Source organism: Nelumbo nucifera, chromosome 7 (genome assembly GCF_055504915.1).
Source record: "Nelumbo nucifera cultivar China Antique chromosome 7, China Antique-T2T, whole genome shotgun sequence".
Classification (NCBI taxonomy): domain Eukaryota; kingdom Viridiplantae; phylum Streptophyta; class Magnoliopsida; order Proteales; family Nelumbonaceae; genus Nelumbo; species Nelumbo nucifera.
In genome coordinates, this window is record NC_142655.1 from 32,164,633 (window position 1) to 32,218,238 (window position 53,606).

The following is a 53,606-nucleotide window of genomic DNA, read 5'->3' on the forward strand; positions in this document are numbered from 1 at the left end:
TGCCCACTAAGACGTAACCCCAACTTTCTTGAATAGAAAAGGCAAGGATTTAAGACTATTCACTTTTATCAAAATGCGTATGGTTGACAAAGAAAAATAGATGACACTCAAAGGGCATTTGTGTCTTTTCAAATGTCACTTAATAGTTGGTTAACGGATTGGCTATCGACAAGTACTAGATTGACACATTTTGAAAGTTCGGGAACTCAATTGTCGCATTTTGGTGTTCAGGGATCAAAGTGGCACTAAGCCCAAAGTACAAGCTACTAATCGGGAATTTTCCCTAAGAAGTAAAAGAGAGACATGTCATGGGATGCTTAATATGGCAAAATAGGTATGGGATCCACTTTATTTACAATTTTTTTTCTTGCCAAAGGTGAGAAAGCAACCCCAGATAAGTCCATGTGTTTTACTAAACAACTCTCGAGCTACGCAGAACATTTGAACCCCAGTATATTGAACATTGAATGTTGTCTACCTCCCTTTAGGTGACTCTCATTCTACATCAAATGTTTCAACCCAATGGTTCTCTACCTCATGGCATGATGAGGGTCATTTTCTCTTCTTATAAAGAATTCAAGGAATATTTAATGCCTGTAAAGGTGCAACATGCCAACACATGGTGGGTCAGGGGGTTGATGTAAAGACGGACATTGTACATGTGGCTGGGAAGTTTCCAGTTCCTCTATTAAACTAGGAATATCACCTTAATTTGTAAATAGCCAAATTAAAGAATAAACTTCCTTTGGTTTTCTCTACATCACTAGGCCAATAGTATTCTCTATGAGGTAGGACAATCATCCATCACTACTTTTATTTGTTTTAGAAATTCAAGAAAACAAAATTTTTGTTATGGGTAGAGAAATTGTCAAGCCCATCTAGTTTCTACAACCATAACATTTCATTCATTCACTTACAAGAACATTGTAATACTTCATGCCAATATTTAGATAGAAAAACTCAGATTTGAGCCACATGGTTGTATGGAGGGCACACTAATGCAGATTTTCTAAGATGATGTTCACCACTATCATGTTAAACCAATCTAGAGCAATTCGTTGCAAATAAAGCAGTCTTCAAACCATAGTTAAAAGATATAAACATAACATAAATTAATCAACTTAGTCCAATACCATAAGCTTATTAAATTTTAAGCAAGGCATGACCATAGATTTGACCTAGCTTGGAATAACTATAGGTAGGATCCAATTACTTAGAAACCCCAACCTTCCATTTCTTTTTGACATCATGGCTTTTGCATTTTAAGGGACATAAATTCTAAAACTCCAACACCACCCCCTTCAAAAATAAATAAATGTACAAAATAAATTTTCTTGCCACTATGCTAATGAGAATGTTTAATATACTCAGGCTCCCTTAGGTTAGAGTACGAATGCAAATTTATAGAGTGCAAAACAAAAATGTTTGGTTCATGTGAGTGCAAAGTGGTTCAAGATTTACACACCCACTTTGCACTCAACTCATTTGTTTTGGAAGACGCAAATAAGAATACAATTTTTGTGGATGTTCGGCATTTCTTTCCATCAATGCAAATACAAATGTTTCTTGCTACCAAATGGTGTTCCAGCTACAAGCTGCCTGGGCATACAACGGGCATCTTGGTAAAAAATAACAACATAAAAACAACCAGCTACTCCCACCATCAATGCAAATACAACGATCTCTTCTACCAAGTAAGCCAGTTTCTCTCTCCTCTTCACGCCAATGACAACTATTCTTTTTGAATAGAAACTATGGAACTTCCAAAAGGCATAGAATTAGTGACATAAACCATCTATTCGGCTTAACAGGTCTAACAAGCTCCAACATTGGAATCAGAACTGCATACATCTGAAGCACCTATTTGGCTTAACACATGGATGTCCCTCCCTAGTTATCTGGAAATGTATCATTCAAATCTCCCGATCTTTTGCCTTTCCCCACTCTATCAACAGTCACCTCCCCCACGTCCTCCTTCCCAACTTCATTCTCTTCACCTCCATTCCCTTCAGAAAACTTTATCCTATTCCTTTCTCCTCCTCCCCTGGCGAGATTTCAATTTTTTTGTTTAGTTGAAACTAATCCTGACGCCTTTTTGACCAAGCCTGCTTCCAAAGTATTTGCTTCACCTCTGTCCTTCACAGAATTCTGACCTCTAGCCATGATTTTCACCCCCTTTTGTAGATTCTCTTCAATCTGCAGCAAGGACCGTCCCCAACATGCCCTTCCGTAGAAGTGCAGAGGTTCATCCTTTCCAGCACTAAATCGAACTGATTTCCCATTAAAAATGAAGCACACTTCAAGGAAACCAGACCCAGAAGAAAACCCAGTTGGAGAAATCATCCTGTACTCAGAAAGGCTACAAGACCCAGAAGAAAAAAAAAGAGGAAAACAACCTCTTGTTGCGACATAAACCATCATGTCATGCTCTTAGAATAGTTGGGATCCAATAAAATGGGTGTCTGTCTGGAAGTTTAGTTGGAGACAAAAGTTTACAAGAAAGGGAGAGAGAAACAAAATGATGATGAGACGCATTAGTGTTCCACTCTCATCCAATGGAAAGAATGACTGTTAATGAAAAGGGTTCTCATTTCTAGTTCTCATGTACTCAATCAGAGAGAGGCAGTGGCTATAGTAGACCTTTCAGGGTTTTATTTTTATTCTTAATGATTGAGAAGAAAACAAAACAAGCTTAACATTTAATGCAAATACATAAGACGTCTAAAACATATTTATATATAAAAAGAGGCCATATCTATCCTCTCAAATTGGAAATAAATGTATTAAAATAAATAAATACATATTAGACATATATTATAATCAGGTTGAATTGGATCTTATCAAATCAAATTGGGTACTGATGGAGGTAGATTTGGCCCGACCCCTTGGCTGTGCGACACGTGGAAGAAACTGGGGTGACCTAGCAAGAACGTCAGCTCGGCACGGTGACATAGCACGACCATATCCCAAATAAGAGGCCCAAGCTCCTGAGTTCCCCAAGAAGAGGCTCGAGCTCCCCAAAAGGAACCCACACTTCCTTGGGAGGTGAAACCCGAGCTCTCCCTAAGAATCCCGAGGTTAACAAAGAAGCCCGCGAGGGGCAAAGCCCGAACTAACCCACCTCGGGTCAGTCCAGACCATATGCCGGCACCTCGGGACAGTAGGACATACTCCCATTCGAACTCAAGACTTCACCTCGCACACCACTCCGGCACCTCGGCTCCAGGTCGCGCAACTGTGAAATCGTACCTAACAGGTCCGTACTCTGAGGTAGCACACCAGACTGGTCTAGATCTGACAGATGGCAATCAAGCCGTAACGGCCACCTGCTACCGCCATCTCAGTTGTGGCAGAGACGGCCCTGACAAAGAGGACAGTGGTGGCTATGTCTGCCCCCCACAGAGGCGGTTATACCTGACTTCGCAGAAACTTGGGAGTGAGTGCACCAGGTGGTTATAAAAGACTTTCTTCCCCCAGAGAAAGAGGAATGTAATATTTGTGCTTTCTGGTCTTGAAATCTCTTATTTTCCCTTGCCTTCTCAAGAGTATTAAATTGAGCTTCGGAGTATTCCTACCGGGTTCCTCCCCGGAAATCTCCAATTTCTTTCTTGTTTCAGGCACCTTCGACTCCGTCAGAGGCAAGGTTATCGGCAACTAAGACCGATTGGATTGTGCATCATCAGGTACATCTGAATTTGATCCAATGAGTAAATCAATCATGTTAGCCGATTCAAATTTGATTCTTTTAATGATAAAACTGAATCCAATTTATACAAATCGAATTGGATCAAAATCTTGCTTAAGTAATACATTTGTTCAAACAAACATTAATTAGAAATCCAAAATAAATATGAAAATATCCAGCGTAACCACCCAGTAGCATGGCATGGAGTTCCATAAAACAAGTTCAAATCATGTGAACATACCGATTGGATGGTTCATTTCACATGCTTTCCAATGACAAATATAACCAACAACTCTCCATTATTACCACCATGCCACAAGTTATTTTTGAGAAATTTAATTAAAAAAAGGCATTCATTAAGGTGAAGAATAAAAAATATACTCTAACTTACAATGTCTATCCAGCTACAAATAGATGAATGTGGGAATGATCATTTACCCCATATAGTAATATATATTCATCCCTTCCTATAATTGTTCTAAAAACTTAACCAAATAGCTGAATTTCCAAAATCCAGTAAATCAGAGACATATTAGAACTGCAACAGGTTCTCTATTATTTGCACAAACAAGAAAACTTAGGAAATTTTGATTTCATACAAAAAAAAAATGTGACCCAACATCTAGTAGTACAAGTCAATGTAAAAATTCCAGTACCTGACCCAGTAGGTACTATTTATTTTTGCATAAAGTAGGGCAATGTGTACTTATTTGGAAGTGTACTCCAATCCAATTTGGCAAGTCATGTACCCAACCTTGCAACCCCTCTCAAATAAGAAAATTATCTTGGACTAGATACTAACCTATTGAGACAATAGAATAATCAAAGCCATCAACTCATCAAGAAATTTAAAGGAATCACTGTAAAAGGGATTTTGGAAGCATGGTCAATTAAAAAAAAAGCAACTATATGGATGTATGAAAAACAAATATATACTGATCATGATATCTACCAAATGTAATCAAGTAAACTGTTAATATTAATAGTTTTGAGTGGAGAAAGAAAGGAAGAAAAGGAAAACAACAAAAGCAGGAAAACGAATCAGTAATGGATAAGATAAAGGGAACTACCGGATTTCCCCATCTTCAAGCTCCTCATGAGCACCATTTCTACGAGAACCATCCCGGGGGTCCCTTTTATGTCTCTTATGCCTGCTTCCACTATCTGATTCAGGTGTGTATGCAAGTTGCACCAGATACAACATAAAATTAAAGCCCTCCCTACTATGTTCAAATACAAATAAAAAAACCAGATTTCATATCCCATAAAATAGGGAGGATGCTCTTAATGCTATATTGCAACAAATAAGGATCAAAGCAGCAAAGAGCACCTGCAACACTTGTCACAGAAGAATTTTTCCTCGGCATTCAAAGTCTTGGTAGAGCACCAACCCCTCATGAGTACCAATGATCCAATCTCCAACTGATTTACAAATAAATATTGCAAATAAACTGTAGATACGGAGGTTTCGTTCCTAAAATAGAAAGAGTAGTCGTACAAGACTACAGATATTCTTTAGATTTTGAATAGAAAATAAAAGAAAGGAAGAGAAGAGGGGAAGAGAAGAAGAGAGATAGAGAGGGAGAACTCGTGGAAGGACTTTTGAGAAAAGAGAGTGGTTGGTGTGTTAAAACAGCCGTCCCACCCTTTGAATTTATATACACAGTTTCCTAATTGTAAAAGAACTTTAATGCTTACATGGCAAGATAAGATAATTAAAAACTAATCCTAGATAAGATAGAATAAGATTAAAACTAATCCTACTAGGAAAGCTGATCCTAATCAAGGACTTAATTAAATCTAAGTACAACTCAGGCTATCACACGAGTACATTAATGTGGGGTCCATAGTTTCCTACGCTCCCCCTCAAGTTGGGAGTAGATGTTTGTCATTCCCAACTTGCATAGGTCTTCTTCTGACTTCTATCTTGAAACAACATTGGTGAGAAGGTCTGCAAGCTGCATGCCGGAGGTGATGTAGGGGAGGCATACTTCTTGAGATGTAACCCTTTCTCTAATAAAATGCCGGTCCACTTCAATATGCTTAGTTCTGTCATGCTATACTAGATTATGAGTTATATTAATGGCAGCCTGATTATCACAGTACAACATTAGGGGTTTCTCATAAACAATACCCAATTCCTCAAGTAATGATCTTAACCATAAAATCTCAGCCACACCATTTGCCATGGACCTATATTTAGCTTCAGCACTAGAACGAGAGATAACACTTTGTTTCTTACTCTTCCAGGAGACCAGATTACCTCCTACAAAGGCACAATATCCAGAGGTAGATCTTTAATCATCAATACACCCAGCCCAATCAGCATCTGTGTAGACTTCTATCTTCATGTGGTCATTTTTCTTGAACAAAATGCCTCTGCCTGGAGACCTCTTTAAATATTCTAATATCCCCTCAATCGTAAGGAGGTGAGTAGTTCTAGGAGAGTGCATATACTGACTTGCTACACTAACTGCATAACTAATGTTAGGTCGTCGGAGGCAAAGATAGAAAAGTTTTCCAACTAACCGTTGGAACATAGCTTTATCTTCAAGAGGCTCTCCACCCTTTGCACTAATCCTGTGGTTCTGTTCAATACGTGTGTCTGCAGGCTTAACTCCCAATTTTCCTATTTCTTCTAGTACATCAAGGACATACTTTCATTGAGAGACAAAAATCCCATGCTTGGATCTAGCTACCTCAATGCCCAAGAAGTATCATAGTTCCCCCAGATCCTTCACCTCAAACTCTTGACGAAGAAGTTGCTTAAGAGACTCAATTTCACTAGTATCACTCCCCGTTACTACAATATCGTCCACATACACAACAAGCAAAGTTACGGAAGAATCCACTCTCTTAATAAACAAGGTGTGGTCTGACTAGGCCTACACATATCCGAACCTATCAAGGGCTCATTTGAATCTGTCAAACTAAGCTCTGGGGGACTATTTTAGTCCATATAAAGCTTTGTTCAACCGGCAAACATTTTTTCCTGTCTCCGTACCATACAATCCAGGAGGCAACTGCATGTAAACTTCTTCCTGCAAGTCTCCATTAAGAAAGACATTTTTAACATCCATCTAATACAACGGCCAAGAGTAACTAGCTGCAAGAGATAATAGGACTGATAGTGGTCATCTTTTCTACTGGCGCAAAAATTTCTAAGTAGTCAATACCATATGTCTAAGTAAATCCTTTTGCAACTAATCGGGCCTTATACCTTTCAATAGAACCATCAGCATTATGTTTCACAGTGAATACCCATCTACATTTAACTAGTTTCTTTTCTTTAGGCTAATCAACTATCTCCCAGGTATTGTTTTGGATGAGGGCATCCATTTCTACTTTTATTGCATCTTTCCATTCTGGTACTTCTAATGCTTCTTATATTGTTCTGGGAATGGGAATATCAACAATGGATGTGAGAAAAGACTTATAGGAGGGAGACAAATGATCATAAGACAAGAACTGAGAAATGTTGTGAGCTGTGGATGTGGTGCAACGGCGCTTGCCCTTATGAATTGCTATGGGAAGGTCAAGATCATCTAATGAAATTGAAGGCTCCATGGTGGGGTGTCTCTCATCTGTAGTATCTATGGTACCTGGATCTGGATCTGTAGAAGGAACTGAGGCTATTGTGGTACCGGGATCTGGATCTGCAGAGGGGATTGGGACTGGCTTGTCCGAAATCAACCTGTCTCCATTGTCTGTGATAGACTCTCACATCCCTGCACCTTTGACAACCTTCCCCACTACACCCTTCTTCACTTAATGGGATTGGTAAATGAACTTCTGATGAGCTGCTTTCAACCTCACTATTCTCCTCCTAAGGAGAAACCCTTGGATAATAGGGTTTATCCTCAAAGTAGGTGACATCCATTAAGAAAATTACTTTTCCAGAAGTGGGTTCATAACAACAATATCCCTTTTGATTTTGGGCATAACCAAGGAAAATACATGTGGAGGCCTTAGGATCAAATTTGGAACGATGAGGACCAAGGATTTGAATGAAGCACGTGCACCCAAAGGTTTTGAATGGAATGGTAAACAATTCTTTATTGGGGTATAAAAGGGTAAATGGAGGTTTCATGTCAAGAACCCATGAGGGAATCTGATTAATGAGATAAATTGCTGTAAGAAAAGCATCCCCCAGAAATGAATAGACACATTTGAGGTAAACATAATGCCTCTCGCTACCTCCAATATGTGTCTATTCTTTCTTTCAGCAACCCCATTCTGTTGTGGTGTATGTGAGCAGGTACTCTGATGGATAATCCCATGATCAAGCATGTAGGAGGTTAATGGGTTTGCAAAATCTTCTTTTGCATTATCGGATCTAAAAATTTTAATTTTAACCCCAAATTGGGTTAAAATCATTTGATGAAAGATCTAGGTTAATGTAGGAACCTTATCTCGAGAACGCATAAGGTAAACACAAGAAAACCGAGTATAATCATCAACAAATAACAAGAAATATCTATACCCCCCCAATGATTGTGGTATGATAGGGTCCCCAAACATCAGTATGCACAATTTCAAAAGGAATATCGCTTATACTATTACTTAATGAATAGGTTGTTCTGCAATGTTTTGCAAACTTACAACTTTCACACTTCAAACTAGACATCTGAACAGATTCAAATAAATTAGGAAACAAACTCTTCAAAGCCTGAAAGGATAAATGACCCATCCTATTATGCCAAAGCATCACCTGATCAACAGACTGAGAAACAAAGGATTTCTTAGTTTCACTATCTTCCTGATGAGCACTTCCTCCAAGTAGGTAGATTCCATTTGTCTCACGGTCAGTCTCAATCACCTTCCTTGTCTCCAGATCCTGAAAAACGCATCAATCAAGAAAAAAAGTTACTGAATAATTCTGTTTTTTTGTAACGCTACTAACTAAGAGTAAGTTAGTATTAAGCTTAGGAACATGTAGGATGGAGGATAGGGAAATGACATCAGACAACTTGATGTCTCCTTTGCCAAAAATAGGAACAAGGGATCCATCAACAATGGACACTTTGTCTTTACTAGAAGATAAATGATAATGTAGAGAAAAGTGATGACAAGCTAGTCATATGGTCAGATGCTCCTGAATCTATTATCCAAGAAGTTCTGTATTACCTGGAGCTGAAGCATGATAAGCTGAGGCCCGATTACCTAATTGAGCAAAGGATGAGGTTGAAGAAGCTGATGGTGGCTGAGGATATGAGACTGAGTTACTAACATCACTTTCCAATTGTGTCAGAGCAGCTCGGACAATAGCTAGGGTGTCTAGAGGAGTGCCTCTTGAGGCCATTGAGGCTACACTATCAGTGTTGACAGCCATATTGGCATTCCCCTTTTTATTTCTGAGTTTTGCTAAACTAGATGTGGATGCAACTTCCAACAAGTGTCTTTAGTGTGTTTAGGTTTCTTGCAATGTTCACAAACCAGGTCATTTTTAGCCTCTTTCTTCATATCCCTTTCCTTATCACTAGACTTGGGTTTAACTGCTTCCAGGGCAGATTCAAAAGGTTGTTGCTGTAACATAACTTTTCTCCTAGTTTCTTCACTGTGCACTAGGGAATATGCTTGAAACAGAGTCACGCTTTCTCTTATCAATAGTTGTTGTCTTACAATATCATACTCAGAATTTAGACCAGCTAGGAACTCAAATACTCTGCTAGTTTCAACTTGCCTTCTGTAAGTCTGTGCATCTTTCTGACTCTCCCATTCAATTGTCTCAAGGTGGTTAATCTCGTGCCACAAAGATTTTAGGGTTGAAAAATAAACAGAGACCTATTTTTGAGATTTTTAACCTCACATTTCAGCTCATAAGCCCTATCAACATTAAGGGGCTGAGAGTAGGTTTCTTTCACAACTTCCCATATTTCTTAAGTTGTTTTTGCCCATAAATAATTTTGGCGGATGTGTGGCTGCATAGAATTGCACAACCATGTCATCACCAAATAATTTTCTTGAATCCACTTAGCATAAGTGGGATCCTCCTTGGTTGGTTCCTTCACATCTCCTAACAAATAGTTCAACTTTCCTTTTCCCCCAATGGCCATCATGGCTGATTGGGCCCACTTTAAGTAGTTTGAACCATCAAACTTTAAGGTTGTAATCTGGAAGGTGTTTTCATCCATGCTACCTAAACCAGCCCCAAAACACCCTCCTCTTGGCTTTTAAACTCCATTATTAATCAGAATACTTCCTAATTGTCATACCAAATGGCCTACTGGGTCTATAATAGGTAATAGTGGGTCTAGATGGAGAGTTCTGATTCAGAAACCCTAGTCGGCCTATTGAGACTGATAGCAGTAAACAACTATAACAATCCTAGCTCTACTGGATCTTCCAAAGAGCAAAGAAATCGAGGGAGACAAATCTGATTACCTCCCTGAAGCAATACCAGCCCGGAAACTTGAGGGTTTTCTCTTAAACCCTAAAAGGAATACAAAAAAGGAGGGATTTTTTCTTAACTGTACCTCTTATATCAAGGTATCCTTGGTGCCGATTTCAAGAAAAGCTTGAAAACTTACCAGAAAATTCTGAGAAACTCTAATCTTGATAATCAACTTCAGTCTTGAAGAGAAAAACTGATCTTGAACTAGAAATCTTTTGAAATTTTGATTGCCGCCTCTTGTCTTGATCAAGGACTGATCTTGATCCTTTTTCTCTTCCTTTGATTCTTCCTGGTTATCAAAGATTTGATCCAATCTTTGGACTACTGCTGTAGATAACCTCCAACAATCAGCCGAAGAGAGTTTTTTTTCTATTCTTCCAGCCCTAGGCAATTCTCATGTGGTCGGTTGGATCAAACTCACATGAGAAGCCCTAATCTTGGCTCTGATACCAAGTAGTCATACAAGACTATAGATATTCTTTAGATTTTGAACAGAAAATAAAAGAAAGGAAGAGAAGAGAAGAAGAGAAGAAGAGAGATAGAGAAGGAGAACTCATGGAATGACTTTTGAGAGGAGAATGGTTGGAGTGTTAAAACAGCCGCCCCACCCTTTGAATTTATATTCATAGTTTCCTAATTGTAAAAGAACTTTAATGCTTACATTGCAAGATAAGATAATTAAAAACTAATCTTGGATAAGATAGAATAAGATTAAAATTAATCCTACTAGGAAAGCTGATCTTAATCAATGACTTAATTAAATCTAAGTATAACTCAGGCTATCACACGAGTACACCAATGTGGGGTCCAAAGTTTCCTACAGAAAGAAATTACAGAGTGACCTTCCATATGTCCTTAGCACTAACGTAACTTGAAACAAAATCTCTGGGATTGGAATTGGATGAATGAGTTTCCGGTGGAGTTCTATCTCGAACTTTGGGACAAGACAAGAGAATTGCCTACTCATGATTTATTCCTCAGAATAGAAGAGACATCAAAATTAAAAGAAATTCGGAAAACATACATGAAACAGTTAAAATGATTACAAGGGAAAAGGGAGAGATGAATTGTTATTTCTAATGAGAACTGTGTCAGGTAAATCCCCAATACAAAACACAGGAACCGTGAAAAGAAAACGCAGTTCAACTTCATTTTGCTACATGAAAAAAGGAAAGACCTGTGGTTGTTTGGAGAAAACTGTGAGAAGAAAACACAATTCAACTTCGTTTTGCACGGTGTCTGAAGAAGAGGACGATGAATACAGAGATTCCGTGAGAAGAAAAGAAACCTCGAAATGAAAATAAAAAAAATCAAAATAAGAGATCAATAGGTTAAAGTAAGAATAGAGTTGCATCTCTCATTTTCAGAAATCGAAAGTAGAGATTGTTACCTTTATCGAGGCTCAGAACCACTCTCTTTCTCTCTCTTCGAGGGTTTCACTCTTTCACCTGTGAATGGATGCAAAACTATGTTCTATTTACTTCCACTGAGAAATATAACAAATTTTACTTCTATTTTTTTCAAACAAAATTCTCTCTCATTTTTTATGCAAACTCGGGTGTATATACATTTTTGCATCGAAAATCGATGCATTTTTGAACGTTTACCAAACGGATGTAAATCTGAACCGGAGTGCAAATTTGCAACGGTTCAGATTTTCACTCCAACCAAACGCAACCTAAGCAATTGAAAAAGACAATCCATGCATCAAACAAAGAGAAAATGTGTATATGGACAACTACTCCCATGAAATTCAAGTCAAAGCATAGTGGCAAAACTTCCATAACTGAAAATGTCACCAGAGAAGGAAAACTCTAGAAAACATACATGAAGACAAAGAGCTACCAACATTTTATTCATGAAATCAAAAAACTGTTTGATGCATGTATATTATATAGATAGATAGAGATAGTTAGATAGAGAGAGAGAGAACAAAAACATAATTTATTAATGTTTTGTCTAGAAGTGTTCAACTTATTAGATTTATCTAGCACACATCCTAATTCGTTGTCTAGAAGGCTTCATCTCCATTAATTAAGTAGAGTCACTCTAACAAAGGATAGATTAGACTTGAAATTCACATTTAAATAAGATTACCATACCTCAAATAAGTTGATGATCCAAATAGGTTTTAGTTTTCTAGCCAAAACTTTGAGTTTGATTTTCTGATGATTTGTTCTAACTAAGCCAAGAACATTCTTAGTTCTTGGAACTGGTAGCCTATAATTGCAATTTTAAAACCAAGAGTTGATCTTTGCCATTGAGGCTCAGTTTGGAAAGAGTACAAATACTGAAGGGATGAGAGATCCATCACATGGATGGCCGAACCCTGTAGGTAGGTGGGCGGAATTTCAAAAAATTTCTCTCTCCCCATCTAGGAATCATATTCCCTGTTTTAAAAAACTGCATTTTTCAATGATCAATCCTGAACCAATAACCGAACCAGATCTGAAACCAAAAGGTAGGAGAGGGAGATACTTGATACGAAGAAACAATATCCTCCAATGAAGGTGTTCACGCCCAAAGACATCTCCAAAGACTGCTCCCACTGAAAATGACACAGTGTAGGGTGGAGCAGAATCAGTAGTGTTCTTCCCAAGAACCGAATCCTTCAGCAAGAATTCGATGGAGGCTGTGAGCACGACTTCAGATCAGCCTTTCTCCAAACGCTGATATCAAGACCCTTCTTGATCGCTCCTACAATAGAGATCGAACTGGTAGTTGGCGACAACAGGAGGAGAACGCAGGGAGAAGATGGCGCAGTCACACTGTTTGTTGTCTTCTCTCTGTGTGATCTAAGATCTGATGTCTAGGGTTTTTTTTTGGATGAACTGAATGGTTCGCCCCCTCCTCCTTTTATAGACTTAAAGAGATCAGCTCCTAATCCCATTAGGAGTTTCCTGATTCAAATCCTTATTTGAATCTAGACTCTCTTTAAGTGATAAGGATAAATCCTTATCTTATCTGCAAATTAGATCAGCTCTCTCCTAATCTCATTAGGAGGTTTTCATATCCAAATCTCTATTTGGATCTAGACTCTCTGAGTGGATAAGGATAAAACCATATCCTATCTGCAGATCCAAATCCCAGATCTGCCCCTCTTTAATTAGTCTAACTAAACCAATTCGAAATGGGCTTTAGGCCCAATAAGTCTTATGTGCTCAGTTGCCTTCCAAACTGCTACCCAGTTGGGCTTCTTTGTATGGCGTTGGACCCAAACATTGATTTACACATCAACCACATGGGTTCAACCCAGCCTCTGTTACAAGGCCTGGCCGAATACACTGTTATGGACAGTGAACCACTTGAGCCCATCACATGAGCTCTTAATGGGCCCAACACTTACACTAAGTGGTCCCTGGGCCAAGCCACCTTATAAAAACCCAGGGACTATGGGCAGATGCAAAATTAGCCCATCAGGTATTACCCTCAATGGTCTTACACTTAATCTCTCAGCCCATAATGATCAAACACTATTCAACAAGAAAGGACCTCTCCCTCGGCTGTAAGGAACACTCTCTACTCACATGGATCCCGGGAATTAAAACCTTTTGCAAACATTTTGAAACCATAATATATATATATATATATATATGTATATTTGTATATAATATATTTTGCAAAACAAATTTCAACGATTGAAATCGGTTGTCGGCAGTCTTGGTTTCCATTAGAGAGAGTGCATCCCCGATCATTACCTCTGTTTGACAAAGGGGATGATCCTGTCACTATGATCACCCACTCAGATGAATTCTCGGGCTGTTCCAACATACCCAAGTTTTGACCCCCTCTAAGGATCTCACTGATTGGCATATCAAAGACAACCTAATCCGACACCTAGTGCAGTATCATAATCAAGTCTAGGGGTCAGGTGTAACTTTCCAGTTTTGCCCATTAATCTCCAAGGTCTAGGATAATACTGGAAATCTGGTCCGGTTCAGGGTTTCAAGTAAACCTACACTGCATGTACCTCGGGTCTCACCTTGGCAGCTGAGACAGGCTACCCCAATCAACTTGGCGGCACATCAGTGTCAGCCTTGGCAGGATAAATCTCCCCAGACTTATCCAACAACTGTGAACATTCTAAACTAACACGAGTCTCATATGTGTCCAGTTTAAGGGTATTACACAGAAACACACCACAATAACACGAATCAAATATGTACTTTATTCATTTACAATAAATGTCATAAGGCACATCATTCTGATTGGAGCTAAGAGCATACACTATCAAACAGCTCCCACTTGCACTTAGGTCCAATCTGGTACAAGTCGGAGTCCCAGACTTTCCATGTGTTTCTCAAACACTTTCTGTGTTAGTGGCTTAGTCAAAGGGGCTGCCACATTCTCCGCTGATGCTGCCTTTTAACATCAATGGGTATGTCACACAACAGTGGAATGGGTAATGTGCGGAATCCCAAATTCCAGAATGAACACCTTCATTCATAAGGTAGCCTCACTTACGGCAATGTGTTTGGCTTGGGTTGTGGACTGCTATTCTTATTACTTATGACCCTTGTTCGCTGACTTTCAGCAAAACAACACACGATCTTATCGTGAAAACATACCTAGATGTAGACTTTCTGTCATCTGGATTTAACTGGAAGTCGGCATCAGTATACCCCTGGATCTATAGTGAGCTACCATCGAATACCAGACAAAACTTTTTTTCCTTCGAAGGTACTTAAGTATATTTATCACGGCAATTCAGTGCTCCTGCCCTGGGTTGGCCTGGAACCTGCTCACCACACTCACTACCTGAGCAATGTCAGGACGAGTGCACAGCATGACATACATGATGCTCCCTACAGCTGAGGCATAGGGAACATCCTTCATGCCCTCAATCTCCTCGGGAGTCTTGGGAGACATCCCCTTGGAGAGAGTGTCTCCGTGCCTGAAAAGAACATTTCCCTTCTTGGAGTACTCCATGTTGTATCTCTTGACTATCTTGTCAATGTAAGCAGATTGGTATAATCCTATTATGAAAGATTGGTAGGATCCATCTAATGGACACCATGAAGATTGCGGAATGGGTGGGCGAATTTCAAAAATTTTCCTACCTTCTTCCAACTGGGAATCGTATTCCCTAAATTTAGAATACAATATTCAAGGATACTACTTGAACCATAATCGAACCAGATCTGAACCAAAAGGGAAGGAAGGAATTATACCTGATCCAGAGAAGCAGTATTTCCCAAAGTTAGTGTTCATGCCCAAAGAGGACACCAAGATCCGCTCCTGCTGAAGATGACACAGCTGTATGTGGAACAAAACCAACAGAGTGCATCCTACACATTGAATCCTTCGCAAGAATCCTCTGGAAACTCTGAGCACCAAATCTTTTTCAGTCTTTTCTACAAGACTGATGTCAAGAATTGTTTTCTTGATTTCTTTCTTCTTCAAAGATCGAATCTTGCCAGAAAGAATGGCGGCAGCTGGAGGAGAACTCCTGGGATGAAGATGGCTAAATTGCTTCTCTTCTCTCTAGAGTGTGTATCAGATCCTATCTCAATTCGCAGGATGATTTCTTGCACACAACCCTAGGTTTGAAATATGATTGATTTTCTCTCTTAGGGTTTCTCCTCTTTTTTTTCTTGATTAAGAAACATCCTAATTAGGAGTTATCCCTATCCAAATCAGTATTTGGATAGGGGATGATCTTCATCCTATCTGCAGATTAAGTTAGCTTAATCCTAATCTCATCAGGAGGTTACCAGATTCAAATCTGATTTGAATTTGGTCTCCCATAGTGGATAAGGTTAAAGGCCCAATCCTTTTTCTAACTTTAATCCCAGATTCTCCCCATAGATGGATGATCACATCAGCCCAACTCGAAATGGGCTTTTGGCCCATTAAGTGTTCAGTGCTTAACTAGTTTCCAATCTGCTGCCCAATTGGGCTTCTTTGTATGGCGTGGGACCCAAGCATTGATCTACACACCAGCCACATGGGTTTGGTCTAGCCTTTATTACAATGCCCAACCGAATTCACTGAAAAACTCAGTAAACCCCTAAGCCCATCACATGGACCCTATGGGCCCAACACTTACATTAAGTGGTCCCTGGGCCAAGCCATCTTATAAAAACCCAAGGACTATGGGCAGGTGCAAGATTAGCCCATCAGGTACTATCCTAAATGATCTTACACTTAACATCTCATCCCTTAATGATCAAGCACTGCCCGACAAGAGAGGACCTCTCCCTCGGCTGCAAGGAACAGTGTCACACTCTCTACTCACATGGATCCCGGGAATTAAAACCATTTGCTAACATTTTGAAACCGTACAAATATATATATATATATATGTATATTAATTTTGCAAAACAAAATTCCAATGATTGAAATCAACTGTCGGCAGTTTGGTTTCCATCAGAGAGAGTGCCTTCCCAATCATTACCCTTGTCCAACAAAGGGGCTGATCCTGTCACTATGATCACCCACTAAGATGAATTCTCAAACTGTCCCAACATACCCCGGTTTTGATCCCCGCTAGGGATTTCACTGATTGGCATATCAAAGACAGCTCGATCCAACACCAAGTGAAGTGTCATAATCGAATCTAGGGGTCAGGTGTAACTTTCTAGTTTTGCCGATCTGTCTCCAAGGTCCAGGGCAACACTAGAAATCTAGTCCGGTTCAAGGATTCGAGTAATCCCATACTGCATGTGCCTTGGGTCTTACCCTGGTGGCCGAGACAGGCCATCCCAACACTTGGCGGCACACCAGTATCAGCCTTGGCAGGATAAATCTCCCCAAACTTATCCAATGGCTGTGAACATTTAAAACTAACACGTGTCTCATTAAGTGTCCAGTTTTAGGGTCTTACACAGAATTATACCAAACAACATGAATCAAACATGCACTTTATTTATTTACACTAAATATCAAAAGTACATCAAATTGGATTGAAGCTAAGGGCATACAAAAACTGTCTAACATATTATCCTCTTCGATCTATCTCTATTGAGTCGAAGACCCAGTATATAAGAGGCTTCTCCATGATCTTTCATGGAGAATCGTTGTGAAAGCCATACTTTCATTGTAGTCAACATTCCTACATCATTCCCAATGAATAAAATGTCATCTACAAACAGAACCAAGAACGTAACCTCATCCCCACAGGATTTCCTGTAAACACGGGGTTCATCCGGATTCTGCTCAAAGTTAAACCTTTGACAGTAGAGTCAAACCGGATTCTGCTCAAAGTTAAACCTTTGACAGTAGAGTCCCTATATGGATCTATTTAATTTACATACCATGTGTTCCTGACCCGCAACTATGAAACCTTGCGGTTGGTGCATATAGATGTCTTCAATAAGATCTCCATTCAGGAACACAGTTTTGACATCCATTTGCTAAATCTTGTAGTCTTAGTATGCTGCTACAGATAGCAGGATCCTAATGGATTTAAGCATGGCCACAGGCAAAAAGGTTTCCTCATAATCGATGCCCTCTTTCTGAGTATACCCTTTCGCCACCAGACGAGCCTTGTAGGTCTCAACCTAACCATCGGGGCCCTTTTTCCTCTTATAGATCCATTTGCAACCAATTGCTTTTACCCTGGAGGACGGATCTACTAGAGTCCAGACTCCATTGGTCTCCATTGAGTCCATCTCAGCTCTCATGGCATCTACCCACTTCAAGGAATCTATGTCCAACATAGCTTCCGTATAAGTCACAGGATCCTCCTCACAAGTCAAGGCTTCCACCAGGTAACTATCCTGGTCATAGACAAAACGGACTGGAGGCCTGGATACCCGAGTAGATCTTCTAGGTTGGTCATTACCTGGAACTTGTGGGACACCTCCCACTGACCCTGAGCTCTCCTCATCAAGAACAACTTCCTGACGATGATTGTTCAGAATGTAATCATCATCCGAGAAATGGGTATTTCGGCTACAAAACACCTTCTGTTCTCCCGGGTCATAGAATAGGTAACCCATAGAGCCCTTGGGGTAGCCTACGAATAGGCAACGACTGGTTTTGAATTCCAATTTGTCCGCACTCGTTCTTTTAACGTGTGTTGGACAACCCCAAATCTTTAAGTGTTTGACATTTGGTTTCTTTCCGGTCCAAAGTTCATATGGAGTATTCGGAACCGATTTGGTTGGAACCCGATTCAGCACGTATATCGCAGTCTCCAATGCGAAACCCCAAAAAGGATGTGGGCAACTCTGAGTGTACGAGAAGTGACCAAACCATATCCAATAAGGTCCTATTCCTCCTCTCTGAAACACCGTTTAACTATGGTGTAGCAGGAGGAGCTAACTGTAATACTATCCCGTTGACCTTTAAGTAGTCCCTAAATTCGTCAGAGAGATACTCGCCACCTCGATCCGATCGAAGGGTCTTAATTTCTCTCCCTAACTGTTTCTCGACCTCTTGTCCGAACTCCTTGAACTTTTCAAAGGATTCGGACTTATGTCTCATTAGGTACACGTAACCATACCGAGAATAATCATCGGTAAATGTAATGAAATACATGTGTTGGTTACGAGTCCTAACACTCAAGGGACCACATACATCAGTATGTATAAGGTCAAGCGTGCCTGTACATCTTTCAGGCTTACCGTTAAATGGTCGTTTCGCCATCTTACCCTGAAGGCAAGGCTCACAAGTGGGAAGATCTTCTACAGTTAGAAAATCCAAAGGACCATCCTTCACCAATCTTGTAATACGATCAGTGCTGATATGGCCAAGTCAGTAATGCCACAGGCACGTGGGATTAACTATATCACGAATTCTTTTCTTGGGGATATCAATCGACGTAGTTTCGGCTATGTTAGTTTCCAGAGAAGGATGGAGAACATAGAGACCATTCTCAAGTTCTCTGTATGCGATGAATTTGTTATTTCTTTTAACAGTAATCGTGTTACCAAAAAGAATATAATATCCATCTGCACACAATTTTGAAACAAAAATTAGATTTCTTCTCAAATTCTGTACATAAAGACAATCTTTTAGTACAATAGTTCATTCTCTGAAAATTAACTCTACGGTTCCTAAAGCCGTAGCTGCAATACTTGCATATGTCCCCAAGCCTTCTACTTACCTCGAACCCCTGCAGTGAGTTACACACATGAGTTGAAGTCCCGGAGTCAATACACCAAGATGCAGAAGTTACCAACAGATTGGTTTCTATGACACAGGATTCGAAATTACCTTTCTTGGATTCCAGGTATTGAGGACAATTCCTCTTCCAATGGTCGGTCTATTTGCAGAAGTGACATGCATCAGAAGCCCTGTCCTTCTTCTGCTTTTTGGACTTGGTGGCTTTCTTCTGAGGCTTCTTCTTTGCCTTCCTCTTATTTTTGCCAGCCTTGCTAACTTCAACAAGCATAGCTAGGGGCTCATCCTTCTTGATCAGTTTTTCGGCCCGCTGCAACATATTGCTGAGTTCCTGAACGCTGACATTCAGCTTATTCATGTTGTACTTCATGATGAACGGATTGAAGGAAGGAGGCAAAGAGTTTAAGATGTCGTCTATCTTGGTCACATTGTCCAGCCCGGATCCAAGAGCCTCAAGTTCATTGATGTAACCCATCATTCGAAAACAATGGTCATGAATTTGCTGCCCCTTGGACATTTGTGCGGTCACGAACTGTTTCAAGACCTTCTGCCGAGTAGAACGATTATGCTCTTCATACATTGTCTTTAAACTATCCAATATGTCCTTGGCAAGTTCGATCTGATCAAACTGCCTCTGTATCTGATTGTCCAATGAGGCAATGATATAGCATCGGGCTAGGGAGTTTTTCTCCTCCCATTCTTGATAGTCCCTTCTTCGGGCCTCAGAAGCCCTATCACCCGGACTTTCCGGGGCAGGATTTTTAGCCACTTTGTCCAACTTCTCAGAAGTCAGGACCAGCATAAGGTTTCGGTACCAGTCAACATAGTTTGGGCCCTTAAGTTTGTTGTCGTCCAACAGCTTTGCAAATTGTCCGTTTTCCATTTCTGATAAAAAGCAAACATTAGTCCACAACCTAGTTTGATTCATGTTCATTACATAGATATGGATTTTAATCTATATTCCATTCCCATTTATTCATCTCTGAGATTTCCCTCCTATCTCAACGATGGAGACAGCGACTTATGTTTCTGGAAATGTGGGAAATCACATAGGGTGCATGGACCCAACTATTTCAGTTGCATAACCCCACCACCTTTCTGTGATGGATCATATCCACTCATCATATGAGCTTTCCCTTTGGCCTCTGTCAGACAAGGTTCATTGCCATTTTAGGTTAAACATTTATGTCCAGTGAGTGCTCACCCATCATATTCGTGAACGCTAAGGTATCGTGAGAGAGTTTTCCATTTTCTGGTAAGCCTCTCCCATATCGGTCTATGACGCCCCTATCATCTTATGAAACATTCCAACAGATCCAGCAGCAAATGGATAACCCAATTTTATGGTGCGTTTCCTCATTACTGAAGGATCCATCTTCATGCTAATGATGGAAGGCCTTTACAGAGTTCATCATATGAATCTCCCTATCACATGCACTCATATTACAGGAGGGAACAAAGTTACACACTAGTTTAATTTAGGTCAAACCAGAGTGGCTCCCACTGACTTTCATAAAGCCAGATTTCGGTGGGCCCTAAATGGCTAGGGTTCCACACGGATCCTCTTCAGAAGGTGTGGGGCCCACCACGAAGGGAGATCATCCAATGATCTTTAGGGACACCATGGCAATGATGTGCATTCAGCCATGGTGTGCACAAGAGCCACTGTCGTATCAGCATGGGCCAAGTATTTATGGCCCATGAACGTTGCACATCACACATCCATACATCACATGCAGGGATAAAATTGATCCAATCAATTAATATCTGTAAAGCCCATTATTAAAGCCAATTTTAATCCATAATATTGCTACATAATATTATCTAGGTATATGGGCCGAATAGGGTTAAGCAGTTCGGCCCATATAGCTCATCGGCAATTAGTGGGCTTTTAGCAGTTTTAACTCTTTAAAATTGGGCCTTAAAGGTGTGGGCCGAATTAAATCTCTCAATTAAATATTGGCCCAAAAGTGGGAAATTAGGGCTGACATCAGCCTCCATCGAACCACAGATTCGGTCCAACCAGTTTAGACAAATCTGGTTCGAATGGGTCTAGGGTTTGATTTTTAATTAAAGAATTAATTCAAGAAACGATCTGAAATTAAATTTACTGATTAAAGAATAAACAAGAATTAGTAACAGGGTTGTTTGCGCATCTCAAACCTGTAAAACAAATGTTAGATCACAGTTTGCAGTTTCATAAACTGCGAATTCTCCTTCTCCAGCGCATGTAGCTTCGGTCTTGAAAAAAATAAAATAGAAAAACCCTAATTTTATATTAATATTACATCAGATCGAATACCTATACATTCAGTCTAAAAATTAAAAAAAAATTAATTAAAGACCAGAATTAATAGAACTGCAAAATCGCAGATTTCTTGCACCATTAAAGATTTCGATCTCCTTTCGGTCTTGAAAGAATTAGTAACAGGGTTGTTTGCGCATCTCAAACCTGTAAAACAAATGTTAGATCACAGTTTGCAGTTTCATAAACTGCGAATTCTCCTTCTCCAGCGCATGTAGCTTCGGTCTTGAAAAAAATAAAATAGAAAAACCCTAATTTTATATTAATATTACATCAGATCGAATACCTATACATTCAGTCTAAAAATTAAAAAAAAATTAATTAAAGACCAGAATTAATAGAACTGCAAAATCGCAGATTTCTTGCACCATTAAAGATTTCGATCTCCTTTGTACGAACAACCCATAAATCAAGAAAATCATAAAGAATAATTCTAAATAAAATCTAGATTTATAAAAATTAATTTCAGATCATTCACCCTTTAACTGGGAACCGGTTTCCCAGAAAAACCCTAATCTACGCAAATCGGGTAGAACGCCTTCTGCCCATTTGCGCAGGTTCAGATCTGATTTATTTCGGTTCAAGACTTGAACCTGGCTCTGATACCACTGAAGTGATGAGAGATCCATCATATGGATGGCCGAACCCTACAGGTAGGTTGGGCGAAATTTCAAAAAAATTCTCTCTTCCCATCTAGGAATCACATTCCCTGTTTTAGAAAAATTGCATTTCTCAAGGATCAATCTTGAACCAAGAACCGAACCAAATCTAAAACCAAAAGGTAGGAGAAGGAGATACTTGATACGAAGAAACAGTATCCTCCAATGAAGGTGTTCACGCCCAAAGAAATCTCCAAAGACTACTCCCACTGAAGATGACACAGTGTAGGGTGGAGCAGAATCAGCAGTGTTCTTCCCAAGAACTGAATCCTTCAGCAAGAATTCAAGGGAGGCTGTGAGCATGACTTCAGATCAGCCTTTCTCCAAAGGCTGATATCAAGACCCTTCTTGATCGCTCCTACAATGGAGATCGAACTGGTAGTTGGCGGCAACAGGAGGAGAACACAAGGAGAAGATGGCGCAGTCACACTGTTTGTTGTCTTCTCTCTGTGTGATCTAAGATCTTATGTCTTGGGTTTTTTTTGGATGAACTGAATGGTTTGCCCCCTCCTCCTTTTATAGACTTAAAGAGATCAGCTTCTAATCCCATTAGGAGTTTTTTTATTCAAATTCTTATTTGAATAGCGTGGGACCAAAACATTGATCTACATATCAGCCACATGGGTTCAGCCCATCCTTTGTTACAAGGCCTAGCCGAATACACTGTTATGGACAGTGAACCCCTTGAACCCATCACATGGGCTCTTAATGGGCCCAACACTTACACTAGGTGGTCCTTGGGCCAAACCACCTTATAAAAACCTAGGGACTGTGGGCAGATGCAAGATTAGCCCATCAGGTATTACCCTCAATGGTCTTACACTTAACCTCCCAGACCATAATGATCAAACACTACCTGACACGAGAGGACATCTCCCTCGGCTGCAATGAACAGTGTTACACTCTCTACTCACATGGATCCCGGGAATTAAAACCTTTTGCAAACATTTTGAAACCATAATATATATATATATATATATATATATATATATATATATGTATATTTGTATATAAATATATTTTGCAAAACAAATTTCAACGATTGAAATCGGTTGTCGGCAGTCTTGGTTTCCATTAGAGAGAGTGCATCCCCGATCATTACCTCTGTTCGACAAAGGGGATGATCTTGTCACTATGATCACCCACTCAGATGAATTCTCGGGCTGTTCCAACATACCCAGGTTTTGACCCCCTCTAAGGATCTCACTGATTGGCATATCAAAGACAGCCCAATCCGACACCTATTGCAGTATCATAATCGAGTCTAGGGGTCAGGTGTAACTTTCCAGTTTTGCCCATTAATCTCCAAGGTCCAGGATAATACTGGAAATCTAGTCCGGTTCAGGGTTTCAAGTAAACCTACACTGCATGTACCTCGGGTCTCACCCTAGCAGCTGAGATAGGCTACCCCAACCAACTTGGCGGCACATCAGTGTCAGTCTTGGCATGATAAATCTCCCCAGACTTATCCAACAGCTGTGAACATTCTAAACTAACACGAGTCTCATAGTGTCCAGTTTAAGGGTATTACACAGAAACACACCACAGTAACACGAATCAAATATGTACTTTATTCATTTACAATAAATGTCATAAGACACATCATTCTGATTGAAGCTAAAGGCATACACTGTCTAACAAATACAAATATGTACAATGCAAATACATAGAAAATAATACAAAATATAAGGTTTTTCCACTCTACATATTTGCATTTGTACTCCTTACAAACTAAGCCTGAGGAGTTGATGATGTAAACTACTATGCAACATGAACATGTTTGGGCCAAAACAATGGTTTGTATCTTTATCTAGATCTCAATTCGTAGTCAAATAAGCACTAAGATATACAGAGCAAAAAGAAGGAAAGGAATGACCGGGAGGCTAGGATTCACAAAACAAAAAGTGAGGTAAGGCTTACCACAAGATATACATGTCGAGGATTAATGATACCCAAGATTGATGGAGTGGCTTTGAATCAGTCGAGACTTACCACTCAGCATTTTTACCAAGAACTGGAATGAGCCAATCATGAGTGAACCAATGGATAGAGCTTCCATATTTGGTCGAACTATAGATTGTAGTTTATAAAATATCAAAGGATGTAGGCATATCAAATGGATTAAACAAGGGTCGTAGAAGAGGGTGGCTTCATACAACGTTGATGGGGTATTGAGCTCTAATTCAATCCATAAAAACCTAGCAAAGAGCCCTCCATATTGCTTGTAGGATTGCTTTCCAAACACTCGTCTCTCAACAATCCAAGCTACAGAGAACTAATTTTGTCCTTGAAAGTCACAACCCAAGTGAAACTCAATTGGATTTGGCTCTCTCCGAAGAGATACATAGCACTGGTTTGGGTTGGTTGTAATAATACTCTCTCTTCTTCTCTCAAATGTTAATATTTCTCTTCTTCTCTATGTTCTTCAAAAATAAAAATCCTTCCTCTCACTTTGTGCTCGTTGAGAAGACGGAGTTGTGGAAAGACTCGAAACTAGAGGAAAGAATGGGAAATGAGAGTGGGAAGAATACCTGCATATGTTTTTCTATAGGTTTTAAGCTCTTTGAACAAATAAAATCTAAACCATTGATTTTGATAAAATATCAATAATTCAAAATAAGATTTGACTTTAGTAGCACTTTTTGCATATTTTAGCGGCAAATTTAATATGGTCTATTTAATGTCGGATGGTTTCGAAGTATATAAAACACCATTCGGGCTACCTATACCAAATTGTCTATACACATATGAGAATTATGCATAATCATGTGGTTTATTGGGTTCTAGATGCATTTAATGGTATAACTACAAGTCTACAACTATATCATTTGGGGATAGATTCATGTAACTATAATTGATGTTTCAAAATTGTAGGCAATCATTCGGTTTGTTTAATGCTAGATGGTTTCTAAGTTTGTAAAACACCATTTGGTCTCCACTATACCATATGGTCTGTACACTTGTAAAAATCATATACAAACTTATGGCCTAGTGGGGTTTGGATGAATTTGAGGGTGTATCTATTATTTTATCACCTGCGTAATAGATGATTACAACTATAATTGATGATTCAAAATTGTAAGCAATCATCCGAACTATGTAATACTGGATGGTTTCTAAGTCTATAAAACATCATCCAGTATCCATTATATCAGATGGTCTATTCACTTATGAGAATCATACACAACTTTATGGTCTGTTGGGTTTTAAATAAATTTGAGGGTGTAAATACTATTTTATCACCTAAATAATAGATATTTGCAATCGCAATTGATGATTTAAAACTACAATAAACCATCTAGGCTTTGTGATGTTGGATGGTTTCTTACTCTACAAAACACCATCCGACATGCCCTATACCAAATGGTATATACACATATGAGAATCATACAGAACCATGTGGTTTATTGGGTTCTAGATGTATTTGATGGTATAACTACAACTAGATCAACTGGGGATATATTCTTGCAACTATAATTAATGTTTCAAAATTGCAAGCAATCATCCAATATGTTTAACGTTGGATGGTTTCTAAATCTGTAAAATGCCATCCTAATTCCACTATATCAGATGGTCTATACACTTGTAAAAATCATATACAACCTTATGGTTTGATGGATTTTAGATGAATTGAACACTATAATTGATAACTCAAAATTGCAAGCAATCATCCGGCCTGTGTAATGTTGGACGGTTTATAAGTCTATAGTACACCATTCGGTCTTCTTCATACCGGATGGTGTGCATTTATGATTCTCATATACAACCATGTGGTTTGTTGGGTTTTAAAGGAATTTGAGTGTATTAAAAATCACTTGTGTAATAAATGTATGTAACTATAGTTGATGACTCAAAATTGTAAGCAATCATTCAGCCTCTGTAATGCTAGATGGTTCTAGGTCTACAAAACACCACCCGATATGTATTTTTCTGGATGCTGCCTAAACTTGTTAAACACCATTCGGTCTACAATATACCTGATGATCTAGCCACCTATGAGAATCATATACAACTTTGAGGTTTATTGGTTCTAAATGTATTTAAGGGTGCAAATACTATGAGATCACCTACTTGACCATTGTTTATTACTATCTAATAATTGAAATTTTCAAAAAGACGATGTGGTTTGTTTAATTCCAAAGGGTGTCTAATTCTGTTAAACACCATTTGATCATTTGATCTGTTTATTGCCACATATTATCTAAATTTGTTAAACACCATCCGTTCTGTGTGTTTTGTAAATTCTAATTATTTGATTAAAACATGTAAAAAACACATAATCTATCAATTATCATTCACATAAAATTCAAAATATTTTTAAACTCAACACCTAATACATAAAGTTTATATGCTTTTCCACATAATTCAGGTCGGGGAAGGTTGGGTTTAGCTTAATACCGTACCTTACCCATACCCGTATAGGTTGTAGAATGCGATGGGAGTCTGAGAATGTATATAAGAGTAGAGTTATGCTCACTCCTCTAAGGGCTTAAATTCTACCATTCCCTTTGGATATATGACAATGTAAAAAAAATGGATATTTATACATGGTCATTAATAAGGAAGGCCCAAGAATGTATTGTTATTCACTTAAAGAGGTAAACTGTCCGACTCAAATAGGGTGAACTTATTCAGTGGGTCAGAATAATTTGCAAATGTGCTAGTAGATGCATTTGGTTATGGAAAGGACAAACATGGACAATTTGTATTAGGGGAATTATGCTACCTGCATAGATCGTAACATGTGAAACAACAAGGGTAGGTGATCAAAGCTTTAGCTCAACTTAGAAAAATATTATAGAGGCAACATAAGCATAGAGCAACGAAAAGATATTCAGATCATTCAATTTCACTCTCCTTTAGGTTTTCTATCATTCTTATATTTTGCTTATTTAGATTGATTCGTATAGGTTTTAGGTTGCCTTGTTTAATGTCAGATCCGAGTCATAATCAATTCACTAAAACTATAATATTCCAAGGTTTGTAAGGAAACATTTACAAACCTTGTATAAGTTTCCTTGCCTTTCCCTTTCTTTTCCTACTTTTCCTTCAAACCAAACACAACCTTAAATCCCTTAAGAATTTGTCTTTACTTAAGATGTTTTTCCTTTTACTCTCAACCATATAATTTGTAAAGTTAGGCTTTCTATTTTTTATTACCTTTCCCTTCATATTTTCTCTTATATATTGATGAAATTATATAATTAGTAGGTTTGGAGAACTTAATAATGGTAGATTTGAGTTGGAATAAATAGTTATGAAGTTAGATTTTCTATGTTTGTAAAATTTATTGTGGAAATGCATGTAGAGACACAATAACTAGGAATCTAGATGTTGAAAGCCTACCAATTAAGCATCCAAGATAGAAATGCGTTCTCTTAATCTTAAACTTGGAGGCAATGTTTTCAACCTGCCATTAACCCAGTTGGTCTAACCGTTTGAACTGTTACCCGACCATGATTCCAGTTCTGGTTCAGTCAAGACTCGCTAGACAAGAAAAAACATTGGTTTGGTCAAGAATTGTTCGACCTGGCTGGTTCGACCCGGTGATTGGGTCCCTGGTTGCACACTCAATGCATGTAAACTTTTAGAGGCCATAACTTTGCACTTGGATGGCCGATTTTGGTGATTTTTTTTTATGTAACTTTTCAAGATCTATGCGTCCCAAGGTGCCCAATATTTTTGTGAAAAAACCCCTTTTTTGGCATCAAATTGCAATTTTTAATATTTTTATAAATAAAAATTAAAAACTGAATTAAAAAAGTATAAATTAAATATAAAAATATATATAATGTATCCAACACACGCACACACCCACACACACATATATATATACTTTAAATACAAGTGAGACGATCTAACTGGTTCGACCCGAAGGAAAAAATAGCTCAACCTTTGGGTCATTTTTTAAAACATTGTTTGGAGGTTCTGTGCACAGTTTAAAGCAGGGGTTTTATTTAGTTGTATCATAGACGAACATATGGGTTTTATGGAGTAGTTAGTTTATGGACCTTTTGCATACAAATTAAAGAAGTTTAGGATTTGTGGATTTCATTTATTTCAACTAGGTTTTCTGGAATAACTCAATATTAAACACTATCAAAATTAGAGAGCGAAACTCAAGGTGGATATATGTTTGCTTTTCTAGGGGCAGTTTTGTCAAAAAAAATTATTTTTTTTAGGAATAACTTATTTTGCAATTTATTTGAAAACATAACCGAAGTTGCCAATTTACTATAAACTACTTTAATTTTTGGATAAGTGAACTGCAATCTACTTCAAAAAATTTGAATTACAATCCCTTGCTAATCTACTAGTAGCCTCCCTATAAACCGCATCCTGTCCATAAATTTAGCATCAATCCACGGGCAAGATTCAGTCCACCCCTAGAAATCCTAGCTCTACCCTAAGGGTGGACTGAACTATAACATTTGGAAGGATGCAATCCATGAACAATCCACATGGCACACGCATATAAAACAAAGTTCCACAGACTTATACTCATTTGTACTTCTTTGCATGCAATTCTGTTGTATTCTTCCCCCGCCCCCTTGCATAAAAGCCAAGTTTATAAAAAGACACGCGTAGAAGCTACAATTCTAATTCTAGAAGAGGCCCATTACAGATTTCTTAATTGACTATTATATCCCTGAACCTTCGGTATATGCTTATATTTATTTATCAAAAATCAGAAAACTAGGAACAGGCTCATTACAGATTTCTGAATTTCATTATAAACCTATAAACATTCAAAATGTCAAATACCACCACTCTTGTGAATTAGCATCCTCAACTGTATTTTCGACCTAAAAATTCTGATCCTGTATTGAAACGTCATTCTCCCAAAACAAAGAAAAATCAAGGTACGCCAAATGTGGGCCGCCCTATACTTTACTAATTAGTAGTTACGGGGTTTCTCACATGGGGACGTGGAGGAACGAAGGCTCTCCATTCTCTGACTAGAGTTGAATTATCATAATACCTTCTTATTAGTCCGTCCAATCCGTCCAAATTGATTTTAAATTAGACGGGTCCAATCCAAAACCGGTCCATTTATACCCTTCAACGTACCGTCGAAGTTATTCTCTCCTTTCGACGGAAGAAAACTTCCGAGGGGCTCAACGATTTTGTCTTTCATGAGAGAGCCGATAAGCTATTTCGGCTGTATAGAGCCTGCCTAGTTTGTAATAGATGTAACTGGATCGGACGGTCATGATTGAAAGATCTAAGCTTTATTAATTATTGCCGCCAGTAGTGACAAAAGGCCAGGGGGTCCACTGATCGCCGGGAAGCTTCAAAGCAACGGACCTCTTCTTCTTGACTTGTTTCTTTGGCTTTCTGATTCCGGCGAAAACGGAAGATGTTTTTCTTGAGATCTAAGTATCTATGCTTGACTGAAGACTTCGATATCTAAGTTCTCTCTCTTTCTCGAATTTGGTTTTCCAGTGGAGTAGCGAGAACGCCGTTTGAACAGATCGACCTGAGAAATCTCCATAAAGGTTAGGGTTTTTGTCTTTGTTCTTGAAGCATGTAGACTTCGATGACTAGTTAGTTATCTGTAATATTACTGTTCTTCTTTTTTGTCTATCTTTTAACGTTGAGATTGCTTTGGTTTTGGTTTTGTGGAAACCAGCTGAAATTCTTCCGAAGAGGGACGATTTTGGACTCTCTGCAGCTTTTTATTGGTGGTGCTGTTTGATTGATCCGTTTTATATCTACTTATGTTGTTTCTACAAACACTGTTTTTTTTTTTTGTTTTGTTTGGGCGGTGGGGGGTTGACGTTTCACTACCCCTTTTATGTTGCCGGATTAAAAGAAGACTGTATTTTGATCAGAGGGATATTTTTTGAATTGCTGGTTCTTTCTTACTCGGGTTCAATCACAACACCAAGTGTTTTTATGATTTTAATTTATTTTATGTTTCGTCAATAAGCATTTCGGTGTTTGAATTGTGTCAATTTAAAATATACTGTAAGAATTCTTCCTTTCTCCAATAAAACTACTTAGAAAAAGTTTCGTTTTTATCGCGTTGTTATGCGAGTCTTGTGCATTTTAATCTTGCGCCTTCGTTTTTTTCCCTGAAGAAAACCCAACACTGCAGTTTGGGTTTTGTGTCTTGTCTACTATTTGCGATTGACGGAATTGAAACTGAACTGTTTTTCGTATTTAACATTTTTATTTGTATTTAATGATCATAAGAAGAAAATTCGTTTGGAAGTAAAGATACTTTCTCTACTCTTCTGATAATCTGATTGGTTATTGATTCTTCTTACTGTGACTGTTTCAGTTGTACATTACAATGAACTATCGATGTGATTTTCTTGGAACAAATAAATCTCAGATGCAGTAGTGTAAAAAGATTCTGGCTAAATTTTTCTGTTACCTATCAAAAAAAAATCTGGCTAAATACTCAAACTAGTTGGTATTATTTTTCTAAGGTAATTAAATTTACTGAAAATGTAGTTCATGAATTCAATAATGTGCAAGTTCTATTTTGGGTTTTCTCCAATCTTGTCCTTGTTGTAAGGAAGTTGTTGAGGCTAAATATTGAAAATAGGAATTCATGGTCTGACTGCCATTGTTTACAAATGATTGTAAGGTATCCTAAAGGTTTTTATCTGATGTTCTACAAGCCTATGGTGGTTTACAAAGGATGATTGAAACTAAATATACCTGAAACATGTTATTTGTTTGCCTTTTCCTTTTTTTATTGATATATGCATGTGCCTTTTTTAAACATAGTTTTTTGTTTGTTGCATGTTAATGCTTATCCATTGGATGAGAAACCCTGCTTCGAGATTCAAGACATGGCCTTGATTTTAATAGTCAGCTATATAATCAGTTAATAGAAAGCTCTCCTCCTTCTATGAATATATAAATGTTGATGCGATGATGCTGTTTGGGATTAGATTTTACCTGCATGAGGATAATGCTGTTACCTTACTTGATGGAGTTAGAAGGATTGAGAAAAAGATGGACTTGGATAGTGTTGTTGATACAGATATTCGAGTAAGAAATTGGGATTGTGTTTTGGTGGACTTCAGTCCTTCAAGTTATGAGGGTCCTGAAGAGGCAGAGGATGTGGGTGTGTTTGAATCAGCCTTAACATTTGGAATTGAAAAGGATCGGTACGGGAGTACCAGGTAGAGTTTGAAAAATTAGCCACTTGGGTCCGGGGCTGGCCTGAGAAGGCTTTGGTGGGGTGTTTTGTTGGGGGGATTCAAAGATGAAATACGCCTGGGAGTAAAGGCGATGCAGCTAGCAACTATTATAGCAACAGTTGGGTTAGCTCGATTGTTTTAAGAAAACAACCAAGCGAAGAGGACCATCAAAACCCCTGGTATGAATAACAGGACACCATCGCTGATCAAAGGAGAAGGAATGTTGGACAAACTAAATTTCCACCCTAATGGGCCAATTGGGCTGACCGTCGCCCTTAAAAAACTGACTTGGGCCGAAATACAGGCCCACAGAGATAAGGGTCTTTGCTACAATTGTGAAGAGAAATTTGGGCTGGGTCACAAATGCAGGCCCAGTAGACTTTTTTACTTGAGACCAATGGGCCTGATGGAGATAATGAAGATTTGGGTCCGATTCTAGACACTGGAGGAACTGAAATAGGCTGAGATCCAATTCAACCAACACGTGCCTATCTTAATTGACAGCTGCAACACCATGAATTTTATCTCATGCACCTGGTGAAACAATTGAGGCTGATGGTCCTACCCAGCACAGCATTTATGGTTCGGGTGGCCAATGGAGAACAATTGAAATGTGATGGAATTTGCATTGGATTGACCCTTAAGGTGCAAGGTTACCGGTTTAAGGTGGACTTGTACCCCTTTAGTGGGCTGACATAGTTCTGGGGAATAGTGGTTGAGACACCTTGGCGGGCCCAGTGATATGTGATTGGAACTGTTTAACTATGGACTTCCAATTGGGGGACACTATGGTGCAGTGCACTTACAAGGCTATGATGTTAGAGCTCCCAAACCAGTAGACCTGGCTATGATTAGTTGGCTCAGACTTGACCTAGATCTACCTTCATGTGTTTGGGAGCTAGCAGCGGGGGCCCTATTTTATCACAGCCAACTGGGCCGAATGGGCCTAATGACTTCCAGCTGAAATCACCCAGCCTTTTAAAACAATATGAAGAGGTTTTTAGTGAACCCAATTGCCTGCCACCTCCAAGAGCCCCCACAATCATAGAATCCTATTGGTACCCTGGGCCAAGTGATAGGAATCGATCAGCACCCTTGAAGACTTATTCTAGAAAGAAGAAGGCCTTACAACAGGTCCTGATATGGCATAGCGGTGGACCTGATGGTACTTGGAATTTGGACTGAATTGAACACCAAGGGTATAAAATTTTCTGTAGGGTCCAATAATAGGGTTTGATTGTCTATTTTTAGTTTGTTTACATTTAAAATTTCAGAGTCATTATTCATCAAAAAAAATTTTGAGTCATTGCATAAGTAGGATTAGAGTTATTGAGACTTCTTTGAATTGAAATAGGATATGACAGCTTAGTTTGAGTCCTACTAGGATTATTAAGTTTAACAGTTTGACTCCTAAGATTATTATGAGTCTAACAGTTTGACTCCTAGGATTATTATGAGTTTAGAGTCTATAAATATGTATGGACATTTTACACAAAGGCAGTGAAATATATTGAGTTTTCTTCAGCTTATGCTAATTATGGTGAGTGATTCCCATGCTCTACAGTGATTCTAGGCACCCTGTGAGTGATTCCAGGTATTTTCTCTCTTCTTTCTCTCCCTATTTTCTTTCTTATTCCTTCAAAAAGCCTTTGGAAGTTTATCATAGTTTTTTTTAATGATATCCTAGTGTACAGTGTGGACTGGGAGACCCATCTGGCCCATTTGCAAATTACTCTTGGAATTCTTAAACAAAATCAGCTTTTTGCAAAAGAAAGGAAATGCAGTTTGGGCAGACCAGGGTCCATTATTTGGGCCACATAGTAGAGGGTGGTAAGGTGATAGCAGGCACGGAGAAGGTATCATGTATGACAAACTGGCCTAGACCCAAAACTGTTAGAGATCTACGGGGGTTTCTTGGACTGACCAGGTACTACTGACGGTTTATCCAAAACTATGGCAAGATAGCCGCTCCATTGACCCAGCTGCTCAAGAAGGATTCCTTTGCCTGGAAACCCATGGCCCAGTCCCCTCCTGTACTTATGTTGCCCGACTTCAGTAAGGAATTTGTGATTGAGAGCGATGCCTCTCATGGTGGAATAAGGGCCATCTTAATGCAGGAAGGCAGGCCTATAGCTTTCTTTAGCAAGCCATTATCTGACCAAACTTCAGCCAAATCAGCCTATGAAGTAGAGCTCATAGCAGTGGTGCTATCGGTCCTAAAATGGAGGGCATATTTGATGGGCTGACTGTTCACTATCTGCACAACCAAATCAGCCTCATTGTCGTGCTCTTGGAGCAATTTCACAGTACAACAGAAAGGGGGCACTCTGGGGTTTTGCGCACCTATAAAAAGCTGGCTTCTCAGTTCATTTGGAAGGGAATGAGGGCCAAGGTGCAGGAGTTTGTAGCTAACTGCTCAATTTGTCATCTGCAGAAGTATGACACTCAGCTCCCATATGGACTGTTACATCCACTGCGCATTCCAGGCCAGGAATGAAATGATATCTCAATAGACTTCATATCTGGACTTCCAAAATTTCTAGGGAAGTCAGTTATACTGGTTGTTGTAGACTGGTTCACCAAATATAGCCATTTTGTGGGCTTGCCTCACCCTTATAGTTCTGCCATGGTTGCCAAGGAGGTTGCCAAGCTCCATGGCACCCTGCAGTCGATTGTCTCAGATAGAGACCCAGTTATGAGCAAATTCTGGGAGTTTTTTAGACTGCAGGGCACCAAACTGAAGAAATCCACCAGCTACCACCCACAGACTGACGGGCAAACCGAAGTGGTAAACAGGTGCCTAGGACTTATTTGAGGTGCTTTGTTGGGGACCTTCCAAAATCATGGATGGAGTGGTTGCCATAGGCTGAGTGGTGGTACAACACATATCATGCAGCAGCAGTTATGACTCCCTTCAAAGCATTGTATGGGCAAGATCCACCCCCTGTTATTCCATATGAATGGGGCTCTACATCAGTGGCTTATGGCTACCCTAGAAGAACACCTTTGAAGAGGGATTCCATCCTCAAGGAACTTAAGGAAAATTTACTGAGAGCTTAGAAACTAATGAAAAAAGCTTATGATCACAGACACAAAGATGTGCAGTATCAGGTGGGGGATTGGGTCTTCCTCAAACTGCATCCCTACCTGCAAGTTTCTTTGCCTTGTCTGACTTGGAGGAAAATAGCCCCTCGATATTTTGGGCCCTTTCGGGTTGTGGAAAAATTGGAGTAGCTGCTTACAGTTTCGAACTCCCAGCCGGGTCTAAAATCCACCCTGTGTTTCATGTCTCCTTGCTCAAAGGGAACCTTAAAGAAGGAACCATACAGGGAGTTTCTCATCCTGACTTCACTGAAGATGGGTCTCTGGTAGCTTAACCAAAACTCATTACAGATTTTCGATGGGTTAGAAAAAATGGCAGAGTGATACTAGAAGCATTGGTGATATGGGATAATCTTCCTATTGAGGATGCCACTTTGGAGCCTTACCTGAAGCTGCAAGATGATTTTCCCTCAGCTAGACCTTGAGGCCAAGGTCTGCTTCAACCGGGAGGGGATGGTCAGGCCCAACCCAATCCAGCCCCTTAGGCCAGGCCCAGAGGATGTCGCAGCAGAGACCTCACGTGAGAAAGCTACAGGACAGCTTGTCTTTTGCAGGAGGCCACATCATCCACATCCGCAGGATTTAGTTAGCACGGACCCACAAGCATAACCGAAATGATTTGATTGCAATGATGATTATATAAGGGTGTGTTCATGTATGGGGAAGGCATGAAAAATCAGATCTGAGTTTCTTTTTTTATATTCATTTCTGTTCTGGAGGGTGGTTCCTCGAAAAACCCTGGTTAGGCAGTTCCTAACATGTGCTCTCCTAATAAATGCCAGCAGTCAGCTACCACAGCCTCTATATGCATGTAAAACCAGGCACTGAGCATCAAACAGCTGACTGCATGGAAGTTTGGATATTAGCCCAGCATAGAAAGAATGAATAGATAAAAAGCACATTACCCAATGTTGGTCCCAGCTATCTGGAGTCTTGGGAGGGGTAGACTGGATATGGTCCTAACCTTTGGAATTTTTTTAGCACAAAGTGAAGTGACTGCTCTCAGAATTGAACTTGCATTCTCATGCTTGCCAACCTGAGATTTTACCAAATAATTGTGCATTATATAAGTGCCAACTATAATTGTGCATAGTACAATCTGAGCACTTAAAATATTAATAATAATACAGTGCTGTTGCATTTAATAATAAACAGTCTAATGTAAATATTCATCTACATGTTTTTCCATATCTTCTCCATGATTATCTCATAATTTTCTGATTGGTTGCATGATTATCTTATATATTGCCAGGTTACTTTGTTTTCATATGGCTTGCTGTGATGGGAACAATCAGCATGAGTGGATAGAAAGAGTGAAAAATGAAGGATCCGTTCCACTTCTTGAACCAGATAACTGCCCAAATGGCTGGGCTTCCCCACCAGGAGATAAGTTCATGGTTAGAGGTCCAGAGTATTTGACTACCAAAGTCAAGGTTCCTGCAGGTGACTACCTTCTAAGGCCTCTTGGGTTTGATTGGATCAAAGGTGCTTCAAAAATTAGTGAGATCTTAAATCACCCAAATAGCCATATTAGGAAAGCTATCGAGGATGAGTTTCCAATGGCTGATAAGCCTTTTGTATGGGCTTTTAATCTACAAGTCCCTAGTAAGGATAACTATAGCGCTGTAGCATATTTTGTATCATTGGATCCTATTCCACAGGGGTCCTTGATGGATCAATTTTTGAAAGGGGATGATGCTTTCCGGAATTCAAGGCTTAAATTAATAGCCAATATTGTAAAGGGTCCTTGGATTGTCAGAACAGCAGTGGGGGAGCAGGCCATATGTATACTTGGACGAGCTGTTTCTTGCAAGTATTTCATAGGGGAGAACTACATAGAAGTTGATGTTGATATTGGAGCTTCAATGGTTGCAAATGCGATTGTTCACTTAGCATTTGGTTACATTACAACACTGACTGTTGATCTAGCATTTTTAATTGAGAGTCAAACTCAATCAGAGCTGCCAGAACGGATTTTAGGAGCTGTACGATTCTCAGAACTGAATCCAGCTTCAGCTCAGCCAATTGAGCCCCCCTCTGTTGGAAGCACTGAAAATTTGCAATCCTCTGGATGGTGGAAATCAATAGGACAAGGCTTCTCCCACCTTCTACACCGAGGTGCCCAGGACAGTGGCTCTGCCTCCAACTCAGCCCATGTAAATGGCAGTACTAATCACGAAGAAAGTGGCAAACTAACAACTGGTAAGAAATTTCCAAATAATCCAGAGGAGTAATTAGCTAATATGTATGATTTTGTTTTTCGAAATAAAGAGCAATCATCACATCAGTAAAATCATATTGTTTTTGCTGATGTGTAAGGTATTTTTGGTTTGAAAAACAAAATAATACATACTGGTGAACATCCTCCTAAATGTTGGTTTCACATTTCAAAACGAAAGCTAAAATGATAGCTGACACTAGATGTACCCAGTATGTCATGTCATATTTGTGGTCGGAGTATAGATAACGTATAGCAAGCTATATACAGGGATTGGTTGGGATCAAGGTTCAAAAGTATCAATACTCTCAGTATGCAAAATTTGTGTGTCAATCATTTCTTTTAATAGAAACATCTTTCTCTTACTTCATTGATCTTAACACTTTGACAAGATAAGTCACATAAACTTCTAAAGTTAAAAACAAAAGAAATCACATAATATCCATCATTTAGCATATTGGTTACCCTGAAAACCAATATATATTTATTGATACACATGGATACGTTTCGATATTTTGACCTTGGTTGGGATTACTACATATGGTCATACCAGTATTAAAAGATTAGCAAATGAGAGTTATTTGTTTGGGTTTTGGTTGGAACTGATCTATCTCAAGTAGAATACTTTCTAATGAAATGAAAATTTTAACAGTAGGTTCTTTTAAATTAAAATTAATAATCAACTTATTAACTATTGTTACTTCTGCAGATCAACCTAATGCCAGGAGTTAATGTATTTATCTTTCTGCGAGGGACAGAAGCCTGGAATTGGCAGCCATCTGATACATTCGCTTGTTATCTCGACTTGTTTCCCTGTAATAATTTATTCAACTGTCAGGAAGTTGACGAGAAAGATATGGCCTCTGTTTTTCATGAGCCACACGTCTTCACTGTGTTAAATGTCGATTTAATTCATGAAATTCTTTGTCATTCCGCGGGTCATTTAAGTTGTCTTTTAGTAGAAATCCAGTAATTGTTGTTGTTGTTGTTGTTGATGATGATGTCTATCTTTGAAGGGAGTAACATTAAATCTCAAGTTGTAGTATTCAATATTTCATAATTCGTCAGTTGTCATTCCTTCTGATTTTGTTACTTGTGATATTGATTGTAGTTCTTAATGCATGTACAGAAGAATGGTATTTACTTCATGGGTATGTAGCTTCAGTTATTATAGGAATATTGTTGATGTTAATATTATCGTTCTTTGTACTCATTTTATTGATCATGTATGCTCTGGAGATGCTAAATGGTCAATGGTTCACATTAAACTATATGGCCTTATTGAATGGCAGATGGTCTGCTCCATTTAGATTGTAGTTACAGGCTTACAGCAAGCAAATAACAAGACATATTCCACATGATACAGATGAATTGCTGATGATGTTTGGACCACCATCAGAGAAACCTCTCTCTCTCTCTCTCTCTCTCTATGGGTTCTACTATAGCAATTGCCTCACAAGTTCTTGAGACTTTAACACACCCAAATGATCCTGCGTATTAAATATAGAACATTGGCTGATCTGCTTTTTGATTAGATCACTACAAAGGCTCAAAATATTCAAGTGGTCACTGAATTGTAGGGTATCATTCAAATTCTTAATTGCTAGGTCAAAAAGGGATTATTCTTAATTTTTAGGAAAATTTTAGAAATTAAAAAATAATGTATTTTATATATTTTAAATGATTTTCGGGAAAAACAATAAGATGGATTTATCAATGATCAATCACTCGTTGACCTAACAACAATTTGACATATCTTGTAATGAATTTTTAGTAGATTGGAAGTAACATTGGTTGATATATTATTAATCGTCATATGGTATCTACGTGTTCTAGACTCCCGGTATTGTTGGTTGTGATGTATGTTTGAATACACATTATCAAAGTGTGTACTTCTTATGTCGATGACCTATATCCCTTTGAATCTGGAGTCGTGGGATCGTCACATCTGTGGGTTCTTCGTAGTATGGTTAATGGACCTTAACTGCACCTTGCTGTCCTAGAATTTGGATTTGCTAGTCATATTAACGTCACAATACTTGTAACTGCAAATAGGAACATCTGTACTTGTATGTTATTACTCATGGGTGTTGATTCTGTGTTTTGATAATAATAAATTCATTGAGAGTACTAATGAAATGAAATGTACCAAGTAAATCTTTTCTGGATCATGTTTCTTACAACATGGAATTGGTACCAAACCAAGTTGATCTTGAAGCTATGGTATAAAATGCGAAAAAGACAGTTCTTAATTATGCATACAAGTGGCACGAGATAGCAGTTAAATTGCACCACTTTACATTGAAAGAAGAAATGGTGAGGACCTTTATGAAAATATTGAAAAATCCATACCATACTTTGTTGGTGGCCCAACCATTGAAGGATTTTAGTGATGTGGTAGGAGGGACCATGAGAATTGTTGTTAGTTAAGCATAGGCATATTAGCTTGGTGACGATAGCAATTGGTACCCCTCGACCAAGGATTTTCTTCCCAATTTCTTTTTTCCTGAGCACCCTTAGCGGGTTGAACTTCAGTTTTCTTGGTGAATACTTGGAGGATCGAAGAGAGACTAAAAAGGAATTATCATTTCTTGCCTAGGGAGGTATCCATGCCTCCAGTTGTAATAGAAGGTGTGATTTCAGTGGAGTTTTAGAGAAACCCTCTAATTGATGTATCGTAGAGGGACTATCAGTGATCAGTTGATGTGCAACACTTGTGTGGGGTGTGTTGATGATCTGAAAGGTCACAATTGTGGTTTTCTGGATTGGTTGTAGTTGGCCTATCAATAGGTATGTATGAGGAGTGATTTTCTGAAATTTTCTTATTTGTGGAAGTGAGTAATAGGTGTAAGAATAGTGTTGGAAACCCTAGGAGACAACAACAATCAAAAGTCTAGTGTTATGATCCCCCCCCCCGATTTTTTGAATGTACAAATGACTTCCATCAAGTTGAATGGTGAAAATTATGTGTCATGGGCTAAGTTAGCGGAGGTATTTCATAGAGACAAGAAGAAAGTGAAACATATAAAGGAGGAAAAACCCTCATCTGATTCTTAGGGGTATAGTGATTGGGAACAAGAATATGCACAAATTATGGCATGATTGTGGAATAGCATGGAACCTAAAATTAACATGAACTTTATGTTTCTGGATTCAACAAAGGAGATTTGAATCATGCCAAAAAACTCGATTCCAAACAAGATAATACTACAAGGGTATATTAACTCTATCAAAAATACTTTAATCTGCAACAATGAAATTAGACAGTTGAGGAGTACTATGCCAGTATGAAGAATCTTCAGAATGAGCTGAGTATCTATCATCCCTTGACATCATATGCTAAAATTCAACAACAACAAAGGAAGCAACTACATGTGACCGTTGGTTGGGTTAAAAGCTGAGTATGATCCAATTAGGGCTCAAATTCTTGGAAGCTCTGCTCTTCCCTTTCTTGAAGAAGTGTTTGCACAAATTCATAGGATTAATATTGGGTCTTTAGAGAGTCCTATAGTCTCAAATAGATCAACCTTTGTAGTGATGAGAGGGGGAGGTCCTGGTGGACCTATGTTGCACTATGGTGGTGGGTGTAGTGGAGGTCGAGAATTAGGGAGAGGTCGTAGTTATGGGCCTAAGAAGTGTACACACAATGGGATGGAATGATACACTGTTAATTTTTGTTATGATTTACATGGACATCCTTTTACATGCGCCAATCATGCAGCAACAAGAAGTGGTGGTGATGTAGTTGATACCCAACAAACTAATCAAACACCTTCTACATTTACTAGTGCATTTGGGAAGGGGATGATGAGTATTTCATGTAATGAGTATGAAAAGGTTTCTTTAGGCTACTTCCCAACAGAATACAACTACTCTTGCCCAGTCAGTGACTTGTCTGACTTCTAAACTCTCACCTTGGATTATTGATTCTGGATCTTTCGATTATATGACTGGGACTCCAAGTTTGTTTTCTTCTCTTTCTCCATCTTCTATATCACAAGCAATAACTTTAGCTAATGGTTCTACCTCACCTATTTGTAGTGTTGAAACGTAGACACTGCATCGCTATCTTTGTCTTCAGTTTTGTATATACTCAAATTCCCTTTTAGTCTTATGTTTGTTAGTAAATTGACCAAATCTCTAAATTGTTCTATAACACTCCTTAATTCTTGTGTTTTCCAGGATCTGAAGACGGGGATGAAGATTGGTGGAGGGAATGAAGCTAATGGGTTGTATTATCTTGATGATGGTGGTTCGACAGTAGCTCTCTACTCTTTTCTTACACCTATTTTGTGGCATTACAAATTTGGTCATCCTTCTCTCAAGACAGTTCAGTTACTTGTTTCGTCTTTGCGTCATCTTTTCTTCTTTGGATTGTGAGTCATGTTAATACGGGAAACATCATCAGGTTTCCTTCAATCCTAGAGTTGATAGTCATAGTTCAAGTTCTTTTTCCTTAGTTCATTTTGATATTTGGGGTCCAAACAGAGTTGTGTCGTAAAATGGTTACAAGTACTTTGTAATTTTGTTGATGATTACTCAAGGATGGTGTGGTCTTATCTTATGAAAGAAAAGAGTGAATTGTTCTTCGTTTTTCAAAAATTTTATGTTGAAATCCACACTCAGTTTGGTGTTTACATTAAAATTCTTTATTTTGACAATGGAAAAGAATACTTCTATACCCCATTTCAAAAATACTTAGAATATAGGATTATCCATCAAACCTCATGCACCTATACACCTCAGCAAAATGGGGTGGCTGAATGCAAGAACCGTCATCTACTTGGGACTGCTCAGTCCCTTTTAAATCATATAAGTGTTCCTAAAGGTTTTTAGAGTGGTGCAATTCTTTCAATTTGTTTTCTCATTAACCAGATGCCATTGTCTATCCTAGACAATTAGTTTCCCTTCTCCATCTTGTTTCCTATGTTGTCTCCCTTTCCTCTTATTCCAAAGGTTTTCAGGTGTACATGCTTTGTTCATAATTTGCGCCTAGGGATGGACAAATTAGATGCATACTGTATAAATGTATCTTTCTTGGCTATTCTCGGACACATAAGGGCTATAAGTGTTATCATCCATCATCTCAATGTTCCTTTATGTGTCCTGATGTCACCTTTTTCGAGTTTGTTCTATTTTTTACAAGTAGTGATAGTCCTTCTTCATCCCTTGTGGCTCCTCTTCCAGTCCCTGTTGCTGACCCCATTCCTCTTCTTCCTGTTGCTCCTGCATCCTCATCTCCTCCACGACAAGTTCCTACTGAGCGACCACCTATCAGGCATGTGTATACACATCAACAAGTACCAACTCCTCATCTAGTTTCTTCTTCGTCAATAGATTCGGCAGTTATTCCTAACCCTATGATGCCATCTTCTTTTGATCTTGATCTCCCCATTGCCTTGTGAAAAGGTAAACATGGTTGTACTTTGCATCCTATTTCTAACCATGTTTCAGTTTCTCATCTTTCTATTTCCCATTGGTAGTTTATTTCCCTTTTATCTATTGTTTCTATCCCTAAGAATGTACAGAAAGTTATTACCTCCCCAGAGTGGCGCAAAGCAATGGAAGAGGAACTCTCCGCCCTTAATCATAATCACACATGGGAACTCACCACTCTTCCACCCGATAAGCATGTTGTAGGTTGTAAGTGGGTTTATACAGTCAAATATTTACCAGATGGGAGCATTGAGTGCCTAAAGGCTAGGTTGATGGCCAAATGGTGCTCTCAGTTGTATGGTGTGGATTATATAGAGACATTCTCTCTTGTCGCCAAAATTGGCTCAATTCGTGTGTTGATATCCTTAGTAGTTATATTTGACTAGCCTCTATATCAGCTTGATATTAAAAATGCCTTTTTGTTACGGTTCAGCACAGGCTTAGCCTTGCCTACGCTTGGCAGGCTTACGTTAGGGACATGCCCGTCATTTTCGCCTGTAAGATTTTTGGGAGAACTGATGTCATATTCAGGCAGACCACCAAAAGCTTAACGTACTCTTTGAGGAGGGGTGGTCGACCTCCTTGGGTGCCTAACCTTGGCACTCCTAGACCTTCATCCCCTTGCGGGGCGGCCCTGGTTAACGGCTAGCATGGCTACCAGGGTTTCTCATGGGCGCACACTTGCTCATGGGGACAGTGTTGGACCGGCACTGCGCTACCGATACTCAAGGGAGGCTTGGCATGCGGGCCTGGCTCAGTCATGTCCCTTTACCTCGCCAGCCCCTTGCCCAAGCTGATTAAGCTATCCCGTTGCCCCTAGCGCACGGGTGTGCTCCGGCCCAAGTGGTTGCCTATCATCATGGCACACAGGTGCCGTCATCATCGGCATACAGGAGACCCTTCACATCGGTGCCAAGTCACCTCATCGGCGCATGGTCACCTTCCATTATGGTTGTCCCCCTTTAGCACGTAAGCGGCGCCTCCCATGGACCGGTCTGAGCCAGGAGAGTGCCCCGGCCATTGGACTTGAGGTCATGATCCAGTGCTACTAACGTTGGTGGAGCCATCCCATCGGGCAACTCCTAGCCTCTAAGCGCATAAAGGCTTGTCCTGGCCTGCCTTGGCCAGGACGCCGCACGGGTTTCTTCTGCTGTAGAACTACCCCCGTGACATTTTTGCATAGTGATCTTAGTGAAGAGGTGTATATGGAGTAACCACCAGGGTTTTTTGCTTAGGGGGAGAATAGTAAGGTGCGTTGACTCAAGAAGGCAATTTATGGACTGAAAAAAATCTCCACATGCTTGGTTTGGTAGATTCAATGAGGTAATTAAAGACTTTGGTATGAAGCAATGTCAAGTTGATCATTTAGCGGTCAACTATGATTCTGAAGTTGGAAATATCTTGTTGGTGGTATATGTCGATAATATTGTCATTATAGGTAGTGATAAGTTGGATATTGATAAATTAAAGACTTTTTTACATGCTCACTTTTAGACAAAAGATCTTGGCAATTTGAAATACTTCTTCGGTATAAAAGTTGCAAGGTCAATGCATGCATAAATTTGTGTCAGAGGAAATATGTGCTTGACTTGTTAGAAGAGACAAGATTGTTGGATACCAAACCAACTGAAATTCTTATGTAACCCAACACCAAATTAAGCATTGATGCAGGTGAAGAATTTAATGACCCTGGGAGGTATAGGAGGTTAGTAGGTAATTAAATTATTTGACTATTACTCGGCTAGACATCTCCGTTGTAGTGAGTGTAGTCAGCCAGTTTATGTAGAAGCCTCGGGTTCCCCATTATGCGATATTTGAAAGGGGCTCCAGATTATGGATTATTATACAAATCAGGAAGAAGTCTTGAAGTAGAGGGTTATACAGATACGGATTAGGTTAGCTCAGTGTATGATAGAAGGTCTACTATAAGGTATTGTACCTTTCTTGGAGGAAATCTAGTAACGTAGAAGAGTAAGAAACAAACAATGGTAGTAAGAAGCAGTGTTGAAGCTGAATATAGAACTATGACACACATAGTTTACGAGTTAGTGTGGTTGAAAAACCTTCTCCATGAGATTGGGTATACTCTCAACAGTCCTATGAAGTTGTACGGTGACAATCAAGTTGCTATTCACATTGCATCTAATCTAGTCTTCCATGAGAGAACAAAACACATTGAAGTCGACTATCACTTTGTAAGAGAAAAGTGCTTAGTGGAGTGATAAATACAATATATGTAAATACAGGAAGTTAGTGGGCTAATTTGTTCACAAAAAGGTTGAGTCAGGGAAAGGTGGATTATATATGTAACAAGTTGGGATTATATGATATATACTCTCCAGTTTGAGGGAGAGTGTTAGAGTAAACAGTTTAGGGGTAGTTGAGTCCTTTCAGAGTAGGTTATTCTAGGTTGTTTTGTTAATTATGTTTGAGATATAATAGAGTGTCTCATACTTAATGAGGGGCACAAAGGTCATTCTGGTCGACTAAGTAAGTGATTTTTTCCCTTCTTCTGGGAACACTCGAACCATCTCTTCATCTTCTTCTCTCTTTCCTTTCTCTTCTTCTTCTTCTTCTTCTTCATCTTCTTCTCTCTTTCCTTTCTCTTCTTCTTCTTGTTCATCTTCTTCTCTCTTTCCTTTCTCTTCTTCTTCTTCTTTTTCCTCTTCTTCTTCTTCTTCTTCTTCTATTTTTCCCTCTATTTGAAGAAGGAAATCAGGTCTGATCTAATATCTAATAGAACCAAAAACAATAGAAAGTGTTTAGGCAATTAGGAAGATTCACAACTTCTTCCACTTCCCAATCTTAAAAATCTCGACAAAATTTGGGATTTTGCACCATTTCACCTCTAACTAGTTCGAAGGAGTCAACAACAATTGTTTCATTGTTCTCAGCCACCGAGAATATACGAGGAAACTTGTTCTCCAAAGTTACATCATCTAACCACCTATCCTTCGGAAACAAATTCTACCCCCATCTCCCACTCCCACTTGAAAACCCATCCCTTTGAGGAAACTAGGGAGGATTAATTTTCATTATAGCCTTCCATGGAGAGCATCCATGAATATTAATGGAAGTCATCCATCCCCTCAATTGAAGACCATATTTAACTGCAATGATGTTCCTCCACCAGCTATTTACTTCCACTCCAAACCTCCATATCCATTTTCCCATCAAGGCTGTATTGAAGATTCTTATTCTTCACAGACCCAAACCACCTAAATTTTGAGGAATGCAATTCTGATTCCAAGCCACCATATGGATTTTCTTCTCATTTTCCCACCCTCTCCATAGAAATTCTCTTTATATATATATATATATATATATATATATAATGTGTGTGTGTTAAAGCATTTAAATATAATAACATTTCTTCCAAAATGAGTTCATCACCGTTTTAAGGGATAGTCAAATAACACCCACAGGAGAATCTTCAATGCAATACATGGAAGAAGGAAGTAGATACTTTTCTACTCAATTCACTTTGTCCAAGCCAACGTTGTGTTTGCAAACCACCCCTGCAACCCATGACCTCCCGCCAGAGCTTGAACCCACTAAGATCCCTAACCTTTCTACCCTCTTCATTGAAGATGAGACAAGTCACTATATGGGAAAAGGCCAACATCGACTCAATTGAGCAAAGGTAGTAATAGTAATTACCAGATCTTCATCTCTACTATACACTAGTCAGCCATGAAAGTGCTAGGCAAGGTTTAAAGTACCGAGACAGTTCAACACACTAGATAGGGCGTATCAGACTTTAATATCACATGCTTTTATTTTATTTTTTTTTCAATTTTTTAAAATAGGTTCAAGGGGGTCAGTATAAGGTTGGCTACCCCCTAAAAGGGGACTTACCCCGAAACTCCCTGCATTTCGCATATCAGTGAGTCATCAATACAATACATATTGGATGACATGAGCCTACAAATTGCAAAATTTTGATACTTGGTGCCAAAGTATATCTTCCCTTAGTTATGCCAGAAGAGATCAAAGAGTCTAGTACCCAATCCATTTAGGAGTCATTAGATGGAGATATCATTGCAATTGATCAGGATGAGTCTATAGATCCAATTCAATCCATTCACCTGTTCTAGAGGTTTATTATCAATTAGAATGAAAACCCAATGGTTGTGGTTGTGGGGGTCAACACTAGCATCAAACCCCTTGCTAAGGTTTGAATTTAGCTTCCAAAGTTGGGGGGGTAATGTTTTCTACCCTGCCTATGTGACTATTGAGAGCCCTTTTGTCTCTATAAATAGTTGTTGAGATTCTTTGTGTCATTCAAGAACACCCCTACACTACATCGGGCCTAATCCCCTCAAAAGGGTACGTAAATCAAACCATATCATGGGCCCAATCCTTTTCATTAATAAAATTTTATTTTTTCCATACTAATTTGTCTACATTTACTCCTTTATAGGAATATGCTATTGACATCGAACTAGACGTTGATCTTATGGGCATTGAGCAAAATCCTAATGAAAAAAAAATTCCCAAGGAACTTGGTAACCAATTTGAGCATCTCAAAGAGAACAAGCCAAAGGCCAAAGTTGAGCTAGTGAACCTGGGTACAGACAACTTGGATACGATCTGGAGTTCATAAGATTCCCATCTATCTAGATGCAAAGCTAGTCAAGCAGAAGCTCCAAAACCTCAACCCAAAGTGGTCACTCCAGATCCAAGAAGAGGTAAAAAAGCAGTTTGAAGTAGGCTTCATAGAAAAAGCCACCTACCTAGAAATTTGAAATGTATGTAGATTTCAGAGATTTGAACAAAGTAAGCCTAAAGGATGATTTCCTTTTACCCAACATTTACATTCTTGTTGATGATACGATAGGACACAAAATGTTTTCATTCATGGATGGTTTTTTTGGATACAATTAAATAAAGATGATAGAGTTGGCAAAGAGGTGATGTCGTCTGGATTGAAAAATGTTGGGGGCAACGTATCAACGTCCTATGCCCACTCTTCAATGACATGATCCATAAAGAAATGGAAGTCTACATAGATGATATGACAGCCAAATCTAAAAAATAGAAAATCACGTACAAGATCTTTGCAAGTTATGTAACTGGTTAAGACTTTTTCAACTTTGGCCTAACCCTTAGACGTGCATTTTTGGTACCATATCGGGCAAGTTGTTTGTGTTCATAGTTAGCCATAGAGACTAATTTCTATGAATTCATAGTGACTAATTTGGAAGAAAATCCTAATTTCTATGAACTCGAAAAGCAATTAAAGGTAGGGCTGTTCATAAGAAGGCCCAACCCGACCAAACCAACCAACCTGGACCGACCCAACTCGAGTTGGCCGGGTTTTCATCAGCACCGGTCGGTTTCGAGTTGTACAAATTCATAAACCGATGAAAAACCGAAACCGACGCAAACCAAACCGACTTAGTTCCTACTTAACTAAAAACTGAAATATCTGAAAATATATATTCCAATATATTTGTATGTATATTTTTGTTTAAATATATATATATAATACATTATACATATTTCAGTTTTAAATATATTTCCAAAAAACTAGGTGGCCATGGGGGGCATGGATGAACTTAGAGACGAAACCGACCCAACCCGACCCAACCCAACTTAAACCGACCAGATCGGTTTTGCTTAACACTGGGTTGGTTTCGGTTTCCATCTCAGGTAACCCGACCAAGTCAAGTCAGGTCGATTAGAAAAACCTCAGTAAACCAACCCAACCCGACCCGTAAACAGCCCTAATTAAAGGACAGGCTATAGTGGATTATTTGGAAGATAATCCTACTATCTATGAACTCATAGTGCCTAATCTCTTAGATGACTCCGTGCTTGAAGCTCGAGGGGCCAAATCGATGATAGGTTGACCACCTATTTTGATGGATCATCCAACCTAAATGGATGGGAAGTAGGTGCAATCTTGGTACATCTTAATAGCTTGTCAGTCTTAGTTTTGCTAACACCAATAATGCATGTGATCGAAAGCTTGCTTAAAGTATATGGAGATAATTGTTTGGCTCTTTTTTTGGTCATTAATCAAGCTCAAGGTGATTCAGAGATTTGAGATAATTGATTGGCTTTATATTACAATTATTTCCAAGAATTGTTAAAAAGCTTTGAAAGTATCACTTTCAATTATCTGCCTCGCTAGGACAACCGTTTTTCCTATGCCTTGGTAGCTTTGGGATCAACTACAAGGTTCTTTGAAGAAGACAAAATTGAACCCATTGGCTTGTACAACGACATTGAACCAAGGTTCTTTGAGGGAGTATTTAGTGGTAAACGTTGATTCTACAATATCAACAACTTGGAGAATTAGACCTTTCCTGAGGGTGCGGATGTTAGAGACAAGAAAGCATTCCCTCATGTGACTGTCTAGTCAATTCATTTTTTTCTCTCTCCTCTTTCTTCTTCTCTTCCCCCTTTGTTTTCTTGAGATTTCCCAATATCACCACCATCACAATTAGCAACTTCCCAAGCCCTTGGTTGAACTAGTAAAGACCCTAGAGCACCTGCTTCAAACACAAAAAGAGGATTAGTACCAAAAACCAAATGGACAATGACACTTAACACTGGAGAGGGTTGGTTAAAGGAAACCAATTCATAACACTATCATCTTATCCCATTCAATTGCAATGGGGTTGGCATCCACTAAAGTAGTGTTTGGAATCAATATCGTTTCGTAAGAGGAGTCTTTTGAGAAAAGGGTGCTGCATTGGCATGTCATTTTCTTAGAAAACATTTTTTTTATTTGGTACCATTATTGTTGCTGCCACCACATAAGCATTTTTTAATGCCATGTCAGCATATTATTGTTAGTAGCAATTAAAAAAAATGAGAAAATACCAACAAGGGGGGGTTCTCAGATCATCCATTTCCCGATTTCCAAGGCATGGTCTAAGAAAACAATTTTCCAAAAAATGCATAACCAAACATGAGGTGTTATCCAAGAAAACGAATTTTAGACAAGGTGTTGATGTGGAACCATTTTTTTTAAGAAATGACATCGGTTCTAATGATGCACAATCTGGACACTCCCTCGTGTGTTGTGACTCGGACTCTGACTTGTAGCAATCTGGCTGGGCTGAGCTGTGTGGACAAGCTGCGAGCTAGGTATCCGAGCTTAAGCGAGCTGTAAAAAGAGAAGAAAGTGAAAGTGCCCGAGTAGCTTTTACTCGGGGAGGGCACTCTGATGCTTAAGTCAGCAAATGTGTAGGAGTAATCTATGAGATTGTAAGGAGCTTGAGAGTATCGATGTGCATACCAATGCCTTTCAGAGTGATCCTAGGGCCATTTTATAACTATTTGAGATTCAAGTGCCATCATGCAATGTCTCTGAGTTTTCTACGGAGCTATTTTCGTAGTTTGGGGTGTGTTGGACTCTCAGTTGCTAGATTCGTGCGGCAGTTATAGGTCGCTTGCAGGTCTTGTGGCGGTCAACTCGGCGAGCTGTTTTCACGGTTACGGTTACGGCACTTACGCGGACGTTGTTCGCGGAACTGTTTTGGGCAAGCTAGTGGGCCAAGCTCACTCTAGCTCGGCCGCGTACCTAATGCTGACTACCACATGTCACTTTGGTGAGCTGCTCTACTATGTTGGACGCTATGGGTCGAGCTCGCTCTAGCTCGGCCACATACCTGATGTTGACTGTCACGTGTCACTTTAGCGAGCTGCTTTGCTATGCTGGACATTGCATTATCACCAGTGTCCACGTGTCGATAATTGTATGGGGTGACCAAAGTGCCCCTCATTAATTTCCCCCCCTCTCGAGTCACTGCTTAGTAGACGAAGAGAGTAGAAGCTCTTTAGGGCATTTTGGGTCGGCTTGCTTCGACCGTCGATTCAGCTTGGTCTGCTCTTGTAGCCGATTCAGCCTGGTTGAGATGCTTCGAGCTAATTTTAATGAGCTAGTTTGTTGACTTGGCGCTAAGGTGTCATCCGGAAGCCACATGTCGTTATATGATTCGAAAGACCAAATTTCAAATTACCCCTCATCAATTGCCCCTCACTCTCGAGCCAGCATTAACTCGGCGAAGGGAGTAACTCTCAAAAAGGATAATTGGTCCGACTAGTTCATAGGTCGCTTGCTTTATTAGTTTGGTGCCTGCACGGTAGTGTAGGATCTTCTATAGAGTTGTTCGCCTACTATCACGTAGCGAGATGCTTTCCATTCTATGAGCCGAGCTGCATTTCCAGCTCGACTCTGTGAAATATCTTCTGTAGAGCTCCTCACCTACTATCACGTAGCGAGTTGTTTGCCATAATATCTTCTGTAGAGTTGTTCGCCAAATATCACGTAGCGAGCTGCTTGTCGTGATATCTTTTGTAAAGTTACTCGCCTACTATCACGTAGCGAGTTGTTTGTCGTAATATCTTTTATAGAGCTGCTCGCCTACTATCACGAGTTGTTTGTAATAATATCTTCTATAGAGCTACTCACCTATTATCACGTAGCAAGTTGTTTGTCGTTCTATGAGTCGAGCTACGTTTTGTTCTTTTTGTCGAGTCAATCGTGCTCGTAAGTCTAAAAAGGGCATTAGCTTCTGTGTTCGGAATTTGATGGAGGTACTAGGAGTCGAAACTGGGAAGGAGTTCTCTAATTTCAGCGAGGTATGCTGCCATGGAGGGTTCCCGGGCCTTGTAATCCCCGTTTACCTGATTTGCGATGAACTGCGATGAACTGCATATGACTATGTGTCTAGCTCCCACTTCTTTTGCTAATGCCAGTCCTGCTAGTAGGGCTTCGTATTCAGCTTCATTATTTGATGCTCAGAACTGAAACCGGAGCGCGTACTCCAGCTTTGTCTCACAAGGTCCGTATAGTATTAACCCAGCTCTGCTTCCGCCCTGGTTGGATGAGCCGTCTACATGAAGTATCCAGGGCTCCTTGTCCCAGCTCGTTATCTTGCGAAAAGAAAGTGTTGCGCTGGATGAGGCTTCTGCTTCCAGCTCTATCTGTTCGGGCGATGGCGAGCTGAAGGTACATTCGGCAAGGAAATCTAGTAGGACTTACGCTTTTATAGTTGCACGCGGTTCGAACCGGATATCATATTCACTGAGCTCGATTGCCCATTTGGTGAATCTTCCCGAGACCTCGGGCTTTAGGACTTGTTTCAAAGATCGATCGATTAATACCACAATGGCGTGGGCTTGGAAATAGGGTCATAGCTTCCGGGTGGCTAGCACTAATGTGAAGGTGAGCTTCACTATGTTAGGGTGTTTCGTTTCCGCTATGTGTAGGACTTTGTTGGCGTAGTAGACAGGTCGTTGTGTCTTATCTACTTCTCTTACCAAGACTGAGCTAACTACCTCATCACTTGCGAAGAGGTGGAGTTTAAGCTCGTCCTCGGTCTCAAGTTTGCTTAACAGTGGAGGCGAACTAAGTTCTCTCTTCAGCTCATCAAAGGTGAGGTGTTGTACAAAGGTGTAGTGGCTTGTCGTTGAGTTGATCCCTGAGGTGGTGACCTATTCTTTCTTCGTGGCGAGCTGTTGCGCTTGCTCCGAGGTGACTTATTTCTCTTTGTGACGAGTTGTTACGCCTACTATGAGGCAATTAAAGGGATGGGAGATCCATCATATGGATGGCCGAACCCTGTAGGAAGGTTGGGCGAAATTTCAAAAATTTATTTACTCCCATCCAGGAATCATATTCCCAATTTAGAAAACTACATTTTCAATGTCCGTTCTTGTAACCAAACTGGACCAAATTTGAAACCAAATTAAGAGAGGGATATACCTGATACGGAATCCACTCAAGAATGCTCCTCCCAACGTAGGTGTTCACACCCAAAGAGTGTACCAAATCCTCCCTCCACTGAAAATGGCATAGCTTAGGATGAGGCAGGATCGGTAGGTAGTTCTTCACCAAGAACTAGTGACTCTTTAGTAAGAATCGAATGGGACAGTGAGCACGGCTTATAAATTGTTTCTTCAGGCAAGAAACAATATCAACATCGAATCTTGATCCAATCCAAGAACTGGAGATCGAACAGGGTAGGACGGAAAGAGCAAGAAGAAAAAAAGCAGAAGGCAAGAGCAGTCTAACTGTGTTGTCTTCTCTCTATATTTAGTGAGTATTTTTTTAAGCTTCGCCCAGCTCTCTTATTTATAGCCTTAAAGAGATAATTTCCAAATCTCATTAGGAGTTTCCTTATCCAAATCTTTTATTTGGATCTGGACTCTTTAAGTGATAAGGATAATCCCTTATCTTATCTGTAGATAAAGATCAGCCTTCCTAATCAAATTAGGAGTTCCTTTGATCCAAATCTTTATTTGGATCTGCACTCTTTAAGTGGATTAGGATAATCCCTTATCTTATTTGCTGATCCAAATCTCATATCCGCCCTTATTTAATTAATCTAATTAACCCAATTCGAAATGGGCTTTTACGCCCATTAAGCTTTCAAGCTCACTTCCTCTTTAATGTTGGCTAGCTTGACTTTCTTTGTTGTATGGCGTGGGACCCTATCATTGATCTACACATCAGCCACATGGGTTCAGCCTAGCCTCTATTACAAGGTCTGGCCAAATTCACTACTGAATATAGTGAACCCCCGAGTCCATCACTATGGACTCTTAATGGGCCCAACATTTATAGGTCACCTGTGGGTATTGTGGCAATCAACTCGGCGAGTTGTTTTCACGGTTATGGTTATGGCGCTTACGCGGGCGTTGTTCGCGGGACTGTTTCGGGCGAGCTGGTAGGTCGAGCTCGCTCTAGCTCGTCCGCGTACCTGATGTTGACTGCCACGTGTCACTTTGGTGAGCTGTCTGCTATGCTGGACGTTGTGGGTCGAGCTCGCTCTAGCTCGACCGCGTACCTGATGCTGACTGCCATGTGTCACTTTGGCGAGCTGCTCTGCTATGTCGGACGCTATGGGCCGAGCTCGCTCTAGCTCGGCTACGTACCTGATGTTGACTACCACGTGTCACTTTGGCGAATTGCTTCGCTATGCTGGATGTTGCATTATCACCAGTGTCCACATGTCCATAATTGTGTGGGGTGACCAAAATGCCCCTCATCAGGTTCCAAACACAGCAAAGATTGTCTTTAGGATGAATGGAGTTGCCATGAATTTGTTTAGCTCATGATTACCTTCAGACCTCTTTTGCTCGTCCCCAATTGGAGTACCTCTACTTAGCAGTTGATGATTATTGTCTATCCCCTCACTATCTCCAGTCCCCTCTCCTTCAAACAAAATTTTTGCATTTAGGTTATTACCATCATCACCTTCTGCAAGCCTCTCACCATTAAAACATCTTAATAGGGAAACATCCACCGACCCCACATTTTCACTGTTTGAATCACTACAACTTATCCACCATGCATCTCCAGCCTCACAGTCCTCCAACATTGTCGAGAATACCTAGGATTTGGGTAGTCCCTTACCAGATTGCTTAAGGACTACCTTGGTTGCCAATGCGAGGAAAAAGATGGCAACAAAGTCTTGCTTTTGCTATGTATTCTTTGTTCTTAGTTGAATTGGAATAAGATAGACCTAGGGCTGTTTATGGCCTTGTTTGGTGTGATTTGGAGATCTCATACCAAACCAGTAAATTACAGTTTGAGAAATTCCCAGACCAAAACAA

At 39.5% G+C, this 53,606-nt stretch overlaps 1 protein-coding gene across 4 annotated transcripts; it reads left to right on the forward strand.

The window, feature by feature from the left end:
* Nucleotides 1-29,300: 29,300 nt before the first annotated feature.
* On the forward strand, nucleotides 29,301-37,806 carry LOC104598263 (ENHANCED DISEASE RESISTANCE-like protein (DUF1336)). Of its 4 annotated transcripts, none has more exons than XM_010260226.3 (4): nucleotides 29,301-29,611; nucleotides 29,746-29,797; nucleotides 35,628-36,577; nucleotides 37,303-37,806. In XM_010260226.3, the coding sequence occupies exons 3-4, from the start codon at nucleotides 35,644-35,646 to the stop codon at nucleotides 37,323-37,325; spliced, it is 957 nt and encodes a 318-aa protein (XP_010258528.1). In that variant the 5' UTR covers nucleotides 29,301-29,611; nucleotides 29,746-29,797; nucleotides 35,628-35,643; the 3' UTR covers nucleotides 37,326-37,806. The 4 variants fall into 4 exon arrangements, with proteins under 4 accessions (XP_010258528.1, XP_010258527.1, XP_010258526.1 ...); XM_010260225.3 differs by having other exon boundaries at nucleotides 29,302-29,611; nucleotides 29,746-29,800; XM_010260224.3 differs by lacking the exon at nucleotides 29,746-29,797 and having other exon boundaries at nucleotides 29,318-29,611.
* The last annotated feature ends 15,800 nt before the right edge of the window (nucleotides 37,807-53,606 follow it).

What these genes read in the sequence shown, in the direction of transcription:
- LOC104598263 (XM_010260226.3), top strand. Translation starts at nt 35,644, where the DNA reads ATGGCTTGCTGTGATGGGAACAATCAGCATGAGTGGATAGAAAGAGTG. An exon ending in AAGTGGCAAACTAACAACTG is followed by an intron (nt 36,578 to 37,302) that starts GTAAGAAATTTC and finishes TTACTTCTGCAG; the next exon opens with ATCAACCTAATGCCAGGAGT.